The following is a 72,089-nucleotide window of genomic DNA, read 5'->3' as shown; positions in this document are numbered from 1 at the left end:
AGAGTCTAAAAATACAATACAAAGATCAATAAAACCAGGAGCTGGTTTTTTTGAAAAGAAAGATAAGCCAGATTAAAAATCCTTTCATCAAAAAAAGGAAAGGAACCGAATAAATAAAATAAAAAATCAAAGAGGAATAGTTACAACTGACACCAAGAAGTACAAAGGAATATAGGAAAATACTATGAGCTACTATTTGCCAAGCACTGGACAATCTGAAAGAAATATATAAATTCCTATAAACATGCAACCTTCCAAAGCTAAATCAAAAGGAAACACTAAGTCTAAACATTTGATTAAAACCAGTAAAATCAAAGTAGTAATCAAAACACTCCCCATAGCAAAAGTCCAGGATCAGATTTCTTTACAGGTGAATTTAAAATTTTTTTTTAGATTTTATTTACTCATTTTTGGAAAGACAGGAGAGAGAGAGTGAAGGGGGGAGGAGCAGGAAGCATCAACTCCCATATGTGTCTTGACCAGGCAAGTCCAGGGTTTTGAACTGGCGACCTCAGCGTTCCAGGTCGATGCTTTAGCCACTGTGCCACTACAGGTCAGGCTCACAGGTGAATTTTATCAAACATTCAAATAACAAACACCTATGCTTCTCAATCTAGTCAAAAAAATTCAAGAAGAAGGAAGACTCTTAAGCTCATTGTGTCAGGTTAGCATTATCCTGATTCCAAAACCAGTTCAAGACACTACAAGGAAAAAAAAATTTATAGGCCAATATTCCTGATGAATGTAGATGCATAAAATTTCAAGAAAATATTAGCAGACTGAATCCAGAAATATAGGAAAAAGATCATACACTATGATTAACTGGAAATTATTCGTGGATGCAAGACTGGTTCAATATCCACAAATCAATTGATGTGAAACATCATGTAAACAAAATGAAAGACAAAAGTCATATGATCATTATCAATAGGTGAAGAAAACACATTTGACAAAATCTAGCAGCCATTTATGATAAAAACTCTCAGTGGAGGAGGAATAGAGAACACATATGTCAATATAATAAAGTTCATGTATTACAAACCCCCAGTTAGCACCATATTGAACAGGGGGAAACTAAAAAGTGTTTATGATCAAAAACAAGATAGGGATTTGCACTTTCATACTCTTACTCAACAAAGTGCTAAAAGGCCTAGCCACAGCAATCAAACAAGAAGAAATAAAAGGCATCCAAATTGGAAAGGAAGAAGTAAAATTATTACTATTTGCAGATGACATGGTACTATATATACAGAACTCAGAGTTTCCACCAGAAAATTACTAGAACTGAAAAATGAATTCAGTAAAGTAGCAAGATACAAAACAAATATTCAGAAATCAATTGCATATATGTATACCAATCATGAACTATCAGAAAAAGAAACAGAAAACTACCCCATTTACAATTGCATCCAAACAATACCAAGAAAAAATAAAATAAAAAAGAGAAAAAGCACAAAATTTTAAAAAATAAAATAAAATACCTAGGAATAAATCTAACATAGGATGTACAAAACTTAATCTTAGAAAATTATAATACATTGAAGAAAGAAACTGAAGAAAATACAAATAAATGGAAAGCTATAATAGTGTTCATGGACAGGAAGAATTAACATTTTTAAACTGTCTATATTACCAAAAGCAATCTATAGATTCAATGCAATTCTTATCAAAAGACTAATGACTTTTTTTCACAAGATTAGAAGAAATGATCCAAAAATTTATATAGAAGCACTAAAGACTCCAAATAGCCACAGTAATTCTGAGAAAGAAGAACAAAGTTAGAAGTACCAGTTTGGCCTGACCTGTGGTGGCGCAGTAGATAAAATGTTGACCTTGAATGTGGAGGTTGCCGGATCAAAACCCTGGGCTTGCCTGGTCAAAGAACATATGGAGGTTGATGCTTCCTGCTCCTCCCCTAACTTCTCTCTCTCTCTCTCTCTCTCTCTCTCTCTCTATCCCTCTCTCTAAAAATGAGTAAATAAAATCTAAAATAAAGAAGTACCACCTGATATCAAATAATACTACAATGTTATAGTATCAAAACAGCATAGTACTAGCATAAAAAACAGACACATAGATCAACAGAACAGAATAGAGAGCCCAGAAATAAACTCATACCTATAAGGTCAATTAATGTATGACAAAGGAGACAAGAACATACAATAGGATAGAGGCAGCCTATTCAATAAATGGTGCTGGGAAAATTGGACAGATACATATAAAACATACTAGACCACCTTCTTACACCATGTGCAAGAATGAACTAAAAATGGATTGGATACTTAAATGTAAGACTCGAAACCATAAAACTCCTGGAAGAAAATATGTACAGTAAGATATCTGACATTTCTCTTAGCATTATTTTTTTTTCTGACATATCCTTTCAGCCAAGAAAAAGAAAAGGGAAAATAAACAAATGAGACTACATAAAAGTAAAAAAGTTGTTGCACAGCAAAGGAAAACATCAACAAAATTAAAAAACAACCTACTTAATAGAATATATTCATCATGATATTTCTGAGAGGAAGGTTAGGCTCATTTTACTTAACATTATATCAATGAGCTTCATCTATAATACTGTGTGTAGCTGCAGTTCACTCATTCATATTGCTGTATAGTATTCCCCAATTTATTTGTCCATTCTACTATCAGTTCTGAGTGAAGCCATAATGGAGCCTGAGGCATAGGGAAAAATCAGTAATAGTGATCCTGCTTTTATTTTATAAGTTGGTATTTTATTTTGCATTAATTTTGATTAAAATCATGCCTTAAAATGGTAAAAGAAAAAAACACAATGAGCTATTACCTCATACCTGTTAGAATGGCAATCATCAATAAATCAACAAACAACAAGTGTTGGCGAGGATTTGGAGAAAAAGGAACCCTCGTGTACTGTTGGTGGAAATCCAAATTGGTGCAGGTTCTATCAAAAACAGTATGGACTTTCCTCAAAAATTAAAAGTGGAGCTGCCCCATGACTCAGTGATTCCACTTCTGGGTATGTATCTGAAGAAACCCAAAACATTAATTCGAAAGGAGGTATGCATCCCTATGTTCACTGTAATGTATTTATAATGGCCAAGACATGGAAGTAACCCAACTTCCCATGAATAGATGAGTGGACAAAAAAGCTATGGTATTTATAATGGAATATCACTTGTCCATAAAAAAGAATGAAATCTTACTTTTTGCAACTGCATGGAAAAACCTAGAGTATATTATGTTCAGTGAAATAAGTCTGTCCAAGATAGACAAATACAATATGATTTCAGTTAGGTGTGGAATTTAGAGAATGAAATAAACAAACAAAATTGAAACAGACTTATAGATGCAGAGAATGGGCTGGTGATTGTCAAAGGGGAGGGATTTGGGGGACTGAGTAAAAAAGATGTAGGGATTAGGAAGTACAAATTGGTAATTATAAAATAGTCATGGGGCTGTAATGTACAGCATAGGGAATATAGCCAATAATATTGTAATAAATATGTATTGTGCCAGGTGGGTACTTGAAATATTTGGGGATCACTTTATAATATACAATTGTCTAATGACTATGCTGTATACTTGAAACTAAAACAAAATAATGTTGAATGTAATTGAAAATTTAAATTAAAAAATTTTTTCTAATATGCCATGCTTATTTATACCCCTATGCATTTGTAATTTCTTATTCCCTCTGCTAGGAATGCCTTTTCCACTTTCTCTGCCTAGTAAACTCCTATTATCTGTCAGTCCATTTCACAAGTCATTTCTTTTGTGAAAGACTTCCTTGATTTTCCAAGGCAGATGTAGTCAATTTGTTCTCTATGTTGTGCACAATCCTATGTTATGGAGTACTGAATTACAATGGTTTTTCAACATGTCTGGCTACACCACTAAACTAAATGGTAGGGACTGGATTTAGGTTGGAATCAACTCTATATCACCAGCTTCTAGCATGGCACTTTGTATAAACCAGGCATTTGGAAAATATTTGTTAATGATCTGTCCTTCAACAATATAGTCTTGCTATTTGGGGCTTTCAGCAAAATCATACTGACAAATGGATAGAAATCTCATAAACACCTGGATTCAACTGCTCACATTGATGGATCTAGGATTTAGTATCAGAAAATTTCTTATACAGATAAAGAAAGATTTTCTCCCATTAGACACATTTATTTTTTACGAGAACTTAGAGAACATAAAAAATATGTCTTTCATGTGTACAAAGAAACAGGAAGTTAAAGATAAAAACTGAGTTCTTTACATACAATACTTTCAGGGTTTGGGTGTGAAAAGGACTTGATTTTTAAAATTATGGTTAACTACACACACGCACACATACACTTACTACTGGGTAAACAATCTGAGAGTTCATGTTTATGTCTTATTAAAACAATTATATATGTTTTAGGAAAAAATTTCAGAATATGTTGGTTGTTTCTGTTAAAATGAAACACCTTAACTGTTTTTTAAAATACAGTCTGCAAAAAATAAACTCACCAGTATTCATAATTAACTTGCTGAATAGTAAATGATTTGGCTCTCAATGACCTCACAGTTATCTACTTCAATTAGCTTGGGCAAATAAAAAAAATTCACTGGTGTTCTTATGAAGGTGCAAAATTATTCTGAAAAGAATAAAAAAATGAGTCATTGCTTTAAAGTGTATTAGTGTGTACCTTCTAAAATGAAGCCCATATCCACCATTGAATTAAAGAACCTGCATTAAAGCTTAGCAAACAAGAAAGCACTTTTCCAAGAAAAATGTTAGGGATGTTGTAGTTAATAACCTGATTCATGAGTCAGAGAGAGGGTTGGAGTCAATGACCTCCAAAATCCCTTCTAAATGCAATATTTTATGGTTCTATAAAATCAAGTGTTCCTAACCTGTGATTTTTATATATTTACTTTAAATAAAACCTGCCTTACCACAAAGTACATGTGCTAATCAAATCACATGTTTAATGCCTTTCATTACAAAAATGGTCGTAAAAGAAAATTTGAAAGCACACATTCAAGAATACAAGGCTTTCAAAATAACAATTAAAAGAGGAACATGGTCATTTTATTGTCAAAGTATAAATGACAATTCTCAATACAAATAAAAAAGTACAACTAGTATCCTGCATTGGAAAATGAGCATAAGATCAGAAACTAACCATCTCTAGCAAATATCCTCAGAAAATAACAAACTACTGGCATTTTTTTATTTAATCAATAACTTTGGAATTGTTTACAATTTAGTTATAATCTCTTTTGATACAGTCAGAATATATTTCTTTAAAGATTATTATCTTATTATTTCTTTTCGTGCCAATTTTTCCTCATGATAGCTTTCCTTTAGGTGTAGAAAACCTCAAGCAAGGCTCTGAGAGAAACATAATGTAACTAGTCAGGGTCACTGGCTCTGGTATCAGTCAGTCTTGAAGGTCAGATCCCTCATGGCCTTAGGCTCTTAAACTAATTGAAACTCACTTTCAGAAGATGTAAATGAGTTGTAAAAAGAATTAAGTGAGATAACTTTTCTCTAATAAGTGATTAATAATGGTTTCTATTACTAGTGTGAAGCCCACAAATGATCATTAGCATCTGGAGCTTCTTGAGTTTTTCACTATACAGAGCATTTTCAATGAAAAACATCTTCATTGTTTTTAATCTTTCCATAAAACTTTTAGTATTCTTACATAAAGAAAGAAATAAAAAGGGCAAGGACTTTTAAAGATTACCAGTATTAGCCAGTAAGGATTGTTAGATATTTTAGCCATTCACTTACCCATATTTTTTTAAGTGTGAAGAGGAGAGATAAACACACTGATCACTGATTTCTGCAAGTACCCTGACTGAGATCCACTCAGCAACCCTGTATGGGGCTGATGCTTGAATCAACCAAGCTATTTTTAGCACCTGAGGCTGACGCTTAGAACAACCAACCTATCCTCAGCACTTGGGAGGATGTTTGAACCAATAGAGCCGCTGACTGTGGGAGGGGAAGAGGGAAAGAAGGGAGAGGGAGGGGTTGCTTCTCTTGTATGCCCTAGCCAGGAATCAAACGCAGGATGTCCATATGCTGGGTTGACGCTCTATCCACTGACCCAACCGGCCAGGGCCCAGTTCACTTAAATTTACAAACTCAATTTTACTGTGATTTTTCAGTGGAAGGTGACAAGTTGGCCTTCTCATTTAACTTCACAAAAATAGCAGGATGAGAATCATTCATTGGCTTAAATTGTAACCCATAAAATAGCTGACTTATTTACTGAACAAATAGCTATTTATCTAGTGCTATAATGGGCAAAATACAAGGCAAATTACTATCATAAGGAATATAGATGAGAAAGATGTCCTCTTTGTTCTTGAGGATCTTACAGTTCAGTGAGTGAGATAACAGTTTCAATACAAGGTCCAATATGCTAAGTGCAAATAATTAGCACAAAGTGTGGTAAATTTCTCCTAATATCTGAAACATATCTCCTGACATGGCAAAGATTCTTTACTCATTTAAAAACATTAATCCATGTACCTTAACTTCTTAATTGAAGATCCAGAATTTTGGATCTACTTGTTCTCAATGAAAACAGAGCTTAGGTCCATCTTTAGGCTTTCATGCAAACAGGGAAGGGCAGAAAGCTGTCACATAGGAAAAATATCTTTTTTTTTGTAATGGTTTCAACTGCTTTCCCACCTGTTCTGTTATTACATATTGTTATTTCTACAGAGAGCCAAATATGTTACTATTTCTCTGGCAGGTTCAGTCTTCCTCTTTGAATTAACTTGGGCAAATTAACAGGTTGCTAGATTTCTGACTGATGTAGTGAAGATGGTGACTGTAGTAGTAAGGTCAAGTATGATATTAGAGACCTGGGTTTAAGTACTGGCTCTAGCAATAATGAACTGTGTGACGTTGGGAGAGTCATTACCTTCTGGATGCTTTCATTTTCTATCTATAAAAATGGGGACAGTAATGCTAATCTCACAGAGTGGGGGTAAAGCTTAAAAAATGGAAATGCTTTTCTTTTGTATTTTTCCCAAGTGAGAAGTGGAGGGGAGGCAGACAGACTCCTGCATGCACACAACTGGGATCCACCTAGCATGCCCACTAGGGGGTGATGCTCTGCCCATCTGGGGCATTGCTCCGCTGCAATCAGAGCCATTCTCGCGCCTGAGGTGGAGGCCATGGAGCCGTCCTCAGCACCCGGGCCAACTTTGCTCCAATGGTGCCTTAGCTGTGAGAAGGGAAGAGAGTGATAGAGAGGAAGGAGAGGGGAAAGGGTGGAGAAGCAGATGGGAGCTTCTCCTGTGTACCCTGACTGGGAATCGAACCCAGGACTTCCACATGCTGGGCCAACGCTCTACCGCTGAGCCAACCGGCCAGGGTGGAAGTGCTTTATAATCTACACAATTGTGTTCATGAGGTTTATTTTTGAGAGCCAACTGGTCTTCTCTAATCCAGCACACCTAACAATAATTGGGATTTCTCAACAAAACTGACTGTATTCTTTATCATAGTGGAGTTGTGATTATCCCAATGAAGTTCATAGTTCTCAGCCAAACAGCTGCAGTTTACTCATCTGTATGAAATATTTAAGGGCCTGGTGATCACTTCTTCTAACCTCTGTCTCCATAAAAAGCCAAAATTATGTCTGTTTTTCTGTCAATACCATGCTGTTTTGATTATTGTAGCTTTGTAGTATAATTTGAAGTCAAGTTGTGTGATATCACTGGCTTTATTCCTTTTCCTTGGGAGTGCTTTGAATATTCAGAATTTATTTTGTGATTCCACACAAATCTTACACACACACACACACACACACACACACACATACACACACATTTAAATATCATTGGGATTTTAATAGGGATTGCATTAAATTTGTATATTGCTTTGGGTAATATGGCCATTTTAACTATGTTGATTCTTCAAATCCATGAACACAGGATATCTTTTCATTTCTGTATGTCTTCTTCAATTTATGGCAATAATGTCTATATTATTAATGTATACACTGTATAGGTCCTTCACATCCTTTGTTAAATTTGTTTCTAGGTACAGGGGGTCCTCAGGTTACAACACAGTTCCATTCCTGACAGTGAAGTAACCTGAATTTTGGTATAAGTTGAAAAACACCCTAGTCTGAGTCACTTACCTATCCTAACACAGTTGTAAAATCATAATCTAGAACATAAAAACACAAGCCACAGAAAAAGGAAAAGGACATAAATATACTGTACTGTACACTGTACTGTAGTAACAGAAAAAATGACAAAAAATGAGTGTTAAAGTATGATACTGGATAAGTGAGGGGAAGGGATCAGAGAAGGTGAAGGGTTTAGTGAAATTATATACACATAACACACAGATATAGATAACAGGACAGCAAATCCCAGAGGGAAGAGGGGGAGCGAGGTGGGGGAGGGGGACAAAAGGGATGTAATGTGGGCATGTGGTTGGGGGTGAGGGTGTTATATTGAGTAGGAACATGTTAATACAATAAATTAAAAACTTTAATTAAAAAGTAAAGCACATACATACAAAAAAGTACAATGCTAATAATGGCATAAGTCAAAACTCACATCTCAATTTTTTTTTAAGTTTTTATGGGAGTGTCATAAACTTGAAATGTTGTATGTCGACTGTTATAACCTGAGGACCACCTGTGTTTTATTGTGTTGAAATTGCAAATATAATTTTATTTTTCATTTCTTTTTCTGAAATTTTGATGTTAGTACATAGGAACACAATGGATTTTTGTACACTGAGACTTTGCTGTATTTATTGTTTCTAATAGTTCTTTTTTGTTTTTCTTTGGGTTTTTTTGGTGGTGTCTTTAGGGTTTTCTATATAAAGAAATATGTCTTCTGTAAAAAGTGAAAATTTTACTTCTTCATTCCCAATTCGGATACCTTTTATTTCTTTCTCTTGCCTGACTGCTCTGGCTAGTACTTCCAGTCCTATGCTGAATCATAGTGATGAGAGTAGGCATCCTTGTCTTGTCCCTGGTCTTAGAGAAAGAGCTTTCAGTATTTTCATAATGGAATTTAATATTGGCTGAGGGTTTGCCATATGTGCCCTTTATTATGTTGAGGTACTTTCCTTTTATACATTTTATTGTTTTAATAATAAATGGACTTGCATTGTCAAGAGCATTTTCTGCATCTATTGATATATGATTTTCATCATTTATTATTGTTTCGACAGTGTATTTATTAAAGCTGGGGACAGTGAAACAAGGAAAGTTTAGGATAGAAGAAGGAACAGGACAGACTAAGCAGAGCTGCTTTGGCAGTCAGAGAAAATGTGCCTTGGAGATGGGCTAACCTGAATCAGCTGTGCTATCAATTGCTTCCCTGGTTACAAGTCTCCTGGGGGCCCTTACAGTTTAGAATATGCACACCTGTGGAATAAGAAAAGGGGGAGGGGAAAAAGAGGGGAAAGGCAAAACCATGGGCATATTCTGGGAGGGAGAGCGTGTCCTTTATTTTGTTAATTTGATGTATCACATTGATTGATTTGCATATGTTAAACTATCCTCGTGCCTCTGGAATGAACCCCACTTGATCATGACATACTTATTATCTTCTAAGTGTATTGCTCCATTAAGTTTGTTAATGTTTTGTTTAGGATTTTTTATCTGTATTCATCAGAGCTGTTCATCTGTAGTTTTCTATTTTTGTGTCATAATTACCAGGTTTTGGTATCGGGGTAATGTTTTAGGAAGCACTGTCTCTTCAATATTTTGGAAGTTTGAAAATAGGTATTAAATCTTATAATACAGGTCTAGTAGCATTTGATTTTATTTATCTGATATCATCTTTATTTCCCCTTCATTTTTGAATGATAGTTTTAGATAATTATTCATGGTCAATAATTTTGTTTAATTTCAGCAATTTCAACATATCAGCTCCATTTCACTGCTCCTGATGCAACTTTACCTGTTAATCATATTGGAGTTCCTCTGTATGTCATGAGTTATTTTTTTTTACTGCTTTCATGATTTTCTCAGCTTTAGGTTTTAACTTTTTCTGTGTGTGTGTGACAGAGATAGAGATAGAAAGAGGGACAGATAGACAGGAAGGGGAGAGATGAGAAACATCAATTCTTTCTTGCAGCACCTTAGTTGTTCATTGATTGCTTTCTCATATGTGCCTTGACTGTGGGGCTACAGCAGACCGAGTGACCCCTTGCTCAAGCCAGCAACCTTGGGCTCAAGCTGGTGAGCCTTGCTCAAACCAGATGAGCAGGCCACCTCAGGGTTTCGAACCTGGGTCCTCTGTCCCAGTCCGACGCTCTATCCACTGTCACCGCCTGGCCAGACTGTTTTAACTTTTGACGTGTCTAGATGTGTTGTGTTGATCCTACTTGGTGTTTGTTGTGGCTTTTTTGATGTATAGATTATTTTAATCCAATTAAGTTTCCCTCCATATGCTTATTTTTTTTCTTGTTCCTTTCTTTCTATATAGTGCTCTCATTATGTACATACTGGTATACTTAATGATGTCCCACATTTTCCTGAGGTTATTTTTCTTCATTATTTTTTCTTTCTGTTATCTAGACTGCATAATCTCTATTGATCTATCTTCAAGTTCACTGATGGTTGAGCTAGCTCAAATATAATATTAAGCTACTCTGGTAAGTTTCTCATTTCAGTTAATATACTTCCTAATTCCAGAATTTCTATTTGATTCTTTTTTAAAAAATTCTATTTCTTTATTGATAAATCTTTGTCTGCTATGTCCACCTGGGACCCTTCTAAAGCACTGTTTACTGCCTGTTTTTATTTTTCCTGTGTATGTGTACCACTTTCCTGTTTTTTTTGCATGTTAAAAAAAATTTTTTTTTGTTATAAACCAGACATCTTATATAGTATAACAACTCTGGACAATGATTATCCTCCTGTGGAGGATCATTATTTGCTTCGTTGTTTATTTCCCCCATAGTGTACTGTCTGATATTATCTGCCCCTGAGTCAGCATAACGTACTTACTGGTCAGAAGACTTTTTACTTTTTAACATTGGGTATGTATTTGCTTACAGGTCACTGACATATTTCAGGGAGTTTACCTTTGACTTACTTTCAGCCAGGAACCTGTAGCTCGGGGGTTCTTCTCTGTTCTGAGAAGGCATAGCCTTGGTCATATGCATAGTCAACCAAATTACCAAGGACGAGTGAGATTTTATTTTTAAGTCTCTGTTTCTAGGTATCACCTCTGGTTCAGAGCAAGTCTTTGCTCAGTTTGGCCAAGTTTCCTGTGCCAGAAAACTTACTGTCCTGTACTAAGGGACTGCATGTATTGGAAGATGCCTTTAAGTCTGTCTCACATTCAGTTCTGATGTCCTAAGTGTGAGTCCAGTTATACACAGATCATGCTGTTCTAGAGTCAACTGCATTTTTTAACAACTTCTAAGTCAAAATGTGGTCCAGCAGAAAAAATAAATAGGTGTCAGGAACCAGGGTTTTCACCCCAATGTGGTCTTCAGAAGCTCAGTGATTTCTTCTGAAGTTTAAAAGACCTCTCTAAATTACTTCCTATTCTAAAACCCTATGATTTTATAAAATAGAAACTGAATAGAAAGATAACAGTGAAAAAGATTCTACCATAACTATGTGAGAATAGGACCTATGGAAATAATTGATGCCTTTCTAAAATCAAAACTTTTTGCAATTAGAACACGTACTTCATTTCAACTGTCTCTAAATAGTCAAAATGCTAGTTTAATGAACGGTCTGCAGTTAAGACATTTCTCAAACCCCAAAGGTTTCCTTCTTGATAATTATAACTGAGAAACTAGGGGCAACAGAAAGTTGCTTTGCATTGACTTGGAATTAAAAAAAATATGACAGCTCAATGCTAAGTGAAAGAAGTATAATTAGCTACTATTTAACCCATATTGTAAGCTATCCAAGCAATTACTTTCTCATTTCCAACTTTTCATCTTCTGCATAAGCCTATAAGATCATACTTCCAGCCTGACCAGGCGGTGGCTCAGTGGATGGAGCGATGGACTGGGATGCGGAGGACCCAGGTTCGAGATCCTGAGGTCGCCAGCTTGAGTGCGGGCTCATCTGGTTTGAGCAAAGCTCACCAGCTTGGACCCAAGGTCGCTGGCTCGAAGGCCCCGGTCAAGGCACATGTATGAAAGCAATCAATGAACACTAAGGTGTCGCAAGAAAAACTAATAATTGATGCTTCTCATCTCTCTCCATTCCTGTCTGTCCCTATCTATTTCTCTCTCTGACTCTCTCTGTCTCTGTAAAAATAAATAAATAAATAAATATTTGAAGATCATACTTCCATAGTGTCTATTAATTATCTGTACTTATCCTAAGTGTGTAAATGACAAAATGTAAGTTCTCCCTATAACACTGCAGAAAAAAGCTGCTTCATTGGGACACCCTTGCTAGTCACAAAGACATACTGTTTATTTAGTACTGATTACCTGCACATATTGCTGTAACAGTCAGTCAATTGTTGTAAAGGACCTAAGTTTTTTTTTAAAATTAATTTTAATGGGGTGACTGATAAATCAGGGTACATATGTTCAGAGAAAACATCTCCAGGTTGACATTTGATTATGCGGCACTCCCATCACCCAAAGTCCAATTGTCTTCCTTCACCTTCTAACTGGTTTTCCTTGTGCCCCTCACCTCCCCCAACCCCTTTCCTCTCCTCCCCCCTCATAACCTCCACACTCTTGTCCATGTCTCTGAATCTCATTTTTAAAAAAATTTTTTTTTTTTGTATCTTTCTGAAGCTGGAAACGGGGAGAGACAGTTAGTCAGACAGACTCCCGCATGCGCCCGACCAGGATCCACCTGGCACGCACACCAGGGGTGATGCTCTGCCTTGACCAGAGCCACTCTAGCGCCTGGGGCAGAGGCCAAGGAGCCATCCCCAGCGCCCGGGCCATCTTTGCTCCAATGGAGCCTTGGCTGCGGGAGGGGAAGAGAGAGACAGAGAGGAAGGAGGGGGGGGGTGGAGAAGCAAATGGGCGCTTCTCCTATGTGCCCTGGCCGGGAATTGAACCCGGTTTCCCCACACACCAGGCCGACGCTCTACCGCTGAGCCAACCAGCCAGGGCCTCTGAATCTCATTTTTATGTCCCACCTATGTATGGAATCATATAGTTCTTAGTTTTTTCTGATTTACTTATTTCGCTCAGTATAATGTTATCAAGGTCCATCCATGTTGTTGAAAATGATCCGATGTCATCATTTCTTATGGCTGAGTAGTATTCCATAGTATAGATGTACCAATGGTTTTTTTTGTTTGTTTGTTTGTTTTTGTATTTTTCCAAGCTGGAAACGGGGAGACAGTCAGACAGACTCCAGCATGCGCCCGACCGGGATCTACCCGGCATGCCCACCAGGGGGCGATGCTCTGCCCATCTTGGGGCGTCGCTCTGCCGCAACCAGAGCCATTCTAGCACCTGAGGCAGAGGCCACAGAGCCATCCTCAGCACCCAGGCAAACTTTGCTCCAATGGAGCCTTGGCTGTGGGAGGGGAAGAGAGACAGAGAGAAAGGAGAGGGGAAGGGGTGGAGAAGCAGATGGGCGCTTCTCCTGTGCCCTGGCCAAGAATCAAACCCGGGACTCCTGCACGCCAGGCCGACGCTCTACCACTGAGCCAACAGGCCAGGGCTTGTACCAAAGCTTTTTAATTCACTCGTCCACTGATGGACACTTGGGCTGTTTCAGATCTTTGCTATTATGAACAATGCTGCCATAAACATGGGGGTGCATTTCTTTTTTTCAAACAGTGCTATGGTGTTCTTGGGGTATATTCCTAAAAGTGGGATAGCTGGGTCAAAAGGCAGTTAGATTTTTAATTTTTTGAGGAATCTCCATACTGTTTTCCACAGTGGCTGCACCAGTCTGCATTCCCACCAGCAGTGCAGGAGGGATCCCTTTTCTCCACATCCTCACCAGCACTTATTCTGTGTTGTTTTGTTGATGAGCGCCATTCTGACTGGTGTGAGATGATATCTCATTGTGGTTTTAATTTGCATTTCTCTAATGATTAGTAATGTTGAGCATTTTTTCATCTGCCTATTGGCCATCTGTATGAAGGACCTCTCTAAGTTTTAACTAATCAGTTTCAACCAGTGTCTTGGACTTAATATTGTCATTTAATATACCATGTATATTCAAAATGTGTATATTTAAAGTCAGGAGTAAAGGGACCTTTCTGAAATTTAAGAAAGCTGTTCATTGGCTACTTTCTCATATCTTCCTTGACTAGGGGGCTACAGCAGAGTGAGTGACCCTTTTCTGAAGCCAGCGACGTTGGGCTGGCTACTACTGACGTTGGGTTTAAAAACTACCAATCCACAAAGGATGTCCTATGAGAAAGCTACAAGGTAAGACAATTATGAACATACACTAGCGAAAGTTATTACTTAATAAACACATCCAATAATTAGAAAATATAGAAGCAAGATGGCAGTATGGGTAAAATGATTCATAAACAAGGTATCATATAATTAAACACCTTGCCTTTAAAGCAAAATGTATTTTTGAATTAGCCATCTTTACAAACTGAGCTTTGTCAGTATCTAAGGGAAAAGGAAAACTGTTTACCTTAAGATATATAAAAGGTACACATCCCTGCAGAGGAAGTAAATGCATATTCTGAGTTTATCCACATGCTAAGGTTTCCTTCTGATTCTAAGAAATGATCCTCCATTTTCAAATGTGCTGCTCATCTGCTCACCAAGATATTTCTATGTTAAAAACCTTCAGGAAGACATCTGGCCCAGCATTTATGATTCCAAATTACTTTTTGTAAACTGGAATTCCCTTAGGAAGAAAGTAAAATTTCAATCTTTAAAGGAATGGGATATGAGATAAAACCCTATCATCTGAGTGCAGGCTCACCTACTTAAGCGTGGGGTCGCTGACTTGAGTGTGGGATCATAGACATGACCCTATGGTCACTGGCTTGAGCCCAAAGGTCGCTGGCTTGAAGCCCAACATCACTGGCTTCAGAAAAGGGTCACTCACTCTGCTGTAGCCCCCTAGTCAAGGCAGATATGAGAAAGCAGCCAATGAACAGCTAACGTGACGCAAGAAGAATTGATGCTTCTCATCTCTCTCCCTTCCTGTCTGTCCCTATTTGTCTCTCTGTCTTTCTTTCTCTCTCTCTCTCACACACACACACATACACAGACACAAAGAAAACTATCATCCTGCTCCATTTTATGAATCCATATTCCAAAACTGTAATTTATTCATCATACCAACACATTAAAAACTGTTGCAGTGGCAATTTAGAAATTTATACTTTATCCATGTCATTTCTTCTGATGAATTATCCTAGAAAGCTTTTCTTTCTTTTTTCTATTTATTTATGTATTTATTTATTTACTTATTTAATTTATTAGAGGTAACACTGGTTAATAAAATTATACAGGTTTCAAATGTACAATTCTATAATATACCAACTATACACTGTTTATTGTGTGTTCATGACCCAAAGTTACATGCAAATTTTTCTTTCATTTTAATTTGCCTCATTTCATTATGGAATCACCTTAATAAGATGAAGGGAAGAATATTTAAGACTTAGTTATCACTCCTATAAAAACTGTGTTTCAAATAAGTTTATAGTTTATATTAGCTGAAAATACTGGTTAAAGACTAAAATGACCCAAAGGTCTAGAAAACTACCTCCAGACACATGGGAGAAAAAAAGCTTTAAATCTCTTACTGGAAAATTATCCCCACCCTAAAAATATTCCTATCTTTCTTTAACTAAATGTTTTGCATATTGCAGAAATACTTTCTTTGAATATCACTATGCTATTTCTAGAGATTACTTTAATCTTACCTGCTTGATTATATAAGAAAGCTAAATCTTTTCCATCAGCATCTTTGGAGATATATAGAAGAAATTAACAGAAGTAAAATTTCTGTCTAGACTATGTTTTTAGCAATACAGCTGATTTACTCAAAGGAATTTTTTTTTTTCCTTCAGAAGAGCAATAACATCTACGGCTTCAGTGTAAGAAATGGCCACCACCACCCCCCCCCCCCCCCACCATTTCGCAGTTGATTACTCATCTCAGTGTTAACTATGACTTCAGAAGCAAGATCCTGCATCACTTACTCTGGTATCAAAGACTAATGGTGATATACTGGTTTCAAGCTACTTATCAAATTGCCTTTATGTAACAAAACTGGACACTCGAGTCAGATAAGTTTATCCACCCATGAATGACAATATAACAGAAAAAAAACCCCAAAACATTAGTCTCACCTATACCAAATTATCATTTAAAACACATTAAAACCATAAATCGATGATATAAGTACTTTAAAATCTTTTCTGAGAAATAAAACCTCATTATATATAGCCATGTGGTTGGTCATGAGATACAGCTTTTCAAAATTAATGATTACTACCAAATAAATTAAAGCAAATTCAAATTATAAAAGAGAGGAGCTTTCTCTGTGAACATATATCAACATTTTATTAATTATTTCTAGCAGGTAAAACTTGAATGTTTCAGTTGGGCTCCTCTTTATTATATCAAGCTTAAAATGATTCATTAAATACTGAAAGAAAAAGAGGAGACCTTGTAAGAAAGTAATTCTGAAGTGTTAATACAGATTCGAGTCCTGTTCATCTGATCCTCTCCTATTTATCTGACAGTCATTAGAAATTTTTAAGTGGATGTTATATACACTACACACACATCTCATTTAGTTTGTTTCTTTGTTTAGCTTCGGATAACAAAAGCAGCTATTTAAGATGGAAAAAGAAAAGGCAATTAACTTCTAAGCTTTTTATATCACTCCCAGTATGGCAAATCTAAAATTATATCAGGATTTGTAAGTCTTTACAAATCTCTTTTGTAAGAGAAATATATAAATTTTGGTCCAAAACAAAAATGATACTTCAATTTGATAAAAAAAAAAAATTCTCACCACATCACCACAAGTTAAAAGTTATAGGCTGGTTAATGACAAAGAACATTCTACATAACTAACATGAAAATTAAGGTTTTTCCTCAAAAAGGATATAGTTGCAATAGTTAAAAAATAAAAGTGTAGATATCTATCATTGGTGTCTATCAAAAGCGGTGGTGAGGAAGAGAGACAATGAGCCTTACTGTCCTCTTTTTTCTAATTTTAAGAAAAAAATATTTTTCCATCTAAATAATCAGCATAAAGGAGGCTTTGGAAACCAATTATCATTCATTTGGTTATGGATATAATCAAATGGCTATCAGGCCTCAAAAATGGAAATGGGGTCAAGTCAAATAGTCACAAAAATTATGACTTGAGCAAAATGAAGGCAGTAACAATTTGGAGATAAATATAGACACCACATTAAATAGATTGTGAAATATATGACTCAAATCCCCTTTCAAATAAATCTTACCTAAAACAAGGAGTATAGATAATGGAAATATATATGTATATATTTTAATAAAACAATTTTGCTTCAGTGCAAATGTATACTCAAACAAACAAAAAAGAAAATATCTCATGACTTAGCAGGAACAGTTTCCACAGCCTTTTGCACTGTTCACAATTTCATCTTGCAGTTTCTTCCTTTCTTCCTCTTTGGACAAATTTTCTTTTTTTGCATGCCACTTGGGGTTATCATGGTTCTGCACATGGCTGCTCTGTGTATGCCACATTTCGGAATAGATACTGCCAGGGCGAGCAAGCAAACCATGGTGGGTGCCACGTTCAGCTACTTTACCCTAAAAAAGCAAAAACAAGAGAAATAAAGAGAAAGGTCAGGTAATTAGCAACATAACTGAAAATACATACTTTTGAACTAAGGATTTTGAAGGGTTTTTAAAGTTTTGCCTTCATTAAAATACCTCTTCGCCTGACCAGGCGGTGGTGCAATGGATAGAGCGTCGGATTAGGACCCAGAGGACCCAGATCGAAACCCCGAGGTTGCTGGCTTGATCACGGGCTCATCCAGCTTGAGTGAGAGGTTGCTGGCTTGAGTGTGGGATCACAAACATGACCCTGAGGTCGACAGCTTGAGCCCAATGGTCACTGGCTTGAGCAAGGGGTCACTCAGTCTGCTGGAGCCCCCCCCCCCCCAGTCAAGGAACATATGATAAAGCAATCAATGAACAACTAAGGTGCCGCAACAACGAACTGATGCTTCTCATCTCTCTCCCTTCCTATCTGTCCTTATTTGTCCCTCTCTGTCCCTGTCTCTCTTGCTAAAAAAAACAAAACCCAAAACAAAAAAAAACTATTCTAATAAATAGAACTGGTTTTACAGAAACATCAATGGAAAAAATAAAAAATAATTTTTCCTATAATAAAATGTACAAAATGTATTTTAAATTATTTTTATTAAAGCACAAATGTACATAGCTTAAAAAGTTAAGTAATATTACAAAGCTTATAATAAAAAGAGCAGTATTTTACCTCCTATGCACATGAATATATCTCCTTTCTACCCCAAATTCATAGCTATTTCTTCTGGTATTTTTACACACACACACACACACACACGCACGCACGCACGCACGCACGCACGCACGCACGCGCGCACACACACACACACACACACACACACACACACACACACACACACACACACACGCTTTTCAACTTACAATGGCATTATGTTCTGATAACCCAGGGGTCTCAAACTCGCGGCCCGCCGAACAATTTTGTGCGGCCCGCAGACTAATCCACGAAGTTCAAAATATTTTGGATAAAATTAAGTAAGCCTAGGGGCCTACTTGTATTTTTCATTTCTCTAGCATCCTAGCTAGATATTAGCTTAGTTAACAGCAGTTGTGATGCGAACTACAGTTTCTGGTCGTTTTGTGACACTGAGTAAACTGCATGTACGATTGTGCTTGTTGTACTGATTTTTTTTTTTTGTTTTCAACTGCAGTGAGAAAAGTGTTGCGTAACAGTTGCCTTTTGTAGACCTAGTGCGGCCCGCCGAATGGCTGTGATCTTGCTCTGCGGCCCACATGCTGAGTTGAGTTTGAGACCCCTGTGATAACCCCATTGCAGGTTGAAAATATCGTATTTCAAATGCATTTAATATTCTTAACCTACCAAACACCATAACTTAGCCCACCTACCTTAAATAAGCTCAGAACATAATATCCAAAAGACATAGACAACATAGTACACTGTAGAGCAGTGGTCCCCAAACCCCGGGCCGCGGACCAGTACTGGTCCGTGGGCCATTTGGTACCGGTCCACAGAGAAAGAATAAATAACTTACATTATTTCCGTTTTATTTATATTTAAGTCTGAATGATGTTTTATTTTTAAAAATGACCAGATTCCTTCTGTTACATCCGTCTAAGACTCGCTCTTGATGCTTGTCTCGGTCACGTGATCCATTTATCCGTCCCACCATAAAGGTTGGTCCATGAAAATATCTTGACATTAAACTGGTCCGTGACCCAAAAAAGTTTGAGGACCACTGCTGTAGAGCATTGGTTGCTTACCCTCATGATGGCATACCTATTGTTACCCCAAGATAAGATCAAAATTCAAACTTCAAGTACAGTTTCAACTGGGTGAATATAACTTTTGCACCATCATGAAGTGAAAAATCTTAAGTTGATCCACTGTAAGTTGGGACCGCCTGTACGTGACAGTCACACACACACACACACACACACACACACTCACTCCAGAGCCACTCTACCCCTGAGGAACAGAGGTGCTCTGCATCTGGTCCCCTGGTCTTGTGAGACATGGGAGGAGTGCCAGAAGGCTTGAAATCGCCATTGCTAAAGCCATAAAGCCATAAAGCACTCACAACACGTCTGACCCACTAAGGTAACTATGGCAACACCTACATCACTGCAACAACACCACCTCAGCAGAGGTCAGCCCAGGAATTTCACAGAGCTACAACTTATAATACAGCAACACCTACAGAAAGAATAACCTCTCAAAACTGATTTTTTTTCCTTCTTTTTCATTTATTCTTTTTTCTTTTTCTCTTTATTGAATTTCGTTTTCCTTAATTTTTATATATTTATTCTTATTGTCAGTGTTTTCTTCTTGATTTTGTTTTTGGTTTTCACTCTGTCTTTTGTAGTTTTTAAGTTTTACTTGTCATTATTTTAAAATTTTCTGTATTTTTCAATTTTTATTTTTTACTTTTTAGTTGCTATTTTGTTATAGTTCTTAATAATACAACCCTCAAATGCCACTAAAGAAGAAATTTAATACCATAGCAACATAAGAGGACAAGTAGTTCAGAAAGAAAATGAAAAATCTCCAATCACATGCAAACCTTGGAGTTAAATGATAGAGAATTCAAAACTGAAGTTTTGAAAATACTTAATGAGATGCGAGAAAACACTGATAGGCAAAATAATGAGCTCAAAAAACATTAATGAACAAAATGAGTACCTCACCAAGGAGATTGAAACTTAAAATAAAACCAAACAATGAATAATTCAATACATGAACTGAAAAATGAGCTAGCAAGTTTAGCTAACAGAACAAGCCAGATAAAAGAGAGAATCAGTGACACTGAAGACAGGCAACTAGAGATGCTACAGTGAGAAGAGGAGAGAGACTCACATATTATGAAAAAGAGAGAGCTACAAGAATTGTCTGATTCCATCAGAAAGAGCAATATAAGAATGATGGGCATCTCAGAAGAAGACAGGGAGAACGGAATGGAGAGCCTATTCAAACAAATAATTGATGAAAAATTCCCAGGCCTATGGAAAGAGAGCCTTGAATCCAAAAAGAAAATAGAACACCAAGTTACCTCAACCCCACCAGACCTACTCCAAGGCACATCATAATAAAATTGTCAAAAATCAATGGCAGAGAAAGAATCCTCAAGGCAGCTAGGGGAAAGAAGAACATAACATATAAAGGAAAGCTCATTAGGTTATTATCAGACTTCTCAGCAGAAACTCTACAAGCCAGAAGAAAGTAGAACCTGAATATTCAAAATACTGAAACAGAGGAATTACCAGCCAAAAATACTATATCCCTCAAAGGTATCCTTCAACTATGAAAGAGAAATAAAAACTTTTACAGACATATAGAAGCTGAAGGAGTTTATCACCAGAAATCCCCCTAACTGCAGGAAATACTCAAGAGGGTTATTTGACCAGATACAAAGAACAAAATAAATCAAAACTACAAGTAAAAGCTCCAACAAGGTCACAATAAAAACAAGGATAACAACAATAACATAAAAGGGGGGAGGATAAAGATCCGCAGTAGCAAAGGAGAATAGAGTGCAGAAGTATTCATAACACAAAGGACTCTAATACATATAAAATTTTTCTCTTAATAACCTAATAGTTACCACCCACAAAGAAACCACTACTGAAACAATAGCTTAAAGAAGAAGAAGAAACAGGGGAAAGAGGTATGGAATACCAGCAAACAAAAAAAAACTGACAGAAACACAAAAGAGAACAACCAAATGAGACACAGCTACCAGAAAAAAACAACAACAACATAAAATGGCTCTCGGAAATCCTCAAGCATCAATAATTACCTTAAATGTAATGGACTGAACTCACCAATAAATAGGCACAGAGTATCCTGACCAGGCAGTGGCACAGTGGATAGAGTGTCAGCCTTGAAGGCTGAGGATCCAGGTTCGAAACCCTGAGGACGCCAGCTTCAGTGTGGGCTCATTTGGCAGAGTGCAGGCTCACCAGCTTGACTGCGGTGCTGGTGTTACTGGTTTAGGCATGGGATCAGAGACATGATCCCATGGTCACTGGCTTGAGCAAGGGGTCACTGGCTCAGCCGGAACCCCCATTCAAGACACGTATGAGAAAGCAATCAATGAACAACTAAGGTGTCGCAATGAAGAACTGATACTTCTCATCTCTCTCCCTTCCTGTCTGTCTGTAACTGTCTCTCTCTCCTCCACTCTCTTGCAAAAAAAAATAAAAGGCAGAGAGTAGCAGATTGGATCAGAAAGCAAAACCCAACCATATGCTGCTTTCAAGAGATACATCTAAGCTACAAGGACAAAAGTAGAGTCAAAAGTAAAAGGTTGGAAAAAGATTCTTCAAGCAAATAATGCCCAAAGAAGAGCAGGTGTAGCCATACTCATATTTGACAATGCTAACTTCAAGATAACAAAGGTAACAAGAGACAAAGATGGACATTTCATAATGATAAAGGGGATATTGTATCAAGAAGACATAACATTTAATATACACAGCTCACAAAACTAGGGGATCAGGAAACGTGCAAATACTCCAGTACTTTTAGCTTTCTGTTTAGTGCATTTTCACCAAAGAAATAAAAGTTGGTTTTGCATCTCATCTGTTGTTTGCATAATCAAACAACTTTCTTTGACTTGTCATTTGCTTTTCTGATGTTCTTGTTTAATAAAAAAAAATCATGTTTTTTTTATCGCTTCATATTCATTTTGAAATATCCTCTAATTATTGTTTGCAGTATATATGTACCAAACCAGGGAGCACCAAAATACATAAGACTTCTAACTGATCTATAAATAGAAACAGACAAAAACACAATCATACTTGGAGATCTCAATACAAGATTGACGGCTTTAAATAGAGCATCAAAACAGAAAATCAATAAAGAAATATTGGCTTTAAATGACACACTAGACTAATTGAACATAATAGACATTCACAGGACATATCATCCCAGAACATAACATCAGATTATACATTCTGTTTCAACAAAAAGTAGCCTACTATCTACTCTTTTGTATCTTTTTGTCTTTCAATTAACATATCCTGAAAAATCATGACATAGAAGTCTTTTTTTTTCCTTAATAGGATTTTTACTTATTTTAGAAACGTTATAAATACAATTTCCATGACCTCTAATAGTAATTATATTTTTAAGTTTTCTTATGCTCACTACATTATCTCCATTTTCTACTGAGTTATTTTCTTTACTGCTTGTTTTGGAGGTCTTCCTTTATTATCCACTGACACTTAAGAATTGTTCATTAAAAAGCTAAATGGGCCTGGCCTGTGGTGGCGCAGCGGATAAAGCGTCGACCTGGAATGCTGAGGTCGCCGGTTCGAAACCCAGGACTTGCCTGGTCAAGGCACATATGGGAGTTGATGCTTCCTGCTCCTCCCTCCTTTCTCTCTCTGTCCCTCTAAAAATGAATAAATAAAAATCTGAAAAAAAATTATTAAAAAAAAAAAAAGCTAAATGGAACCTGTTTGCATGGGAGTGGGCCTTCTAATAGTTGGATTTCACTGTAGGATGATCACATAGGTATGTGGTCACTGTTTTGGACTCCCCAAATTCAAATATCTTTTTTTCTGAAGCTACTTTTCTTTTTTCCAGAGATGAATCCTCCAATATCTGATGATGAGGGAAGAAGTGATAATAGTAGAAATAAACAACTGGTTGGCAAGGTTCTTGGAGCCAGTGGCAGAAGAGGTGTGTGGTCTTGTTTTTTGGTATGTTTTGATTCCAGTTAATCTTGCCCCTCTTTATTAATTTGCTTGATAACTTTCATGTCTCCAGAGCCTCTCTGACTCAATTTCCCGACAAGCAAAAATCTAGCCTCTTGCCACAGCTGGGAAAGGATAATCACCAGGCTGTGGTGAGGAAGGGCCTTGGGAATGCTATTTCTTATGCAGACCCAACATTAATACTGTAAGAGGCTGTTCACAGAACAAATAAAAGTCACATAAGTTTCACTAGATTATAAAAATGTCTGATCTTCGTAATCAAGCAATTACAGATCCATCAAAGAATGAACCCAGAGAGATTTTAGACAGAGGTGCTATAATCATTAATAAATTAGTTTTAGTTATAATCCAAGCTCCAAGTGTCAGTGTTGTGATATAACTGTATAGATACCTGCATGAGGCAGGTACTTCTAACATTTTATAAGAAAAGGCTCTATTTGCATAACTGCATACAATTGGAAAATTTAGTAAAAAAGCACAAAACAGATTTTACTTCAGATTCTTGAATGAGATAATAAAGCATATTCACAAAATTGCCCATGTAAGATATTTCTGCACAATTATACTGAAAAAAAACCCCACTTTATTTCCTAATGAATGTAAGCAATAATAAAAAGACCTAGTATCTCAAGTACACAGGTAACTTATAAAGGGAATATACATACAGCATGAACTGAACAGCCTATAAAGAAAATTTAGTGGCGTGAAAAATTCTCTCTCAATAACTTCATACAGAAAGTATATGAGAATGTCCTAGTACTCAGGCTTTCAAAATGACAAAGAATTGAAGATTTATTAGAAGGGTAAAATAATCATAAAAGGCTATATTAGAGATGAAAACTGAACAATATTAAACATATCAAATACTAGGGGATAGGGGAAAGTCCTCACAGAAAGAAGAGAAAAAAAAACCTACTTCAATTTTAAAATCAACCAACCACAATAGTGGTACTCTGATTTGTTTACATTTAGATACTACACTTTTATAATATATGGTCTATTGGAAAGTTCTGTCCGTTTCTATCACGTTTCGACATGTAAGCACATGTTTATTTGGCGCATGTGTGCCTCTCTATTTTTATCACTTAATGTATACATACTGACGTAGCAAATTAACTAAAACAAAGTTGATTCACGTTATTCTTATGTGTGAAGCGATAGTGTACCCATGGCTACTGATAAAGTTCATTTACGCCACTGTAATTTTTACGAATTTCAACCAGGAAGAAATGCTACACAAGCATGTCTGTCGCAGCCACCATATTCCCCGGACTTAGCACCCTCCGACTATCACGTTTTTGTCCTTACAAAATTTTTTGAAGGGCAAAAATTCAAAAATGAAGAAGATATCAAACAAGCACTGGTTCAATTTTTCGCATTAAGATAAAACATTTTTCAAAAATGGGATATACAAATTGCCCTCACACTGGCAAGAAATCATTAATAATAATGGCAATTATATTATTTAATAAAGTTTATTGACTGTAAGAAAAATTTGTATTTTGTTTTATTCCAAAAATGGACAGAACTTTCCGGTAGACCTTATAATTACCTCAGAAAACAGAAAGCATCTTTTCATTTTCTTACTTTTCCCTCAAGAAAAAAATGGCCATGTTAAACTTTATTTTATGATAATTTAATTGTAGACATAGGCTATGTGCAGATATTAGAAAAATGAAATATAAAATACAATAAACACACTGAGCAAAGATTCTGTAAAAAGCAAAAATGAATGCAGAAAAAGTGAATCTCATCCAAAGAACACAAATTCTGTATATATCTTTACAAAAAAATTTCATTTACTTGTGTTTGTTGCAATTCCCAATGTTCTTCAAATTCTAAACTCTAATGTTAATCTCTTACCTGGTCCAAAACAATGATTTCATCTGCATCAACCACTGTTGACAATCTGTGTGCAATGAAAATAGAAGTTCTGTGTTTGACTGCATCCCTCATGGCACCAAGAATAGTCTGCAAGTTTGGCAACAAGAAGAGTATGAGGGGAAAAAAGATTCCTCTATTAGGTAAATGTAAATTAAAATAATCATACATTCCTTAAAGGACATATAAAATGCCAATTAATGTTATATTATATAAACTTTATACCACTACCAAATATTTGACCTAATCTAATAATAAGAGGAGAAAATCATTCAAAAAGAGAAGGCAAATTATCACAGAAAAAATTACTTTTAAGATAGGCAACATTTCTTTAAATTGCAAAATCTGGGATAAAGTGAATGGATATTTTCTATACTTAAAAGCAAAAAATGCAATGATAAATCCAGTGACATTAGGAACATAGTGATGATGTTCATCTGGCCAATGAGAGCAAAAGTGAAACAAGGACAGACTCAGGTGGTAGGGTGCAGAAATTTCTTAAAAATCAAGAAAAATAGAAGACTCAAAGGGTCCAGGGACATTTGCTTTTATTTAGTTCAAACTCAGAAAACAGAAACACGACAAAGACAACTGTGTATGTATAACTTGAGGGAACTTCTTTTTCAGAAGCATCCTGGAAAAAACATTTTTGTTAACTGCCAGTAAAGTATGAGAGTTTGTGTGTGTGTGTGTGTGTGGTGTGTACACAGCTATATTTGGAAACCTGGGTCTAAGTACAGCTAGCTAGATGGAAATATCCATGTGGGAGATGGGATACACCAATTGGCTTCCTACAGATATTTCTAAACATTGCATTTATTAAAGAAATAAAATTATCAAAAGTACATGGTTACCCAGAAAAATAAGACCTTATATTTTACTATTGCACACTGAAAAGAAAGTACAGGGCCAATTCTAAGAAAAATTATGATGTCTGTGGAGACTCCGCTCCCTGTCAAGAAATTAAACTCTGACATCCTATACTGGGTGTTCTCTATACCTATTAAAAAGGACCATTAAAATTTACCAATCTTCCCTTAAGTTTATACCACAAAAAATGGAGTTTGAATTCAGTTTCAGAGTTTATGACTACAAGTTCAGAGTTATTTACACCTGGTTTCTTATTTTTCTTCTACCTTTATATTTTTACAATGAAAGGTGTGGAAGCAATTCTTAAAGTAATATCATTATCAAACACTGTTTATTGCTTACTGCAGTGACTCAGAAAATGTAATCCTTCTTTTGTTCCTTGTACTGCCATTTTGTTTAGGTGACCAGAGTGTATTTCAAATACCATTTGATTTTGAAACCAAGATTGGATATATAGTTATGACTGCTTATGTAATTTTGGAAAATGTATCATCTCTGAATTCTCAGGCAAAGCAGAGGTAGTTTGAAAGTAAAAAAGATTATTCAAATATAAGCAATATAGCTTTATGCTCTCACAAATGCTCTTTTTAGCTTTAACAACCTACTGATGTAACTTCTTCGTAAATATAAAATATTTATATTTTGAAGTAAAATTATCAGTATTGAATGAAAACAAAATTTACCAAATCTGCTGGTAACTCACTCCCTTGGGATGGGTGTTCTCTACTACTTTTTAATGGCTTATGCTCTGTGAGACAATAAAACTACATGGCTCAAATAATGACTCTTAAGAGTCTTAACTTATGGTAAATGTGAATGACACATTTTTTTAAAAGATTTTTATTTATTCATTTTAGAGAGAAGAGAGACAGAGAGAAGGGGGAGAATCAGGGAGCCTCAACTCCCATATGTGCCTTGGCCAGGCAAGCTCAGGGTTTCGAATCAGTGACCTCAGCGTTCCAGATCGATGCTTTATCCACTGCACCACCACAGGTCAGGCTGAATGACACATTTCTAAGTATAAAGTCCTTATAAACAGATTCCTAGTCTGCCTAGGCATGTGGTCTGATTCTGCTTAAGATTCCCTTTAAATATAACAAATCCTTATCCTAAACATTTCACTTAGAAATTAAATTGTTTTAAATACATGGCAAAACAAATAATGTGCTCTGAAACTTAACTCTATATGTAAATATTATGTCATATATGCTGTACTGAAATTAGGCCTATCCCTCAATATTAGGTTTTAACTATGCATTCAAGTAAAATATAGGGAAATGGAAGCAATTGACAACATCTAGCTATCTTCAACTGCAGACTTAGCGATTTATTCATGAAATTATCATTGCTGTTAAGACTTTTGTGTTTAATCCAAAGATGTTCTTATGAAGTCGAACATAGTTGATGGGTAATACCATGACATCACTGTCACAACATCTTAGTATTTCATAATACTTGTGAAATGAATATAAATTTGCACCTTAGTGAGTTGTTTCATAAGTAAAAGGCTTTCTGGTGTATACTGTATCATAGTCATTTACATGACTTGTTTTAATGAGTGTTAAGTGGCAATAGAAGGACTGAAACCTTCTTCCTTTGTCAGCAGATTAAAGAATTCCTACAGCTTTGCAAAATGAAAAAGTAATACAGCAAGAACGTAAGGTGGCACAAAGTTCCAAAAAAAGACGTTTGCAAATGGACTTAATAAAGTGATCATTCCACGCAACCTGCCATTCTTACTATCAACAGTTGCTATCTGGGGAAAACGGGCTAGGTATTTTGCTCTATAACACCTCTTATTGAAGTTCACTCAAAATACAAGAGTGTAGCTATTTTCCTGAAATTTCCAAGGAGAAAAAATAAGCACTGATAATTGAAAGGCTTTGCATTTCACCATCATTTACCTCTTCAGTAATTGAATCTAATGATGAAGTGGCTTCATCATAGAGAATGACTGGAGGGTCCTTCAAAATGGCTCTTGCAATTGCTACTCTTTGCTTTTCTCCTCCTGGTAAAAAATAAAGAAGCACAGCATAAAAGGTAATATCTTCAACATTTACCTCTACTCCTGATCACTGTTCACTGTACTTAGTTTTAAGAGTCTAAATTTATATATGATATTCTTTGACAAACTACATTCCCTGAAACATAAATGTAAGTCTGATTCTGACTTCATGGCAGGTGAAACCATGAAGAGGGAAGGTAATAAGTTTGATTCTACAATTATTACTCTCACCAGAAATATGCTCATTGTATGCTACTTTATATTACTTCCCAATGAATAGCAATCCCAAACAGAAAATTTTCACTATTACAGAATTAACAAAGCCAAAAACAAATTCAGTATCTGAAACCTGAAAGACATAAAATTATAAATATCTAAATATATCTCTTAACATTAAAAAGAACCATTCAGCCAGTATTCTAAAGCAGTGTTTTTCAACCGCTGGTCCTCCAGAAATTTCATGCTGGTCTGCAAAAGAATTAATCACCCTGATGTTGTATAAAGATTATAGACCCAATGGTCTCAGTAGAATTCGCCTATGCTTCAGGGTGATTTCTGCCTTAGTGGTCCGTGAAATAATTCTCTTGTTTGCACTGATCCCCAAGTGTAAAAAGGTTGAAAATCGCTGCTCTAAAGGATTTTTTTGTCATAAAGATATTATTTTCACAGCACTCTTCAAAGTTAAGGGTATATACTAGGTACTTTTTATTTCACTTTAGTTCTTTGTTATAGGGTCTCTAGCATATCAGCATTTTAAAACAGAAAGGGCTTTGGGTGGTAAACATAATTCAAGATACAGATGATGTATCATAGAATTGTACAACTGAAACCTATATAATTTTATTAACTAATGTCACTCAATAAATTTAAGGAAAAAATTAAAGGACTTACTTTACCAGAAAAAGAAGAAAGAAAACCGAGGTCCAGAACGGTTAGGTAACTTGCTCAAGGTCACAGAGGAAGCTCTAGTGGAAACTAGACTAGACCTAATTGACTCACAGTCCAATGCTCTTCCTATCACAAAGTACAAGCAATACATTTATTCCTAAATAAGCTCTAGTGAAAATAAAGCAATATTTCTTTCTTCATAGGGGTTCCTGTAGGTCTACAGTCATCATCAATATTACATAAAACTATGGTTGAAAGTACAGATATAGTTGTTGTATTACACTTTGCTTTATTGCACTTTACAAATACTAACATTTTTTTTCTTTTACAAATTGAAAGTTTGTGACAAGCATGCATATCAAGCAAGTCTACTGGCACCATTTTTCCAAGATCATTTGTTCACTTTGTATCTCTCTGTGTCACATTTTGGTAATTCTCACAATTTTTCCAACTTTTTCATTATTATTTTTATTATTATTATATTTGCTGTGGTGATCTTTGGTATTAGTATTGTAATTGTGTTGGGGCACCACAAACCATGCCCATATCAGTGAACTTAATCAAAACATGTTATATGTGTTTTAACTCTACCAACTGGCTGGTTCTGTCTCTCTCTCTCTCTCTCTCTCTCCTTGGGTCTCCCTATTCCCCGAGAAAACAACAACATTGAAATTAGGCCAATTAATAACCCTACAGTGGCCTTTAAGTGTTCAAGTGAATGAACTCATCTCTCACTTTAAATGAAATTTAGCATTGATTAAGCTCAGTGAGGAAGGCATGTTGAATGCTGAGAAAGACTAATAGCGAGGCCTCTTGTGCCAAACAGCCAAGTTGTGAAAACAAAGCACACGTTCTTGAAGCATACCAATGATAAGACACAGCCTTTTTGCTGATATGGAGAAAGTCTTAAGTGGTCTGAACAGATCAAACAGTCACAACACTCCCTTAAACCAAAGCCTAATCTAGAGCAAGGCCCTAACTCTCCTCAAGTCTATCAAGTCTGAGAAAGGTGAGGAAGCTGCAGAAGAAATATGTGAAGCTGGCAGAGGTTGGTTCATGAGGTTGAAGGAAAGAAGCCATCTCCATAACAAAAGTATAAGGTGAGGCAGCAGGTGCTGGTGTAGAAGCTGCAGCAAGTTATCCAAAAGGTCTAGCCAAGATAAATAATGAAGGTAGGTGCACTAAACAAGAGATTTTCAATGTAGACAAAATAGTTTTCCTTATATTAGAAAAAGATGTCATCTAGGATTTCAAATGTAAAGAAGTCAAAGCTTGGCTTCAAAGCTTCAAAGGGCAGGCTCACTCTTCTTGTTAGGGCTAATGATAGGTGACTTTAAGGTGAGGCCAATGTTTACTTACATTCTAAATATTCTAGGGCCCTTAAGAATTATGCTAAATCTACTCTGCATTCTACAAATGAAATAAAACCAGGATGACAGCACAGCTATCTACAGCATGATTTACTGAAAATTTAAGCCCACTGTTGATAGCTATTACTCAGAAAAAAAGATTCCTATCAAAAATACTGCTCACTGACAATGCACCTGGTCACCCAAGAGCACTGATGAAGATGCACAATGAGATTAGTGTTTCTTCCCTGCCTGCTGATACAACTCTGCAGCCACAGATCAAGGAGTAATTTTGACTTTCAATTCTTACTATAACTGCCATTGGTAGTGATTCTGCTGATGGATCTGGATAAAGAGAAGAGAAAACTTCTGGAAAGACAACATCATTCTAAATCCCATTAAGTATATTCACGATTCATGAAATAAGTTCCACCTTTTGATTATCTGGTACACCAAATATTTCATTTTTATTTTTCTGCATTATCTTCAACCTCCAAAAGGAGATCCTTATGTCTAATATTAATGACTAAGTTTATATTCATACTATCTAGTTTTCCCCAAATCATAAGATCAAAATTCTCCATTCAAAGCAGGCACCATGACAGAACTACCTGCTTATTCACCTAGTAACTGAGAAGCAGAAAGCTCCTGAAAGTAGACACTCACAGGATGGACTAGTTTGTGTGTGTGTTTGTGTGTTTTAAATTTCAGAAAAAGAGGGATGAGGAGGGAATGAGGGAGAAAAGAGAGAAAAATATCAATTTGTTGGTCACCTTATTAATGTTCTCATTGGTTGATTCTGCATGTGTCCTGACTTGGGATCAAACCCACAACCCTGTAATGGGATGACACTCTCTCTCATCTGGCCAGGGCAATCAATTTTTTAATTTGAGATTTTTAATTAAATTTATTGGGGTGGCATTAATAAAATTATATAGATTTTAAGTGTACAGTTCTATAATACATCAACTGTATACTGCATTGTGTTTACTACCCCAAGTTTTTTTTATTGATTTTAATTTATTGTGTTTACATAGATTCTAGTGTTGCCTTGAATGCAACACTACCCTGTATCCAACCCAGTTTTAATTTTATTCAAGAATTTTGGGCCCTGGCCGGTTGGCTCAGCGGTAGAGTGTTGACCTGGTGTGCGGGGGACTCGGGTTCGATTCCCAGCCAAGGCACATAGGAGAAGCGCCCATTTGCTTCTCCACCCGCACCCCCTCCTTCCTCTCTGTCTCTCTCTTCCCCTCCTGCAGCCAAGGCTCCATTGGAGCAAGGATGGTCCGGGTGCTGGGGATGGCTCCTTGGCTTCTGCCCCAGGCGCTAGAGTGGCTCTGGTCGCCGCAGAGCGATGCCCCGGAGGGGCAGAGCATCGCCCCCTGGTGGGCAGAACGTCGCCCCTGGTGGGCGTGCCGGGTGGATCCCGGTTGGGCGCATGCGGGAGTCTGTCTGACTGTCTCTCCCCGTTTCCAGCTTCAGAAAAATACAAAAAAAAAAAAAAAAAAAAAGAATTTTGGAGCTTGAAAAACAGCATTTGTTTATCTCTACTAAAATTATGAGTATTGATGCAAAATAGGATGTTGCTCATTGTGTTATTTCTGGTTGTAAGACGATGGGAATTAGGTAAGAATAAAATTTCTTTAGACATTCCTACCCTCAAAGACATACTGAGAAGAAAAAAGTGACTGGAAAATGGAACGTGCTATAGCCACCTTAGTCAAAGTCTTAAGTTGAGGGAGCTAGTTTATATTATGTGACAAATTGGAAATTTCCAGAATTAATGAAATGGACAAAAAATCTGAGGGTGAGCTAGTTAACTGGAAACTACTCCTATTAAAAGCAATGGTAAAGTATAAAAGTGGACTGGAATGATACCTACACCTTACACTACTGGGTAATAACCAAATAACTATTGCAAACTAACTTAACTTGAAAATAATTTTTGCTTAACATTCTCTAAACCTAAATCAAAATTTTTTAATAGATTGCAAGTTCCTTGAGAGAAGGCTGGCTTATGCTCCAGCTTTTTAATACCCTAATCATTTTAGCATAGTAGATTGCACCTAGCATGTACCTAATCAATGTTGTGAATAAATACAGCCAGTTTATAACAAAGAGGATTGGAGATTCACTAAAATTCGTGAATACTATTCTTTATTCCCTCATCCTTTTTTTTACATTTCTTCCTCAAACTAAATTAGAATCATTAAATGTAAAGAATGTAGTATGTTTATATGAGCTACATTAATACTTTCAGGCATTAGATATCATTGTACTCTGGAATTCAAATAATCTGGGGCAAAGAAACATATTTATGGACCCTCCAAAAAATTCAGTCATTTTAGGATAGTTCATTATTAAACCTTATCAATCTCATAATTAAACACTTAAATAGAAATGTACAATACCCCAAATTTACTTGGCTACTGAATCAACAAGGACATAAAAATGATGATTGCTACAAGGAAAGTATTGGGTGATCACTTTGTAAGGTATGTAAAAGTTCAATCACTATGTTGTACATCTAAAACTAACATTATATTGCATGTCAACTGTAATTGAAAAATAAGTTGCTAAAAAAGAAAGTATAGAAGTTAATTGTATCTAGTACAATGAGGTCTAAAGTATTGAAAACATCATATAATCCAGGAAATTATGATGAGACACTACTTACTGTCAAATAACTTGCCTCTACTCAATTTTTCCAAGTGAATAATGATCTTGGGTTTCCTTTAATACTAAGAATATGGACAATAAGTTAATACTGATTTGAGCATATAAGGTATTCTATGAAGCACTTAATGAGTTTTCAGCTACAAGTGAAAAAAAGTGCTTGCATGACTTGAGAACAGTTACTTCTAGTATATTATTTACAGTGATAAGAGAATAGGCCCTTGTCTATGGCACTTAGATGAGTAATAGGTTTGAATTCTTTGAATTCTGTCACTACATTTTCTAGAAATCGGTTCTGACAAATTCAAGTTTGAGGGGAGTATCCATTGGGGGGGGGGGGACACAGATCTAAATCTTGGAGTACCTGAAAGCTTGAGTCCTCGTTCCCCTACTTGGGTGTCATATCCACGTGGCATTCGAAGAATCGCATCATGGAGTCCAGCTAATTTTGCCACTGCATAGACATCCTCAGGTGAAGCGTTGATGTTTCCATATAACAGGTTGTAGTAAATGGTATTATGGAAGAGGACAGCATCCTGGAGCATGCATATATATAAACATATATATATGCACCATAAAAATTATTCAAACAACAGTAAAGACACAGAGGCATAATGAGCAAAACACGATAACCTCATCACCTTCCTCGTCCTTGCACTCCTATTTCCCTTTTCAGAACTAATCACCATGAACAATTTGTTGTGTATCATTCCTGACTCCTGACTTTTTTCAGTATATTTAGATGCCTAAACATACACTTTTTTCCAACACAAATGGGGCGGCCATACTACATGTATTATTTTGCAAATTGCTTTTTTTACTTAACATATCCTGGAGATTGTATATACCAGTAACAGAAACCTACTTCATTCTTCATAGCAGTTGTATAATATGGAGGATATATTATTATTTATTCATTCCTCTACTGATGGACATTAATGTAATTTCCAAATTTTGTTACTATGAAAAATGTTGAAATAAAGTATCATTGTATAAACCACTTTGTGCACCCATGTATTTCTGTAAGGAGGATTCCTCTAAGACTGATGACTTAAAAGGCATCATATATTTATCCATTGATAGTACGGCACAACTGACTTAAAATGCTCTGACAAGTATACATTCCAACCAATGGTGTATGAGGGTACCAATTCGCCACATACTCAACAATCCTGGATATTATTAAGTTTTAGTTGTTGCGACTTTAAGGATAAAATATGCTTTTGGTTTGTTAGCGTTATGTTTAAATTAATATTTCCCAAATTATTTCATATGCTTCTCGAAGCTTTTAAATTGAACCTAAAATACAGAAAATAAAAAGTTTATGTACTATAGATATCTTTTTGGAAAAAGTTCACTACAAACATTCATTTGCTATTTCAACTTATTCTGACAAGGCAAAATAAACCTAATGTAATTAGAGAATCCATCTCCCACTTCCCTTTAAATCCACAAATGAATGGAAGACAATAGTAAAATAAAATAAAATGACTCCATTAATTCATATGAACCAGGATACTGAATTAAGACTTCCTTAACATAATAATCAGCCCCAGGGTTTAGATATTATTTAAAATAATATTTTAATCATTTATATTCCTACTACTAATATAGAATATTCCTTTATTGAGTTGTTACTTAAGCCCAATGAGATTCAAGTTCTATAAACAGAAAATACTTATTTTAAAATATTTTAGATTCAGAAAAAATGTAACAAACAAATGCTAACTGGAAACTCTGAAAATACAAAAAATAAGGCAAAATAAAAATTAATTAAATAATCTATAATCCTACCAACTAGCAGTAACTATTAACCAAATTTTTTTCTCCTATCTTTTTTCTCTATGGATATGTATTCATTTAATATTATAAAACCGGGATATTATGTTTTGTTTTGGTATTCTCTTTTTTCAACAAATATATCTGAGTATTGTGCCAACACTCAATATTCTTTACAATCATGGTATTTACAAATGGCTATGACACTTGATATTTATGATCATTTAACCATCTACTTATTATTGGACATTTCTATTGTTTCTAACTTCTGCTATTATAAATAACTGCTGTAATGAATATCTTTGCATATAAAAATCTGTTCACATATGTTTTCCCTTTTTATATAATTTTTAAAGATTTCTTTTATTGATTTCAGAGACAGGAGAGAGAGAGAAAGGCAGGGGGGAACATCAATTCACAGTTGCTTCTTGTATGTGCCTTGACCGGACAAGCCTGGGGTTTAGAACTGGCAACCTCAGTGTTCCAGGTCGACACATTATCCACTGTGCCACCACAGGTCAGGCTTTTTTTATTTTCTTACTAAAACTTCCTAGGGGGCAGAATTATTAGAATAAAGGCTATGAGTATTTTTCAGGCTTTTAATACATATTGCCAACTTGCTCACTAGCAAAGCAGTATGCTTCCACCAACAAAACAACAGACTGGGCATTTTACACAACCCTGCCCAAACTGGATGTTATGAATTTAAAAATCCTTGCCAATCTGGTAAGTAAAAAAATGGCGTTCCATGATTGATTTAATATATATTGCTAAGAACTCCAATGAAGATATCTCTTTCCTTTATTGACCATATATATTTTTTCTTAATGAATCAAATTTTATTTTTCATGAAAAATCTATTTTTCATTTTAAAGTTTCACTTTTCAAAGAAAATGACAAGGATCTAGTTATACGTAGTAATATAAATGAGGACACTGAGCCCTAAGTAGGCAAAGCCCAGAATTCAGTTCACTGATATACAGTATTGGTCAGTGTTTTCCAACATATAAACTATGAATCATCAGTATCAGAATTACCTAGGTTTCTGGGCCATACACTGCCATCCTAAATGAGAACTAAGATTTGTGAAAGACAGCTGGAATTTCAATAAACTCCCTACGTGATTGATACAGAATAACATTTGGGATTTTCAGTGAGAGGACAAGGTAGAATGGAATGTGTCAGATCAGTTGGGGACCTTTTGCAAGCTACACATCCCTGTCTGATACCTTTTCTACAGTTTTCTCAGTGATATGATTCTTATTCTAGGCTACAACTAATTCCCACATCTCTCTATTGGCTTTCAGCATAAGAAAGACTCACATCCTATAAAGCTGTCTTCTCAGTTCTTACTCTGTATTTCTTTTCCCCCTAAAGTCATTCAGAAAATATGATAACTGTTTACTATGTGTCAGGAACTGTGCTTGGTACTAAGAGGATACTGGTGATGAACAAGGCATACAAACTTGAAGCTGGCAGCCAAACTGCTTTCTAATTTTTATAAATTTACTATGTCCAAAACTATTTGAAATTACAGCAACAGTTTTCATTTGCTGAACAATTATTTAATGGACATTGTACTTGGTGCTTTACACATATTATTTCTTTTTTTTTTTTTTTTTCTCATTTTTCTGAAGCTGGAAACGGGGAGAGACAGTCAGACAGACTCCCGCATGCGCCTGACCGGGATCCACCCGGCACGCCCACCATGGGGCGATGCTCTGCCCATCCTGGGCGTCGCCATGTTGCGACCAGAGCCACTCTAGCGCCTGAGGCAGAGGCCACAGAGCCATCCCCAGCGCCCGGGCCATCTTTGCTCCAATGGAGCCCTGGCTGCGGGAGGGGAAGAGAGAGACAGAGAGGAAAGCGCGGCGGAGGGGTGGAGAAGCAAATGGGCGCTTCTCCTGTGTGCCCTGGCCGGGAATCGAACCCGGGTCCTCCGCACGCTAGGCCGACGCTCTACCGCTGAGCCAACCGGCCAGGGCCACATATTATTTCTAACCCATAATAATTCTAGCCTATAAGAGAAATAGTATCCTTATTTTACAGACTGGGAAACTGAGCCTGAAGATCACAGAATTTATAAAGGAGAGAGATGTGATTAGATTCAGGGTCTATTTAACACCAGTGTTGGCTCTTTCCTCTATATTTTGAATCTTTCTAAGGCTTAAAAAACTCTTTCCATCATGCAGATTTTCCATTCACTTTTTTTCAGTCTTTTTGGTAATAGAAATTGACTTATAAGTCCTAATGTTTCCTAATTAGCACCTATTGATTCCTTGAACTCAAATTATTCTATTAAAAGAGCCACTGACCCAATAAATCTTCCCCCAAGTAGTTTTCTTCTTTCATTTAAATACCTGAGGTACTACTCCCACTGCTCTCCGAAGACTCTCCAGACTCACATCTTGTATATTTTGACCAGCAAGGTAAATGTTACCCTTTTGAGGCTCATAGAAGCGAAACAACAGCCTCACTATTGTGCTTTTCCTGAAATTGGAGACAAGCAAAGGTTAATTGACCTCTTAACAGCATTAGGGAATCCCGGTTTTAAACCACAATAAATCATTCTATTTGGATCAAGAAAAAAAACATTACACCGGGAATCATCATTCAATAATGCAGAATTTTAGAAATGACTAAATTACCCACCCTGACCCACTACCTCCTACAATGGCCACTTTCTTTCCTGCGGGGACTTCAAAAGATATTCCACTAAGAACTTTCTGACCCTCCATGTATTCAAAATGCACATTATCAAAGGCCACCGTTGCTGTCTCTGGTGTGATCTGAAGGGGAGAGGCCATCACTTTGTCCTAGCAGAGAAGAGAAAAAAAAAAGCCATTTTACACGCTGCCTAAAATAAAGATGCAGATAATTTTCTAATTCACAGACAGAAAAAGGAAAATGGGGAAGAGGAGGTTTGTAAGTCGAGTTAGATCACTTCCAAGCATGCTCTTCAAGATTTGTTTTTTCACTTCACACTAAGGTAAAAATCCTGGATGTTTTGATTTTTCCATAATTTGGGGGGGGAAGGTAGAGGGAAGGTGGACAGGGGAGTATGGAAGTTGAGGATGTGAAAAGAGGCAATCACATATTTTATACCATTATTAGCAAAAGTGTATAAATAATTCAAGTTAACAAAATTTAGCTTCTAGGTATAATATTCTTTGTTAATACTGTAAGGTTTTTAAACATAGAAGTAAAAGCTATAATGACCTTTTAATAACATAATAATTATTTCCAATTACTGAAAAAAAAAAAGAAATTGGTTTGCTAACATAGTAATGTAAGAATATGTGTCTAGAATAATCCTATTAATAAGATAAAGGCCACATGCTTTTAAAAAGGTATGAAATAAATTACTTACTTTAATTCGGGTGTCTACCTTGAGTAGTGTAAACAAGGTATTCATATCTATGAGTGCTTGTCTAGTTTCTCTATATACAGTTCCCAGAAAGTTCAGGGGTAATGAGAGCTGAAAAAGTAGTCCATTCACCATAACTAGATCTCCAACAGTAAGGGTACCTTAATTTGCAGTTGGCAGAAGAAAAAGAGGATATTTTACATGTTATAAACTGTTCCAGTTTAGAGAAATTAATAGTTTATTACTCTGGAATACAGTTCAAACTGTACAAAATCAGCAACTCTTAGGTCTACTTAAATTTCACAGCATTTTTTAAAAATAAAATTTATTGGGGTGACATTGGTTAGTAAGACTAGCTAGGTTTCAAGTGTACAATTCTATGATACAACATCTGTATATTGCATTGTGTTCACTTCCCCAAGTTCAATCTTCTTTTGTTACCATATATTTGACCTCCTTTATCCTTTAATCCATAATTTAGGAATATAGGGCACTTGATATATATGCTAAATAAAATTGGAAAAGTCCACCCATACACTACACATAATACACACAAAAAAGAATGGTTGAAGTGAGGAGAAAATGGAAGGCTAAAAAGCTTTCCTTAAGCTAGTTTCTTTGTAATATAAACCAAAATACTTTAAAAGAGTATATATTAAAAGATTGGAGCAAATGGGTGTCTTGATTGAAAATGATAAACCATGTATTACGGTTACAGTGAATAAATAAATCCTGAGTGAGAAGGTAGCAAAAAGAGGCACAGACATTATTTATTTTGTAAATGTTTTACAAATGAAAAATAGAAAGGTTAAAAGGTTACAAGTAATTCTAAAGAAAAGACTGCTTGAGTTTTAGTCCTTTGGACTAACACTAAATTAGTTACATTGATTTCTAGGTCAGTAAGAAAAATTAGAAATATTAGATGCCAAAAAAAAAGTCCTGAAACAATGAGACTGTAGCCCCACAAAAACGTATAAACAATAATCCCAACCAATGAGAAAACCAGTGCTAAAATTGTAATGTTAAACAAAAGGAAGTAAGAAAAACATTATCATACAATCAAGAAAATACATTCTGATACATAAAAGAAAGTTTTCCAGGCCTGGCCAGTGGTTCAGTGGATAAAGCATCAGCCTAGGGTATTGACGTCCCAGTTTTGATACCTGGTCAGGGCACACAAGAGAAGTGACCATCTGCTTCTTGCCCCTCCCCTCCCCCTTCCCTTCCTGCAGCCAGTGGCTTGATTGGTTCCAGCATGGCCCCGAGCACTGAGAATAGCTCCTTTGGACCACCAGGCATTAAAAATAGCTCAGTACTCGAGTATCATCCCCAGATGGGGTTGCCAGGTGGATCCCAATCAGGGCACATGTAATAGTCTGCCTTGCTATCTCCCCTCCTCTCACCTAAAAATAAATAGAACAGAAAATACTCCAAAGATGTTAAAGCACATTATTGAATATGCTTTATAATTAAGACTAATATACACATTCTTTTCATTAATCTTTATTTATAAAGGTTAAGTAAAATATCTATAAATGTTAAAACCACAGATCCATTACCTGCCACAATTCCCTGACTGGCAAGCACCATTATAGCTGTTAAACCAACACTGAAAATAGTACTTTGACCAAAGTTCAGCATAGCCAGAGTAGAGGTACTTTTCAATGAAGCAGTCTCATATGTCTTCAAAAATCCATCATATCTTTGAGCTTCATAGTTTTCATTATTAAAATACTATAAAATACACAAAATGGTAAGTACATACAAGTATAATTAGAATTTATTCTCGTGATTAGTATCCTATTCATCAGATTTCATACAGGGAAAAATTTTGTAGTGCACACTCCATTTTAAAAACTGACTTTCAATACACAGTACTATGGGTACTCTTGCAGTTTTCTACAAAGAATTGTAGTTGAAAAGTCCATAAAATTCATCCCACAAGCACTAACTGAATGCCTGATTAATTAAACCCTTATCTTTTTTTTTAATGTATTTTTTTTTTTTTTTACAGGGACAGAGAGAGAGTCAAAGAGAGGGATAGATAGGGACAGACAGGAACGGAGAGAGATGAGAAGCCTCAATCACCAAGTTTCTCGTTGCGACACCTTAGTTGTTCATTGACTGCTTTCTCATATGTGCCTTGACTGTGGGGCTACAGCAGACCGAGTAACCCCTTGCTGAGCCAGCGACCTTGGGTCCAAGCTAGTGAGCTTTTTGCTCAAGCCAGATGAGCCCGCGCTCAAGCTGGCGACATCGGGGTCTCGAACCTGGGTCTTCCACATCCCAGTCCGACGCTCTATCCACTGCGCCACCACCCGGTCAGGTCTAAACCCTTATCTTAATGGCAAGTCGTTCACAAACCTTTCAGTATCCTCTGGAATTCTGAATTGACAATTCTCATTGCCCCCACTGCATTATGCCTTCTAACACACTTTAACTCTCCCAATAGATTAGCAATTTCTGGGAGGGCAAGGATTAAATATGAATATTTTTTTTTTACCATCCTTCCCTATCACAGGAGTTAGTAAATAATGCTTTTTATGCAAGAGGCATTCAACAATATTTGTTAAATGGAAAAATGAACTAATAAATGACAGAAAGCACTATGCTAGGCACTCTGAGAGATTTAGTCAAGAATTTAAATGCGCCTGACCTGTGGTGGCGCAGTGGATAAAGCGTCGACCTAGAATGCTGAGGTCGCCGGTTCAAAACCCTGGGCTTGCCTGGTCAAGGCACATATGGGAGTTGATGCTTCCTGCTCCTCCCCCTGTTCTCTCTCTATCTCTCCCTCTCTCTCTCTCCCCTCTCTCTCTCTAATAAAAATGAATAAATAAAATCTAAAAAAGTAAATAAATAAAAAAAAATTAAAAAAAAAAAGAATTTAAATGCTAAATTGATTAGCTTAGTGTTCATTCTGAATCAAATGCTAATCGTATTCTTATCACTTAGAAATGAATTCAAGAGGTAAAACTCTGATGATGTCACAAAGAAAAAAATGAGATAGAAATAAAGAACAATTTCTAAATAAAAGAAAAATAATAAAGTATTATTATTCTATCACACCTAAAGATACTCTCTGAATCTGAAGCTCTAACTTACAGAACCTATTAAATTAAATGGCAGAACAAATCTTAGTGTAGAGTAAATGGCTGAGGAAAGTATAATTAAACATATTACCTTCACAGTTTCATAATTCAGCAGCGAGTCAATGGCAGCGTTACCTGCATCATTATCCGCTTTGTTCATTTCTATTCTAAATCTAGTTCTGGAAGACAAAGATTTGCATAGGCATGAAACGTTTGTTACAAAAGCATAACTAATTTCTAAACCTTGACTGGCCTCTGGGGAATACTTTACCTCCACCGTGTGACGGCAACTGTGAATGCTGTGTATGCACCAAGTGTGCCAAGAGTCACCAATGCAAACTGGGCACCACATCTGTAATACTGAAGAAGGCAAAAGAAGCAAAGAGAAATAGTCATTGTACTTGTCAAATAGTTTACAATATACAACAGCAAACCACAGCCAAAAGATTAAAGAAATACATTGCTGAGGAAATGAATAATTATTTGGGTAAGAAATCAAATGCCTCAGAAAATCTACTTTAGGAAACAAGGGAAGAAAACCAAACTGCACTTGCCACAATGATGCTGTCAAATGCTGATAATAATAGTGCAAAGAGCCATAAGAGGAATAAAAATATATATGTACATATTAATTATAAAATATGAAATTGCCTAAAACATAATGAATAGGGACCAGAAACGCAGAAAACCTGAGAATACCAATCTAAGTTCTATGCAAAATCTCTACTAACAAAAATTGCAAGCACTAAATGACTGATCAATGTTTAGAACTAAAAAGCAATTTACAATAACAACATAATAAAGACTTTGAACAGTCCCTTGAAACTTGTAGTAAATAATCAAATGAACTGCATAATACTTCTGTCACCATGAAATTTTGCTTTCAGACCCTAGACACCCAATACCACAATAGCTTCAAGTACTAAATAGCTACTAATGAGAATGTAAAAGCTTGTTATGAAAAAAATGTTTTACTTACCAAAATACCACTGACAAGAGTGACCTCAAACATAATGGGAAGAAGATTAAATACTAAAGCACTCAGAACAAAACTGATACCCCTTGTCCCTCGGTCAATAGCCTTCGAGAGAGCTCCTGTCTGTCTGCTCAGGTGGAAAGCCAGATCCAGGTTGTGAAGATGAAGAAAGACATTTTTGGCTATTCTTCGTATTGAATTTTGGGCTACCTTGCCAAATACTGCATTTCGAACTTCATTAAAAAAGGCAGCTCCAGCTCTTGATACACCATCTAACAGTACATTGAAAAGAAAAAAAATGGGGTGTAGAAATATTAGAGTCCATAGGATTATAAAAATGGTCAAGGGTCAGAAAGGGTACAATGAATGAATATACTGAATACTTACACTAAAAGAAACCTAGAAAACATCTACCTTACTGAGTATCAATCTTTCCACCACCATGGATCCCTTTCAATGTTATTTCTCCCATAGATTCCAGGTGTTGAAAGATTTTTTTCCAACTAGATACTTGAATACAGAACAGCTTATATGGCCTTATTTTGGATCAAGATACAATATCTGTGGAGATTTTTAATCTAATTCAATTCCCCCAAATAACAAAAAATAAAACTGAGATCCTGAAAAATCAAATGTATTGACTAAAGCAGGGGTCCCCAAACTACGGCCCGCGGCAGCCCCGAGGCCATTTATCCGGCCCCCACTGCACTTCTGGAAGGGGCACCTCTTTCATTGGTGGTCAGTGAGAGGAGCATAGTTCCCATTGAAATACTGGTCAGTTTGTTGATTTAAATTTAACTTGTTCTTTATTTTAAATATTGTATTTGTTCCCGTTTGGTTTTTTACTTTAAAATAAGATATGTGCCGTGTGCATAGGGATTTATTAATAATTTTTTTTATAGTCCGGCCCTCCAGTGGTCTGAGGAACAGTGAACTGGCCCCCTGTGTAAAAAGTTTGGGGACCCCTGAACTAAAGTATAGCCCCCATTCAGTCTCCTGCGTCTCATAAAGTACCCTTTCTAATTCATGGAGACAACAAAGCATCATATTCCCTTGTTTATAAACTATAGATTTGTCTCATGGCTATCAGATATAATTTAATAAAGCATTAACACACACATATCATTTTTTAGCTATTTCCTGTGTGATATCTAATAACAACAATAGCAAAAAAAATATTAGCTAGCCTTATTGAAAAGTTATCTTATAAGAAGCTTAACTATCAGAAGCGGTTGTTATAATAAGTTTAATGTCTTAGTTTATGTTATTGTTTTCTACAACTTGGAGAATGAGATTATGACTAACAGAATTTTCGGAAAGTGTATCATACAAAAGAATTTTTAAAATTCACCTATCAAAACAATTTTCACATAAAACAATAAATATCCCAAATGCTAAGTTGTGTTTGTAGTGAAAGGACATCTGCTCAAATATGATGAAACCCTCTTGAAGAAAGTCAACACCTGTAGACACATTAAAGAACCACACATACAGCCAATCAGAACCGCCGTTGCCATGGTTGCAACTGTATTTGGTGCATCACTCAGGTTCAGCATGTTTCCCGACATCTGGTTGAGGCTGTCTACAGCATATTTAAACATGAAGGGAACCACAATATTCATGGCCTAAAAACATAAAAGTAGGAATTACCCATCCTATGCAAAAATATTTATTTATAAAAGTATATATATGTACCTTAAATATTTATGGAAATGTTTCTATATTAACCACTTACTAGTATTGAAATGATTTTCCAAGTTCATAAAGAGAAAACCTTTGCATTGGGAAAGCTATCATTTCAGAATTCCTACCTCTCACTGACCACCATGTTAACATTGATTTACAAGCTATGCACATTTACCGTATTTTTCACTCCATAAGGTGCACTCCCCCCCCCCCCAAAGTAGAGGGGGAAATGCCCATGCGTCTTATGGAGCGAAAAATACGGTATTTTATTAAATATTTTAACACATCATTTGGTTAAAAATTTTTTCTTCTTATTTTCTTCCTTAAAACCCTTGGTGTGTCTTATGGTCAGGTGCATCTTATGGAGCAAAAAATAGGGTAGATAGTTCTGCCTCCAGAAAATCATCCATAATCATCAACTCAAAAAAGCTCTGTCCATTATCTGATATCCTACAAAGCGCATGGCACTTACAACAATCTGCCTCATAGTTATTTGTGTATATATTTTTCTTTCCTAGTACATCTTTGGTAGTCTGTGTCATATTCCTCTTTCTGTCCCCATGTTAAATACTTTGTATACAATAGGTATTAATTAAATAAGTGTATATAAAATCATTCATGCACCAAAATAATGGTAAAACTAAAATCATATAGGAAAAAGGATATCAAAAGCAAATAAATTACAATGACCTGTGGCTGATTCACCATTTGAAGAACAACACTGATAGATAGATCTATTTGCCCCACAGAAAGATTCCTTTACTCCAATACCATACAAAATAAAACCCACTGAATACCAAACCAATTTTCAAAAATGAACCAATTTCTCCATGAGAATACTCCCCAATATATCAAAATTAGAATTATAATGCTTTCATATATTAAAGGCAAATATTCAATTACTTCATTTCCATGCAAAATTATAGTATCAAAAATATAAACCAGGGGCCCCCAAACTACGGCCCAGGGGCCACATGCGGCCCCCTGAGGCCATTTATCCGGCCCCCGCCGCACTTCCGGAAGGGGCACCTCTTTCAGTGGTGGTCAGTGAGAGGAGCATAGTTCCCATTGAAATACTGGTCAGTTGGTTGATTTAAATTTACTTGTTCTTTATTTTAAATATTGTATTTGTTCCCGTTTTTTGTTTTTGTTTTTGTTTTTTTTACTTTAAAATAAGATCTGTGCAGTGTGCATAGGGATTTGTTCATAGTTTTTTTTATAGTCTGGCCCTCCAATGGTCTGAGGGACAGTGAACTGGCCCCCTGTGTAAAAAGTTTGGGGACCCCTGATATAAACCATGCCTGACCAGGCGGTGGCGCAGTGGATACAGTGTTGGCCTGGGACACTGAGGACCCAGTTTGAAACTCCAAGGTCGCCAAATTGAGCACAGGCTCACCAGCTTGAGTGCAGGATTGCCGGCTTGAGCACAGGATCACAGACATGATCCCATGGTCATTGGTTTGAGCCTAAAGGTCGTTGGCTTGAAGTCCAAGGTCACTGGCTTGGCTGGAGCCCCCCAGTCAAGGCACATATGAGAAAGCAATCAATGAACAACTAAGGTGCGGCAACTATGCGTTTATGTTTCTCATCTCTCTCCCTTTCTGTCTGTCTGTCCCTTCCCCACTTCGCTAAAAAATAAAAGTGTGATATGGTCAAATTGAAAACAAACAAATAAACAAATTATCAACCATCATTTAGAAACAGGAAGCTGGTTAGACCGCCTCTTTTCTGAAAATAAAAATGAAATTCATATACCTTAATAACATGTGAAAAAAATTGTATAAAGCAGAGGTAGTCAACCTTTTTATACCTACCACCCACTTTTGTATCTCTGTTAGTAGTAAAATTTTCTAACCACCCACCGGTTCCACAGTAATGGTGAATTATAAAGTAGGGAAGTAACTTTACTTTATAAAATTTATAAAGCAGAGTTACAGCAAGTTAAAGCATATAATAATAATTACTTACCAAGTACTTAATGTCGGATTTTCGCTAAATTTGGCAGATTAAATCTTTATAAAACAACTTACTCTAGGTAAATCTATCTTTTTATTTATGCTTTGGTTGCTCCGCTACCGCCCACCATGAAAGCTGGAATGCCCCCTAGTGGGCGGTAGGGACCAGGTTGACTACCACTGGTATAAAGGTTAAGAAAAACTGAAATCCCAGCTCTTGTTAATATTCCATTATTATATCTTTCATCTTTATTAAACATAAATGTATTGTAAACAAGCCTGGTTTACCTGTAACCAAGCTCTGTAAAAACTTCCAAGTAAGGTATACAAGGGTATAAGCAACCAAGCAATATCATTATAAATACACAGCAGATATTGGAATACTTTTAAAGAATGCAACATCATGGGATAAATTGCTCAAAGCTTTTAAGATGTTTAACTTTCAAAATATAATCAAATAGTATAGCAGATTTCAAGTAATACTAATTCTCAACTGATTTCTATATGAACCATATAACCTCAGCCTCTTGCTTTTGCTTAAAATGGTCTTCCACCTGATTTACTTCTCCAGACCTGTCCATTCTTCAAAACCCACTTTGAATCCCATTCCCATCATGTTGATCTGAAAACAACAGCCCACTTTGCACTTTCCATTTTCCAACTTCTCTTTTTTGTACATTATACTTCAATATTTATCATTTTTATTTTATATTTACCATTCACTTTGTCTGTAGGTACACATGCTTAATACCCTGCCTTCTCAACCTAAGTGAAACTCGTTGTGGTGAAACAAGTATTTTATGAACAACAGCGATGTGAGTTGGGTATGGTGCTAGGAACCTTCCACAATGGTTCAATGAGAGGTGAATGAAATAACTCTATGAAATGGGTATTATTCCTTTAATTGAGAAAACTCAAGTCTTTTAAGCAGCAGAGCTGGAATTAAAATCCACGTCTGACTTGAAATTCAGAATTCTTTTTATATCATAGCTGTATCAGCAGCATATGAGGCAGGGACCATAATATTTTACTCCTTTTGCTCTCTAAAATAGATGCTCTCAAATGCTGCTTACTCCAGCGGCAGGCATAAACTATGGTACAAGTAATTAAAATAAATATGAGCAGATTCCAGGCCCAGTGGACCAAATCCCAGATGATTTTCACAGCCAAATGTTTTGTGGGCAACTCTTCCCTCCTGATTCTCAATTGCGCCATGGTGGATCCAGGGGTGCTTTACATCTCAGCCCCTCCTACCCATCTCAATGTGGCTTCTTCTTCTTTATATCCTTAGTTATATAACTTCTGTTCAGCTAGTCTTCAGATGGTTATCCAGGTAATTTAGTTGTAATTCTGATGTAGTCATGGGAGGTGGTGAGTTCAACTTTGACCTATTCTGTCATTTTGGACCTTTCAGAGGGCTGATATTTCTATATTCATTTATATTTACTTGTAATTAGTTTACATGAGGGTAGTCCAACCCTCTACATTCTATAGATACTATTTTTTGACAGAAAATCAAATATTAGCCTAGTAAAAAAATATTTTTGTCCTTATGGAAACTAGATTGATCTAGATTTCATACCCTGATGGTACCTATCACCAACCAACACAAATCTGTTTTAAAAGACTGGAATTCACACTAAAAATAAAGTCTATACAAATGCCATAATTTAAGACTTCCTTCCCCCTTTGACTTGATTTATTAGTCACGTTCTAACCTGTTCTATTCAACTCAAAAGTAATTCCCCCAAACGGTCTGCCTCTAATTAATCAGCAAGGTAGTTACATTCAGCTAATGAAGGCATAAAGGCCAATCTGCTAATTCTGCCTTGTATAAAAAGCTCAAAATAAGCTTTATTTACCCTTAAGTAATTTGTGGGTAGAAGATAATTCAGCAACCAGTACTGTGCTAAAAATGAGTGAGTTTTTAAAATCTCAACATTAGATTTGTAATATACTGCTCACAAAAATGAGGGGATATTTCTAAAAGAATAGGTAGCAATAAAAAAAGCTATTGATTTTTTTTTATTGAATTAAAACATCTGGGCCCTGGCCGGTTTGCTCAGCGGTATAGAGCGTCGACCTGGTGTGCAGGGGACCCGGGGTTCGATTCCCGGCCAGGGCACATAGGAGAAGCGCCCATTTGCTTCTCCACCCCCCCCCTCCTTCCTCTCTGTCTCTCTCTTCCCCTCCTGCAGCCAAGGCTCCATTGGAGCAAAGATGGCCCGAGCGATGGGGATGGCTCCTTGGCCTCTGCCCCAGGCACAAGAGTGGCTCTGCTCTCGGCAGAGCGACGCCCAGAGGGGCAGAGCATCGCCCCTGGTGGGCGGGCCGGGTGGATCCCCGTCAGGCGCATGCGGGAGTCTGTCTGACTGTCTCTCCCCATTTCCAGCTTCAGAAAAATACAAAAAAAAAAAAATCTGAAAACCAAATGACAAGTCAAAGAAAGTTGTTCAGTTATGCAAATGAGATGCAAAACCAACTTTTATTTCATTGGTAAAAAGGCACTATACAAAAGGCTAAAAGTACTGGAGTATCTGCATGTTCCCTGATCTCATTTTTGTGAGCAGTGTATTACTCTCTCCCTTCACCTTGAACAAACAAAGTCAAGTAATGATTCTTGGTCTGTTGTTCGGCATCTTGATTTAAGTCCTCTCCCAGAGACAGGTCTAGTTCATTGAGAGAGCAGTCAACCGAGTCCATTAGATAAGGAGACTGGAAAAACGAATAGAGTCTGACTAAATTATTTTGGTTTTACTCTTAACTCTCCAATCCCTCTTTCCATTAATACTTACTTTCTTAGAGGAACACATTTATCGTAGGTTCTGTATGTTGTCTTCTATTTCTGTTCTTTTCCTTGGTGAATTCATTAATTTGCATTGTTCCAACTATTAGCACTTAATCTTCCTGTCCCTGGGCTCTTTCATCAGCTTGTCTTGCACTTTGTATTTGTTATTTATAAAGTACATTTTCTTATTTAAGAACATATAAAACAAAAAATTCATGTGGTTTTTGGGGGCTGGAACAGATTAATTGCATTTCAAATTAATTTAAATGGAAAAATTCGATTTGACACATGAGCAAACTGAGTCAAGAGCTTGGCCAAGAAACAAATTAAACTCATGTGTCGGGGACCTGAAGATGGCAGCGGAGTAGGCAGACGCACAGACTCCCAGCTCACAGCACCAAACTAAATTACAAACTAATTTAGGAACAATCAGCATGAAAAACGAACTCTGAACTACAAGAACAGCTCTCAAAAACCAAGGAGCAAAGCAGAAGCCACAACAAACCTGGTAGGGAGCGCCTGAATCTCCTCTGCTTACAGAAACGGGGGGGGGGGGGGAGGCTAAGAGCCCAGAAATTCTCTCACTCCAAGAAAAAGAGCAGAAAATACTGCTCACAGCCACTTGCCTAGCGACCAGGAAACGAGGTGTGTTAAAAGGGCCGGCTTGTTTTCCAAAAAGAAAGGGGAGAGAGAGAGAGACAGACGGTGAGGGGCAGAGGAATGCAGGGGATGACATGAGAAGCTGACTCATCCAGTGCTGGAGGTGGCCAGAGCTGGGGGAGGGGCTGATCCTTCCAACAAACAAAAGACTAAAGTGCTGCCGGGTCATAGATCTCCAGACATCTCTCCAATTCCAATCAGCGCAACAAGACAGAGCTGAAAACAAGAAGTGGGGAGGAGGGACAGTAACTCAGGTCTCCATGGAGATCTGAGATACACCTCCTCCTACTGAAGCTGAGAAAACACCCTGCCCCAAGAGAGAGTAACTGGATGATCAGGCCTTCAGAGTCTCAGGTTACACTCACCACATTCCTGAATACAGTTTCAAATAAGCCCCCTGCTGAGATCAATAAACAAGACTAACATGTGTTAAGAAAACTGAGAAAAAAACAAAGAAATCAAGACTTCAAAGGGGCCCAAATCCCAAAGTGGATTACAAATAATAGCTGATGTCAACACAAGAAGAACTAGAAATAACACAATGGAAAACTGGAGGCAGACAACACCAGGCCTAGACTCAACCAGCTCTACAAACAAAACACCCAAACACACATACATAATGAGAAGACAGAGAAGTGCAATCCAAATGAAAGCACAAGAGAAACCTCCAGGAAATGATCTCAGTGATATGGAATAAGCAAACTTCTGGATGTAGAGTTCAAAATAATGATTGTAAGGATGCTTAGGGATCTTAGAACAACAATGAATGGTCATTACGAACACCTATATAAAGAAATAGCATGTATAAAAAAGGATATTGAAATATTAAAAAAGAATCAGTTGGAAATAACAAATATAGTATCAGAAATGAAGACCACAATGAAAGGAATTAAAAACAGGATGGATGGAGCTGAGGATTGAATCAGCAAGTTGGAGGACAAGATAAATGAAGGCATGAAAGCAAAGAAGAAAAAAGAAAAGCAACTCAAAAAGTCTGAGGAAACTTTTAGAGAGCTCTGTGACAACACGAAGAGAAATAACATCCGCATCATAGGGGTTCCTGAAGAAGAATAGAAAGAACAAGGGATAGAGACTTTGTTCAATCATACCATAGCTGAAAACTTCCCTAATTAATGCAGGAGAAACTTTCACAAGTTCAAGAAGCACAGAGAACTCCATTAAAGAGAAACCCAAAGAAACGTACACCAAGACACATCATAATAAAATACCAAAGCTAAGTGATAAAGAGAAAAGATTTGAAGCTGCTAGAGTAAAAAAGGCTATCACCTACAAAGGAGCCCCCACAAGGATGACATCAGACTTCTCAACAGAAACACTTGAGGCCAGAAGGGAATGGCAGGAAATATTCAAAATAATGCAGAACAAGAACCTACAACCAAGACTACTTTATCCAGCAAGGCTCATTTAAAATCGAAGGAGAAATAAAAAGATTCCCAGACAAAAAAAAAAACAAGGAATTCATTACAACCAAACCAATGTTGCAGGAAATATTAAGGGGCCTGATGCAAACAGATCAAAGTGGGAAAGGAATATACCAAAAGAGGAATACAGCTTTAAAGAATAAAGTGGCAATAAATAACTACATTAATAATAATCTTAAATGTAAATAAGTTAAATGATCTAATCAAAAGACATAGGGTACCTGCATGGATAAGAAAACAGTACCCATACATATGCTGTCTACAAGAGACACACCTTAAAACTAAAGATGCACATAGGTTGAAGGTAAAAGGATGAAAAAAAATATTTCATGCAAATAAAAATGAAAAAAAAAAAAACTGGGGTAGCAATACTTATATCTGACAAAATGGATCTTAAAACCAAGGATATAGTAAGGATAAAGAAGGCCACTACAGCCCTGGCCAGTTGGCTCAGCGGTAGAGCGTCGGCCTGGCGTGCGGGGGACCCGGGTTCGATTCCCAGCCAGGGCACATAGGAGAAGCGCCCATTTGCTTCTCCACCACCCCATCCTTCCTCTCTGTCTCTCTCTTCCCCTCCCGCAGCCAAGGATCCATTGGAGCAAACATGGCCTGGGCGCTGGGGATGGCTCCTTGGCCTCTGCCCCAGGCGCTAGAGTGGCTCTGGTCTCGGCAGAGCGATGCCCCGGAGGGGCAGAGCATCGCCCCCTGGTGGGCAGAGCGTCGCCCCTGGTGGGCGTGCCGAGTGGATCCCGGTCGGGCGCATGCGGGAGTCTGACTGTCTCTCCCGTTTCCAGCTTCAGAAAAATACAAAAAAAAAAAAAAAAAAAAAAGAAGGCAACTACATAATGATAAAGGGAGCAATCCAACAGGAAGATATAACCATTATAAATATCTATACACCTAATATAGGAGCACCTAAATATATAAAGCAGACTTCAATGGATATAAAGGGCGAGATCAACAGCAATACTATAATAGTAGGGGATTTCAATACCCCACAAACATCACTAGATAGATCCTCAAGAAAGAAAATTAACAAAAAACAGCAGACATAAAGGACACACTAGATTAACTCGATTTCATAGATATCTTCAGAACCTTTCACCCTAAAGCAGCAGAATATACATTCTTTTCAAGTGCTCATGGTACATTCCCTAGGATAGACCACATGTTAGGGCACAAAAGTGGTTTCAACAAATTTAAGAAGATTGAGCCTGACCTGTGTTGGCGCAGTGGATAAATCGCTGACCTGGAAGTGCTGAGGTCGCCAGTTTGAAATCCTGGGCTTGCCTGGTCAAGGCACATATGGAAGTTGATGCTTCCTGCTCCTCCCCCCTTCTCTCTCTCTGTCTCTCCTCTCTTTCTCTCTCTCTCTCTGTCTCTCCCTCTCCTCTCTAAAAAAATGAATAAATTAAAAAATTTAAAAAAAAAAGATTGAAATCATATCAAGCACGTTCTCTGATCACAGTGGCATGAAACTAGAAATCAACCGCAAAAGAAAAGCTCAAAAATTCTCAAACACATGGAAACTAAATAGCATGTTGTTAAATAACGAATGGATAAAGAATAAGAGCAAAAAAGAAATAAACAAATTCCTAGAAACAAAAGATAATGAGCATACAACAACTCAAAATTTATGAGACACAGCAAAAGCAGTATGAGAGGGAAGTTCACAGCACTACAGGCACACTTTAAGAAGCTAGAAAAAGCTTAAATAAACAACTTAACCCTGCATTGAAAAGAACTAGAAAAAGAACAAGTAAAGACCAAATGTAGTAGAAGGAAGGAAATAATAAAGATCAGAGCAGAAATAAATGACATAGAGGCTAAAGAAATGATACAGAGGATCAATGAAACGAGGAGCTGGTTCTTTGAAAAGGTAAACAAGATTGATGAACCTTTAACTAGACTCTCCAAGAAAGAAAGAGAGAGGACTCAAATAAATAAAATTGGAGCCTGACCAGGCGATGGCGCAGTGGATAGAGCGTCGGACTGGGATGCGGAGGACCCAAGTTCAAGACCCCGAGGTCGCCAGCTTGAGCGCGGGCTCATCTGGTTTGAGCAAAAAGCCCACCAGCTTAAAGCCAAGGTCACTGGCTCCAGCAAGGGGTTACTCGGTCTGCTGAAGGCCTGCGGTCAAGGCACATATGAGAAAGCAAACAATGTATTGCAGCATTGTTTACAATAGCCAAGATCTGAAAACAGCCCAAGTGTCCATCAGTAGACGAGTGGATTAAAAAGCAGTGATACATATACACAATGAAATACTATGCGGCCATGAAAAATAAGGAAATCTTACCCTCTGTGACAACATGGATGGACCTGGAGTCTATTATGCTAAGTGAAATAAGCCAGGCAGAGAAAGAAAAATATCATATGACTTTACTCATATGAGGAATCCAATGAACAATGTGAACTGAGGAATAGAAGAGAGGCAGAGAAGGGGTCAAAGAGTCAAGAAGTTAAGCAGGCAGAGGGAAAAGGGATGAGAGGAGGGGATCAAAGAAAGGAAAGACATTAGTGAAAGTATATAAACATACCACAGAGAGATAGAGGACAGGATAGTAAATCATGGAGGAAAGTGGGGAAGGCGGTGGAGGGAGGAAGTAAAGGAGGTATCAAGGGTAACAAGGGAGGAGAGAGGGAAATATATTCGGGGGTACACTTGTAACTATGTAAACACAACAAATTAAAATCAATAAAAAATGTTTTAAAATAAATAAAAAAAAAAAAAAAAAGAAAGCAAACAATGAACAACTAAGATGTTGCAACATGCAATGAAAAACTAATGATTGATGCTTCTCATCTCTCTCTGTTCCTATCTGTCTGTCCCTGTCTATCCCTCTCTCTGACTCACTCTCTGTCTCTGTAAAAAATAAATAAATTAATTTAAAAAAATTTAAAAAAATTAAAAATGAGAGTGGAAAAATAACAACTGACACAACAGAAATACAAAATATTGTTAAGAAAATACTATGAAGAACTTGAATGCCAAAAAACTAGACAACCTAGATGAAATGGACAAATTCCTTGAAACATAAAATCTTCAAAAAATCAATCTGGAAGAATCAGAAAACTTAAACAGACCAATTACACCAAATGAGATCAAAACAGTTATCAAAAATCTTCCAGCAAAGAAAAAGTCCTGGGCGTGATGGCTTCACAAGTGAATTCTACCAAATATTAAAAGAAGAACTAACTCCTATCCTTCTCAAGCTATTTCAAAAAATTCAAGAGGAAGGAAGACTTCTAAGCTCCTTTTATGAGGCGAGTATAATTCTTACTACAAAACCAGGCAAAGACAACACAAAGAAAGAAAATTATAGGCCAATATCCCTGATGAATATAGATGCTAAAATCCTCAACAAAATATTAGCAAACCGGCTCCAACAATATATAATAAAAATCATACACCATGATCAAGTGGGATTTATTCTGGGGAGGCAAGGCTGGTACAATATTCGCAAATCAATCAATGTGATTCATCACATAATCAAAAGGAAGGAGAAAAATCACATGATAATTTCAATAGATGTAGAAAAAGCATTTGATAAAATCCAGCACCCATTCATGATCAAAACTCTCAGCAAAGAGGGAATACAGGGAACATACCTCAAGATGATAAAAGCCATCTTGAAAAACCCACAGCCAGCATCATACTCAACGGGTAAAAATTAAAAGCATCCCCTTAAGATCAGGAACAAGGCAGGGGTGCCCCCTTTCACCACTCTTATTCAACGTAGTACTGGAAGTGCTAGCCACAGATCAGACAAGAAGAAGAAATAAAAGGCATTCAAGCTGGAAAAGAAGAAGTAAAACTATCATTAGTTGCAGATGATATAATATTGTATATATAAAACCCTAAAGTCTCAGTCAAAAAACTACTGGACCTGATAAATGAATTCAGCAAAGTGGCAGGATATAAAATTAATACTCAGATATCAGAGGCATTTTTATACACCAACAATGAACAGTCAGAAAGAGAAATTAAGGAAACAATCCCCTTCACTATTTTAACCAAAAAAATAAAGTACCTGGGAGTACATTTAACCAAGGAAACTAAAGACCTGTACTTAGAAAATTATAAAACATTGATAAAAGAAATCAAGGAAGATACAAACAAATGGAAGCATATATCGTGCTCATGGTTAGGAAGAATAAACATCATTAAAATGTCTATATTACCCAAAGCAATTTATAAATTCAATGCAATACCAATAAAAATACCAATGACATACTTCAAAGATATAGAATATTCCAAAAATTTATATGGAACCAAAAAAGAACATGAATAGCCTCAGCAATCTTGAAAAGGAAGAATAAAGTGGGCGGTATCACACTTCCTGATATCAAGTTATACTATAAGGCCATTGTACTCAAAACAGCCTGGTACTGGCATAAGAACAGGCATATAGATCAATGGAACAGAACAGAGAACCCAGAAATAAACTCACAACTCTATGGATAACTGATATTTGACAAAGGAGGTAAGGGCATACAATGGAGTAAAGACAGCCTCTTTAATAAATGGTGTTGGGAAAACTGGACAGCTACCTGCAAAAAAATGAAACTAGACCACCTACTGATATCATTCACAAAAATAAACTCAAAATGGATAAAAGACTTAAATGTAAGCCGTGAAACCATAAGCATCTTAGAAGAAAACAGGCAGTAAGCTCTCCGACATCTCTGGCAGCAATATAATTGCCGATTTGTCTCCACAGGGAAGTGAAATAAAAGACAGTATAATAAAATGGGACTAAATCAAACTAAGAAGCTTTTGCACAGCTAAAGACAATAAGAACAGAATAAAAAGACAAATTACACAATGGGAGAACATATTTGACAATACGTCTGATAAGGGGTTAATAACCAAAATTTATAAAGAACTTATAAATCTCAACACCAGAAAGACAAGCAATCCAATCAAAAAATGGTTAAAAGAAATGAACAGACACTTCTCCAAAGAGGACATACAGATGGCCAATAGGTATATGAAAAAATGCTCAACATCACTAATTATCAGAGAAATGCAAATCAAAACCACAATGAGATATCACCTCACACCAGTCAGAATGGCGCTCATCAACAAAACAACACAGAATAAGTGCTGGTGAGGATGTGGAGAAAAGGGAACCCTCCTGCTCTGCTGGTAGGAATGCAGACTGCTGGTGGGAATGCAGACTGGTGGAGCCACTGTGGAAAACAGTATGGCAATTCCTCAAAAAATTAAAAATCGAACTGCCTTTTGACCCAACTATCCCGCTTTTAGGAATATACCCTAAGAATACCATAGAACTGTTCCAAAAGGAGAAATGCATCCCCATGTTTATGGCAGTATTGTTTACAATAGCGAAGATCTGGAAACAGCCCAAGTGTCCGTCAGAGGACGAGTGGATTAAAAAGCTTGGTACATATACACTATGGAATACTACTCAGCCATAAGAAATGATGACATCGGATCATTTACAATAACATGGATGGACCTTGATAACATTATACGGAATGAAATAAGTAAACCAGAAAAAACTAAGAACTATATGAATCCATACATAGATGGGACATAAAAATGAGAGTCAGAGACATGGACAAGAATGTGATGGTAACGGGGGGGGGGGGGATGAAGAAAGAGGGGGTGGGGGGAAGGGAGGGGCACAACGAAAACCAGATAGATGGTGACAGAAGATAATTTGACTTTGGGTGAGGGGTATGCAATATAATCAAACGTCAAAATAATCTGGAGATGTTTTCTCTGAATATATGTATCCTGATTTATCAATGTCACTGCATTAAAATTAATTTTTTAAAAACTCATGTGTCAAGGTACCACTGTACTACAAACTGAATATCTCTCTCTTGATGTTCACTAACACCCCAAATTTAACATATCCAAAACCAAAAATTTTCATCTTCCCAAAGAAGACCTTCCAATATACTACCTACATCTGTTATAAAGGCATTATCATTCTCTAATCCACAGCAACCTGTTTGAATCATATACCTCTTTTTGATCTGTTGCTAAGTCTTACTGACTCTAGTTCCCTTACCTCACAATATCTCCAGCACCTTTCCCTCCTCTATATTACCATTTATACCACTATTCCAGTACCTATATCTGTCACCTATATTATTAGATTAGTATCATAACTAGTCAGTAAATATTTGCTTAATGAATGCAAGAATTGGAAATGAATGGTATCTATCTCAGACATTACCTCCTCTGTGAAATATTTCCTGACTCCTCGTCTTAGTGTAGTTTTTTCTTTTGAAACATCTCAACACTTCTTTTAAATCATTTATGATCTACTTTGTATAATGGCAATAAAATAAAACTTGTCTTATCCTGTATGATTTGAGAGAAGAAATGTGCTTTTTTTATATTTGCATACCGTGCAGGTCAAAGAACAGTACTGTGTATGACAAATTCTCAATAAATGAGAACTTTTGGGGTAAAGAAAAGAATGAGTAAATAAAGAAGAACATCCATGATACAGAGAAGAAGTAAGTTATAAGATGTGGGTTCTAAAATAATGTATTAACACATATGTAAGAGTGGTGATCAAATTATAGTCAAAACTCATTTATACTTTTGAGCAGCTTTTGTTTCTATTTCTTTTTACCTCTTTTTTCCCCTTCATGCCACAGTGATGCTAACCACTTATGACTATCAATATGCCAAAAATGTCTTCATCCTTTTCAATTTACTGGGAACTGAGAACAAAGCTTACCATAAATATGTATTAAATATGAGCCAAAATGGCTCTGAGGAGTTTCTTTCATAAAACTTCCTTATGTTTTGCTCCAATAAATGATCTGGTATCTTACCCTGGTTTCAGGAATGAATTCCATTAAGTTGAAGCTGTTGTTAAGTCTGATCCACAGATAAATCAGGCATTATCATATCATTTCTGATGACTGCATAAAAGAGTTATAAAAATAAGGGTCCTAAAAGTTGACAATGCTCCCCCCACAATGGCTTAAATCAGCCCAAGTTTCATTACTAGAAATTATCATAGCATTTCTTATGGCAACAAACAACACTTAATTTCTTTTATTCTTACCTTGGCACAACCCAAAAATCCCAGAGAAATGGCAACTCTAGCTCGTAGATCTGGCCTGTCTTTGGGCCACACATAAGAAAGCATTGCTTTTATGATTTTCTGAGTATCAACATCTTTTAACTGTTGAAGAGAAAACAAAGCAGCAAGTAACATGTTATTTCAAATATAACTATATTTCAATAATGTAGAATTATGTACTGTATTGTTTGCTCCATAAGATGCATCTTTTCCCCCTCAAAAGTGGAGGGGAAAATGCCCGTGCATCTTATGAAGTAAAAAATATGGTATTTTATTAAGTATTTTAACACACCATTTTATTCAGAATATTTTTTTTCTTATTTTCCTCCTTAAAACCTTAGGTGTGTCTTATGGTCAGGTGCGTCTTATGGAGTGAAAAATATGGTAACTCTTCGAGAAAAATATAAAAACATTATAAACATAACTTGTATTCTTTTCCTTTAAGATTTTATTTATGGAGTTTTAGGAATGGGAAAGAGAGAAAGGCAGGGGAGAGAAACGGGAAGCATCAACTCATGATTGCTTCTCCTATATGCGTTGACTAAGGCAAGCCTGGGGTTTTGAACCAGCGACCTCAGCATTCTAGGTTGACAGTTTATCCACTGCACTACCATATAGGTCAGGCAAACATAACTTATGGTCTGAATCTAAGGTCCATCTTTCAAACTCAAACTGTTTTGGAGAAAAAGAAACTTTAAATTGCTTTGAAAAACCTACTCATTTCTCTTAATTTCTTACTTTCAGCTATACTTAAACTTATATTACCAAAAAGTCATTAAGTGGGGATAAGGGGACATATGCTATACATCATTTATTTCTTGCCTATTAAACTATTAAAACATGACATAAAATTTGAACATTTACCTATTTCCATTTTGTGGTCAAAATCTTTATTACTTTCAGGTCTTTATCAGTATGTTTATTTAAAATAGTTTGTAGCCCTAACTCCAAACTCATGATAGAACAGAGTTATAATCCAGTGTTTAGGAAAGCAGGAGTCTTGGCAGAGGTTGGGTTATTTAAAAATTAAACAAAAATTAAGTTTACATCACGCAAATCTAACTTAAATCTACTTTACATTGTCTTTTACCCATGTTCCCAAGGCAACATTCCCATTAAATCTTTTGATTTAGCCTGACCAGGCAGTTGCACAGTGGATAGAGCACCGGCCTGGGATGCAGAGGACCCAGGTTCGAAACCCCAAGGTCACCAGCTTGAGCGCAGGGTTGCTGGCTTGAGCATGGGATCATAGACATGACCCCATTGTCTCTGGCTTGAGCACAAAGGTCACTGGTTTAAAGCCCAATGTTGCTGGGTTGAAGCCCAAGGTTGCTGGCTTGAACCCAAGATCTCTATCTTGAACAAGGCATCACTCACTCTGCTTTGCCCCCACCCCATCAAGGCACGTATGAGAAAGCAATCAATGAACAACTAAGGAGACTAAGGAGCCGCAACGAAGAATTGATGCTTCTCATCTAACTCCCTCCTGTCTGTCCATCCCTATCTGTCCCTCTCTCTCTCTGTTACACACACACACACACACACAAACACACACACACACATACACACAAACGGTTACTCCAAAACTACTATGTTATTATAGTTGGTAAAAAAGAAACAAAACCCTTTTTAAAAATTAAAGTAATGGCTCAATTTTGAGGAAAGGTATTAAAAAGAAAAAAAAAACAACGGTAATGCTCATTGCTGGTGAAGAGTATGGAAATGAGCACTCTAATGCGCTGTTAATGGAAGCGTACACTGAAACAATCTTTCTGGAAAGCAACTTGATATATCTCCATAAGCTTTTAAAATAATTCTACTCTTTGTCTTGAGAATGACATTTCTGGGAACTTATGCTTTTAAAAAAAATACTTCACAATATGTTACAATTTGAATCAATTTACTCCCTCCAAATCTCTTGAATCTGTTCACTTCTTTTTATTTCCTCCACCAACCTAATCCAAGCTATCATTTTCTTACCAAAACCACTGCATCAACCTCCTATATGATCTTCTTGAATCCACTCTATTCCCTATACAATTAGATCATCCTGCAATCAGATATTATTCTCAGCTTAAAAATCCTCAAAGACATCTATCACTCTTAGAATCAAGTCCACAACACGGTTTATGAGGCTCTGCTTGGGCAGGCCCTGACTACCTCTCTAGCCATATCCTATACCACTGCTTTCAACGTTCATACCACACTGGCCTTCTTTAAGTTTCTCAAATATGCTATAATCCCTGCCACAGGGCCTTTGCACAATACCATTCACTGTATCAGGAATAATCTCTCTTTCAAATGTCAACCCACACCACCCACAACCTCTTACAATTATGTAATTGCCAGTTCAAGCAGCATTCACAAAACATTATTCCTTTTTATTCAGAATATTAATTTCAGTTATGAACTACATACACAGCAATGTGCTTATTTGATTAACATCTCCTCTCCTGCTAGAATTCAAATTCCATGTGATTAGTGACTTTGTGTTTTGTGATCACTGTTGTAACCCAATACCAAATACACTGGCTGACTGACCTATACTAAGTACTAAACAAATATAGAAGAAAAAAAAATGTAGCTATATTTATTCCCATGACGTTTTAATAGGGGAAAAAATGGAAATAGCCTAAATAACAATGTAGAACCTTGTTTAAAAAATTACAGTGAATGCACACAACAAACTATAGCCATTCAGAAATATATGTAGCAACACAGACACATGTTAAGTGAAAAAAGCAGAATTAAAAAGTTATTTTTTGGCCCTGGCCAGTTGGCTCAGTGGTAGAGCGTTGGCTGGGTGTTCAGGAGTCCTGGGTTCGATTCCCGGCCAGGGCACACAGGAGAAGTGCCCATCTGCTTCTCCACCCCTCCCCCTCTCCTTCCTCTCTGTCTCTCTCTTCCTCTCCTACAGCCAAGGCTCTACTGGAGCAAAGATGGCCCAGGCGCTGAGGATGGCTCCGTGGCCTCTGCCTCAGGCGCTAGAATGGCTCTGGTTGCAACAGAGCAACGCCCCAGATGGGCATGCTGGGTGGATCCCGGTCGGGCGCATGCAGGAGTCTGTCTGACTGCCTCCCCATTTCCAACTTCAGAAAAATACTAAAAAAAAAGTTATTTTTCGTGGAGAAAAATGTGATTTGTGTAAGAGTTTACACATGCATACAAATGTATATAGAAAGTAATAAACTCCCCAAAGTGTTAACATTAGTAGCTGTAAGAGGGATCACTGATGATTTTTTATATTCTTCTTTGTGCTTGCTTGTCTTTTCTGTAGCTCACATACTGTTAGAAATACTCTGTCAAAACCTTCTACAATACACCACAAAATCTTTTCAATAAGGACACAGAGAAGTTATAACTAAGAGCATAAAATGCCACCATTTCATGAAACAAAATGGGTTCCAAAGATGTGTAATCATGCATTATGATTTCATTAAGGTGTAAAATACATTCCTTCAGTTATAGTTTAGATAAATTATAAAGTTTTAAAAATAATACATTTTTTTAAAAGTACAGGCCAAATTAAACACACATTTCAGAGGCTGAGGCACATTTAAAACATTTTTAAACCAACTTATTCATGCTACACAAGAGTAAAATAAAACTGAAGACCTCAATTCAAATACTGAATGACAATCTACCATCTTTCAAAATCATCAGTTAATTCACACGGGAAACCCAATGGTAATCCTGAAAGACATTTCTAGAAAATGTAGTGACAGAATTCAAACCTATTACTCATATAAGTGCCATAGACAAGGGTCTATTCTCCTATCACTATAAATAAATAAGAGACCAGACACAAGCTTGAGACTGAATTGGACATAACCTTGACATGAAGCCATCTTTTCATTACAGACTAAGCAATGTACAACACCCCTTTAAGATAGAATTCTTAAAGAAGAGGTAGGAAATGTCAAATAGGATGACAAGAAATTGAGTTCTTTGAAAACACACTGTGTAAAGAGTAATTATGCTATAGTATAGGAAATAAAAATTCAAGGATAGGAAACTCTTTCCCAAGGGTCAAAATAACTGAAGTATCGTATTTTTCACTTCATAAGACACACCTGACACACCTAGGGTTTTAAGAAAGAAAATAAGAAAAAAAAATATTCTGAACCAAATGCTGTGTTAAAATATTTAATAAAATAGGCTCAGTAGTAGAGCATCAGCCTGGCGTGCAGTAGTCCCGGGTTCGATTCCCGGCCAGGGCACACAGGAGAAGCACCCATCTGATTCTCCACCCCTCCCCCTCTCCTTCCTCTCTGTCTCTCTCTTCCCATCCCGCAGTTGAGGCTCCATTGGAACAAAGTTTGCCCTGGCGCTGAGGATGGCTCTGTGGCCTCTGCCTCAGGCACTAGAATGGCTCTGATTGTGGCAGAGCAATGCCCCAAGATGGGCAGAGCATTGCCCCCTGGTGGGCATGCCGGGTGGATCCCGGTCAGGCGCATGCGGGAGTCTGACTGCCTCCCCGTTTTCAACTTCAGAAAAAAAAAAATTAATAAAATATACCACAATATTTCTTTTTTTTTTTTTCTTTTTTTTTTTCCATTTTTCTGAAGCTGGAAACAGGGAGAGACAGTCAGACAGACTCCCGCATGCGCCCGACCAGGATCCACCTGGCACGCCCACCAGGGGCGACGCTCTGCCCACCAGGGGGTGATGCTCTGCCCATCCTGGGCGTCGCCATGTTGCGACCAGAGCCACTCTAGCGCCTGAGGCAGAGGCCACAGAGCCATCCCCAGCGCCCGAGCCATCCTTGCTCCAATGGAGCCTTGGCTGCGGGAGGGGAAGAGAGAGACAGAGAGGAAAGCGCGGCGGAGGGGTGGAGAAGCAAATGGGCGCCTCTCCTGTGTGCCCTGGCCGAGAATCGAACCCGGGTCCTCCGCACGCTAGCTGACGCTCTAACGCTGAGCCAACACAATAATATTTCAACAATGTGAACTTAACAGCAGTATTAACAACCATTAGCACTGTTATTAACAAATGAGAAGAGACTTTAATGTTCAAGTACTCTTGTAGTTGTCCAGGAACCCACAGCAGCTAAAAAAAGAACATTCACTCCACAAGATGCACGGGCATTTTCCCCTCCACTTTTGGGGAAAATAAGTGCATCTTATGGAATGAAAAATATGGTAATCAATACTTAATATCATAATAATTTTTCTTTAAGCCTCACTTATAAATGAATAGAAAACATGAAATTCTTTAATATTTCAGGTTATCATTTTACAGTTGGTAGAATTTAAATTTTATTTTTAAAATGTTAACTGTGATGATTATATCATGACGATAAAAAGTACTCTAAAATTGAATCCTATATAAATATCATTAAAAGCCTATAAAAGTAGGACTGAATCTACTTTTTTTTTGGAGAGAGAGAAAGAGGCAGGGATGTGGGTAAGATGGTGAGAAGCACCAACTCATACTTGTGACATTTTAGTTGTTTAGTGCTTGCTTCTCATATGTGCGTTGACGGGGGGCTCCAGCTGAGACAGTGACCTTTTGCTCAAGCCAGTGACCCTGGGCTTTTCACACCAGAGACCTTTGGGCTTAAGTTGTTCAGCTTTGGGATCATACAGACAATTCCCTTGCTCAAGCCAGTAACCCTGCACTGATGAGCCCACACTCAGAGCCATCGTCCCTGGGGCTTCGAACCAGGGACCCCAGCATTCTGGGTCAATATGCTTTTTCAACTGAGTCACCACTGGTCAGGCTGAATCTACTTCCTTCTCTGCCGAAATATATACAATATAGTATGGCTCAAATTTAAAACACTGAACTTATATTTAAAGCCCCTTTACAATATAAAACTATGTGTTAGTATGTGGTATAAGCACAAGGGTAACAATAAAAGGAATTAAAACTGGCTCACTAGCAATTTCGAATGATAACAAAATTTTTATTGTATTTTTTTCCCTAGATATCAGCTTGGAAGAAAAGGTTCGAAAACATATTATATCAAGAAAGGCTCATTAGGTTGTCATCTGACTTGTCAGTCACAACTCTACAAGTGAGAAGACAGTGGACCCAAACATTCAAAGTACTGAAACAGAGGAATTACCAGCCAAGAATACTATTATCCATCAAAACTGTCCATCAAATACGAAGGAGAAATAAAAACTTTTGTAGACATACAGAAGCTAACGAATTTATCACCAACCCCCCCACCCCTGTAGGAAATACTCAAGGAAGTTATGCAACCAGACACAAAGAACAAAACAACTTAACACTACAAGAAAAAGATCCAGCAAAGTCACAATAAAAACAAGAATAATCTGTGACAATTGCATAAAATGGGAGAGGATAAAGACCTGCAGTAGCAAAGGAGGATAGAGTGCACTCATATGACAAAGGACTCTTGTACATATAAACATTTTTCTCTTAATAAACTTAATGATAACCACCCACGAAAAAGCCACTACTAAAACACACAGCTTAAAAAAAGAAATGGGAAAGAAGTAAGGAATACCAGCAAACAAAATAAACTGACAGAAACAAAAAAAAAGAAGGAACAAACAAGACAGAGCTACCAGAAAACAAAACGTAAAATGGCTATAGGAAATCTTCAAGTGTCAATAATTTAGAACACCTTTACATAAAATTCATCAATTGCCAATAACCCTAAAAATGTAATTTCTACTTAGAATTACCATATACATCCTGGTTGGGTCAAGTTGGAGGAAAAAACAAAGGCAAGCTCAGAGTAAGAGGACTACATGAAAAATTGTATAACTGTATTCAAATGACATTTTTCACTTACTTGGGAAAAGTATTATACAATTAAATCTTGTAATTTTAATGGCCCTACTGTTTAACTTGTCTGTTTGGTATTAATAATGATAAAGGATATGGATAAATAAATGGATGAGGTAGACAAAGGATTTACCATGAACCCAGGGTACATTCTAGGACTTTTCTAAAATAACTATACAGAAGGGAAAACGTTAACTTTAAAATACACACAAACTCCTCTCTTTCACTCACACACACACACACAAATGACTTGTAAATGTTAAGTCTAATTTACCTATTTATAAAGCTAGATTATACATAGACCTCAATCAATGCTAGTTTAATAAAGCACTAAAATGTTTAGGTTGATAAACTTTTTGTCTTTTTAAATCAATTATCAATTTTTTATTTGTTTTAGGCCTCAGAAAATCTCTTCTGTGTAACAATAGTCGATTCATATGGTTTTGTATTAGAAAATCTGCAGTTACATGAGTTAATCAAAGGATTTCAGAATATGATCATCTTTGATATAACTGCCATGGAAACGTAATCATGTATGTAAATTTCTAGTTACTTGTTATTGGTTCTTACCCCTTCTTTCGGGTCTGTGTGCAGTCCTCCTCCTGCGTGACCATGCCAGCACGTCCTCTTTTCTATCAGAGGCCACACCTGGAGAGCCTAGTTGAAGATGATACCAACGCATCCATTAGCCATTACAGAATACCAGATTGTTAAAAGTGTGACCTTAATATATTAGCTTTCTTACTGTCATTTCTTACTATAATACTGTGTAATCTGTTACTCTATCATTGCCAAGTAAAGTATATTATACGGTTAATTAATGATATCCCAGTTGCTTTCCACGTGTATCCAGTTTTGCTGTACAATTTAATATAGTTGATTTGACACAACTGATTTTGTTCTTATTTCAGCTCACATATATACATTTAGAAACAAAGTGTTTTTAATATTGCATAGTCTACTTATGCTATAGGAAGGTGCACAGATGTTTTGTCTCTCCTATTACATGGTAAATTTCTTAAGATTAGAGATGGTATCTTTTATCTTTGTATCTCCCACTGCATATAACAGAGAATTTTGCACATAGGTGGTGTATATTTCAATGCTGGTTGGATTAGCTTATAAAATAGAGCTATCAGCAGACACCAAAGCCCATGGTGGGTGAATCCCACATAGTGTGGGCTCAATCCCCACATAGCATTTCATGTGCTGGTATCATAGCCAATTCTGACAAGAAGTCAGCCTCAGAATCAATCCAACCCACTAATGAGCAGACAGCAACTAAGGCTCAACTGCAATAGGAGGGCACACACAACACACACAAGGGACACTCCTGGAACACCCAGCTCAGGTATCACGGATACAGTACCACTGAGACCTGCAAGACACCTACTACATAAGGCCACTCTGAAAAGACTAGGAAACATACCATACCTACCTAATCCATAAAACTGAACACAGAGATGTAGCCAAAATGAGAAGACAAAGAAACATGTCCCAAATGAAAGAAGAAGACAAAACTCCAAAAGAGAACTAATGAAATGAAAGCAAGCAATCTACCTGAAACATAGTTCAAAACACTGGTTATAAGGATGTTCAAGGCACTTAGTGAGAACTTCAGCAAAGAAATAGCAAGCATAAAAAGGAACATAGGATCCATAAAAAGGAACCAGTCAGAAATGAATACAATAAATGAAATGAAGATACACTAGAAGGAATCAACAGCAGATAAAATGAAGCGGAGAACTGAATTAGCAATTTGGAAAGCAAAGCAGCACTCCACGTCAGCAGCCACCGCTTCCCGGGTGCCGCTGTCCCCTAGCGTGACCTGTGGTAGCACTGCAGATAAAGCACTGACCTGGACTGCTGAGGTCTCTGGTTCAAAACCCCAGCCTTGCCCAATCAAGGCATATACGAGAAGCAACAATGAGTTGATGATTCCTGCTTCTCACCTCTCCACACCTTTTTCTCTCTCCTTTACCTAAACTCAAACAATAAAATCTTTGAAAAAGAAATTTAACCCTGGCCAGTTGGCTGAGCAGTAGAGTGTCGGCTAGGCATTGTGGAAGTCTTGGGTAGCAAGTGTTGAAGTAGGAAGTCCAAGAAGCGCTACATGTCTCAAATAAGATGAATCCAAAGAGACCCATACCAAGTCACATGACAGTTAAAATGGCAAAGAGTAAAGAAAAAGAGAAAAATTTAAAAGCAGCAAGAGAAAAAGTACACTTAAACTTTCCTACCAGGAAGCTCCTCTAAGACCATCAGCTTACTTCTCAACAGGAACTTTTTAGGCCAAAGAAACTGAATAAAATATTAAAATGATGAAAAGAAAAAAAACCTATAACCAAGATTACCCAGCAAGGCTATCCTTTAAAGTTGAGAAAAGAGATAAAGAGCTTTCCCAGACAAGCAATGATAACCACTAAATGTCATAAACCAATAAACTGAGCATTGAAATAATTTAATATGAATCATCCAGATATAGTTAAATAGCATTAGTTCAAACTAATATTTTTTGTGGGTACGGGTGGAAAGCTTCCTGCATTATGGAATATTGTTAAACAAGTGGTTGGCAACTCAAGTATGGATATTTTAATTTAAATTGGCCCTACTAAAATATAATAAACAGTTTGCATGTGTAATTTAAGCTTTCCTCTCCAATCTCATTTGCACTGTTAATTTACTCAGCAAATGTTCCTTTTTATTGTACAAAAAAGGGTTCTCAGTCCTGTGTTCACTGTATTTGTCATCAATTCCAAGCCAGGGTGATATGGTTGAAAGATGCACTCAGTGGTGCAGAAAGAGACACTTGTAAAATATGAATCCTAATTTTACTCCGAGTTGTGTTTCATTTTTTTCATTGACTGATGCAAAGCAGCAAATAATAATAAAATGAAGAATATATTTTTTCAATTAATTCATTGTTCCTCCATGTCACTTGGAGGGAAGTCCTAGGCCTATGCCATGAAAAATATGAGGGTCTTGCCTTTAAAGGACTATCAGTCTAGCAAAGCAGAAAGCAAACATGGTGACATGGGAGCCACAGAAACATGGCACTCGGCCTCAAAGTTGCAGTGGCTTCTTATTTCTCAAGACCAGATCTAAATGCCTTACCATGTCCTTCAAGGCCCTGGTTGACTTGGCCTTGGCCTAGCTCTCGGGCCTCATCTTACTGCTTGCTGGGCTCCTATGGCCACACCAGCTTCTTTCTGTTGCTCAAACCCTCAGACCCCTTGCTACCTCACGACAGTCATAAATTTGTGTCCTTAGACAGATGCTTCCAAGGAGAGATATAAGTAAGAGAGCCTGGGCCCACATATATGCCTCAAATCATTCATTCATCACTCAGCTGTTATGGCCAGACTGTCAACCAGGACCCAGGATATGCTAGGCGCCGTGGTCCTTGTCTCCAAGGAGTGATTACTCTGTAAAACAAATAAAAATAAGTAAAAAGGGCAACAAGCATATGAAAAAACATATTTCACGTACTTAGCAACCAAAGAGGGCAGGGATGGCCCTAATATATCAGACAAAATAGACTTTAAGTCTAAACTTCTCTCTAGAGACAAAATATGTCATTACATAATGATAAAAGGGCTAATTCAACAGGAAGATATAACATTATAAATATATACACACACATCAGAGCACCTAAAAGTACAAATATTGACAGAGCTAAGGACAGTAGTGGACTATAATACTCTACTTATAATAAACAGAACATACAAACAATAAAAAAAACAGCCAACTTCAACAACACTATACATAGATCTAACAGACATATACAGAACTTAACACACAACAGCAAAAGAACACACAATCTTCTCAAGCTCATACTCAAAACACTCTCCAGTATAGATCATATGTTAGGTCACAAAACAAATCTTCACAAATTTAAGAAGATGTAAATAATTCCCAGGTATATTTTTCAACAATGGAATGAAAGTAGAAACCAGCAATAGCCACAAAATGAGAAGTGACAAATACTTGGAAATTATTCAACACAATCTTGAACAACCATTGGGTTAAAGAGGAAACCAAAAGGAAATTTTAAAAGATTCTTGAGATAAGCAAATAGTAAAACACAACTTACCAAAATTAATAAAAGTAATAATAAGAGGAATGTTCATAGTTATAAACACTACATCAAAAAGATCTCTGAAATAGGCTGAATTTCCCCCTCAAAAAATTCCTATGTTGAAACATAATTCATGATGCAATCATATTTGGAGGTGAGGCCTTTGAGACGTGACTAGCTAATAAAAGTACAGCCTCAATAATGGCAGTATTGCCCTGATAATAGAAACCCCAGAGAGATTCTTGGACCAGTTCACCACGTAAAGATACAGCAAGAAGACAGTCATGTATAAACCAGGAAGTAGGCCCTCACCAGACACTGAATCTACTGAGGCACCTTGATGTTAGATTTCCCAGCCATCAGAACCATGAAAATAAATTTAAGTTGTTCATAAGCCTCCGGTACTTTCTTAAAGTAGCCTGAACTGAGACAATCTCAAATAAACAATCTTACATTTCACTTAAAGGCAGTTAAAGAAGAGCAAACTAAACCTATATATAGCAGAAGGAAGGAAATAATAAAGACTAGAGCAGTAATAATACAAAGAAAAAAAATTGAAAATTAATCAACAAACTAAAGTTGATTTTTTTTGGAAAGATAAACACAATCAACAAACCTTTAGCTAGAGACTAAGAAAAAAAGAAACACTCAAATGAATAAAATCAGAAATGAAAGAATAGACAATATAACAGATGCCTCAGAAATAAAAAGTGTCATAAGGGATTGTTGTGAACTTTAAATGTCACTGAATCACTTCTGACCCTCTTCATTTCCAAGCAAAATAATCCAATTAAAAACATCCTAAATTTTTCCTAAATTCTGTTTTCCATTCTCTAATTACATTCTGTGTCTTTCCAGTAATCACTGTAATTACCTGATATGCATCTCATACCGTGAAATCTAAATCTTAAAACTACACACTCTAAAAAAGCAGAGTAAAGATAATTTCCCTAGTGTTGTTCTTTCTGCTTGGAATGTTCTCACCAGTTTTGGCACCAGCAAGAGATCCACCCTATAATCTGGTCCTTAATTATCACTATTTCCTCTGCATGCCTATAGCACTTATTCCTTATACTATTCATTTGAGATTTAATGTATTGTCTTGTTTTTTAGTGTTGTAGTACACAGATGCAGTCTCCTTAACTGAATGAACCAATGCTGAAGGCATTAACCTATGTATTTCTTTTGGTACCTATTATGTAGCTTAGTGCTACGTACAAAGCAGACATTCAATATTTGCTGATGAGGGATCAAAACGTTAAAAGGTTGTTGTTTTTCATACTTATTTGACAGTAGTTTAGTAATACTGATGACGAGTGGTAGCAATGAAATGTTTTGTCAATATATCAGAAATAAAAAGATACAGTGAAGTACAAATAATTGTTTTAAGAGTTGTTCTTGAGAGATGATCATGGACACAAATAGTAAGAGGCACTATATCTCCACTCATTAAAGATAAATACCCTTATAGATTCCAAAGCGACCTGTGTACACAGAACAGTATTTTTGGATCACAGGACAATCGTGTTTATATATAAACTGAGGACGGTCTATGTTTTGGAGAGAAAGATAACGGTTTTGGCTTATCAACCAGTCCTGTTAGGGAGTTAACAAGCGCCCACTTTCCGTATTTCCCCAAAGGAAGTTATATAAAAAAAAAAAAAAAAAAAAAAGGGCGCCAACATACCGTATTTCCCCATGTATAAGACGCATTTATTGGGGGGGGGCGAGATTCGACGCAAAAAAATGTTACATAAAGTTATTGAACTCAAGTTTTATCCATTATAAAATGCATACAAGAGCGAAAATGTGGGAAAGACAAGTAAAAAAAAAAAATCTACAACCACTGTATCAGACGCACCCAGTTTTTAGACTCCACATTTTGGGGGGAGGTGCGCCTTATAAATGGGGAAATACGGTAATTTCCCAGGTTCATTTATAACTAAGCTTGTAGTCTTTCGGGTGCTCTATACACGGTCCTTCCAACTGAGTAACATAGGAAGAATTGGCAAACTAGTTCCACATTCCATCACCAACTTTGGAAGGTTTTCCTTTGCATTTACAAAGGTAAGCAGGATGGGTATGTTGTCCACGCCATCTCCCCCGAAGAGAACATAGTGTCACAACGCTGTGCGAGTCACGGGCGTTCCAAGAGTGACCTCTGCCCGGTACATCCCGGCCGAATCTCCTGTGCTGTATTGCCCAAGGTTTTCTTCACCGTTTTTCTCAAAATGAGTCACCCTAACTTCCTTCACTCCTGCTGTTCCGAGTTAGAGCCTTCCCAACCTTTCTTTTCTCTTTCTCTGATCCGAGGTTACGAAGGGCAGTGTTCTCCCCCCCGCCCCGTAAGTGCCTTGCCCTTCACCCCTACTCTTCCATGGGAACGGTATCTCACCTGGGAGACTTGAGCGCTTACTGGGATGCGGAGCTGACGAGGTCCCCATGGCGGACCTGCACCGCGCACCGACGAACCGAGAGGCCGGATTAGAATCGCCAGGTGCAGACGCTTTTCGAAAGCAGCCGCCGCGGCAGCCCAGCGCCAGGAATGTATCGCGAGCAACGCCATCTTGAGCGAGGAAACAGGAACCCACCGCAGAGGATTGTGGGATGCTGACGGACCGGACTAGGCCTCTTTCCCTCCCCCTCATTTTCCCGGCTCCCAAGACCGGAAATAGCTTCTCTTAAGATTCAGGTACTTCTGGCGCAGCCGATTATTTTCTTCTTGAATGGGCCTTTGCAACGTTTTAGTTACACAACCGGAAATGTCAGACTAATATTGTCTTTTTCTTTTCTTTTTTGAAGTGAGAAGCAGGGAGGCAAAGAGATAGACTCCCGCATGTGCCCGACCGGGATCCACCTGGCATGCCCACCAGGGGACGATGCTCTGCCCATCTCCGGTGTTGCTCAGCAACCAAGCTCTTCTTAGCGCCTGAGGCGGAGGCCATGGAACCATCCTCAGCGCCCAAGCCAACTCTGCTCCAGTGGAGCCTTGGATGTGGGAGGGGAAGAGAGAGACAGAGAGGAAGGAGAGGGGGAGGGGTGGAGAAGCAGATGGGCCCTTCTCCTGTTGGGCCCTGGCCAGGAATTGAACTCAGGACTTTCCCACGCTGGGCCAATGCTCTACCAATGAGCCAGCCAGCCAGAGCCTAATATTGACTTTTTCTCTTTTCCTAGATTTCCCAGATAAACTACATGCAGGATGCACCGTTAAATTTGAATTTCAGTTAAGAATATCATTTAGATAGATTGATAGATAGATAGATGATAGATAGATAGAAAGATATATAGATATGTCTCAAATATTGCATTTGCTAAATCTGGCCACCTATCTTGTTCATTATTTCAGTCTCCAGTACCTCCTACA

The 72,089-nt window shown here is 37.0% G+C and overlaps 1 protein-coding gene across 3 annotated transcripts; it reads right to left on the bottom strand.

Annotated features, from left to right (window-relative positions):
* Window positions 1-17,437: 17,437 nt before the first annotated feature.
* ABCB7 (ATP binding cassette subfamily B member 7) lies at window positions 17,438-71,338 on the bottom strand. 3 transcript variants are annotated; one of them, XM_066356045.1, is made up of 15 exons: window positions 71,121-71,338; window positions 65,218-65,304; window positions 57,868-57,987; window positions 43,768-43,900; window positions 42,279-42,547; window positions 41,571-41,659; window positions 41,391-41,478; window positions 39,770-39,944; window positions 38,214-38,371; window positions 37,496-37,659; window positions 37,204-37,333; window positions 33,429-33,600; window positions 28,051-28,154; window positions 25,259-25,366; window positions 17,438-17,695 (listed from the first exon to the last, which is right to left on the bottom strand). In XM_066356045.1, the coding sequence occupies exons 1-15, from the start codon at window positions 71,289-71,291 to the stop codon at window positions 17,480-17,482; spliced, it is 2,184 nt and encodes a 727-aa protein (XP_066212142.1). In that variant the 5' UTR covers window positions 71,292-71,338; the 3' UTR covers window positions 17,438-17,479. The 3 variants fall into 3 exon arrangements, with proteins under 3 accessions (XP_066212142.1, XP_066212143.1, XP_066212144.1); XM_066356046.1 differs by having other exon boundaries at window positions 42,486-42,547; XM_066356047.1 differs by lacking the exons at window positions 57,868-57,987; window positions 65,218-65,304; window positions 71,121-71,338 and adding an exon at window positions 57,632-57,715.
* Between the last annotated feature and the right edge of the window lie 751 nt (window positions 71,339-72,089).

The sequence above is a fragment of the Saccopteryx leptura genome, chromosome X (genome assembly GCF_036850995.1).
Source record: "Saccopteryx leptura isolate mSacLep1 chromosome X, mSacLep1_pri_phased_curated, whole genome shotgun sequence".
Lineage (NCBI taxonomy): Eukaryota > Metazoa > Chordata > Mammalia > Chiroptera > Emballonuridae > Saccopteryx > Saccopteryx leptura.
Note: the sequence above shows the minus strand (reverse complement) of the source record. Positions and strands in the feature narration are given on the sequence as shown.

Bases quoted from the DNA above. Each gene is read 5' to 3' on its own strand.
- ABCB7 (XM_066356045.1), bottom strand. From the start codon at position 71,291: ATGGCGTTGCTCGCGATACATTCCTGGCGCTGGGCTGCCGCGGCGGCT. The intron at 57,988-65,217 runs GTAAGAACCAAT...TCTCTTCAACAG, and splicing joins ACACAGACCCGAAAGAAGGG to TTAAAAGATGTTGATACTCA. The intron at 25,367-28,050 runs GTAAATGATGGT...CCAAACTTGCAG, and splicing joins TAGATTCAATTACTGAAGAG to ACTATTCTTGGTGCCATGAG.